This window comes from Dama dama, chromosome 6 (genome assembly GCF_033118175.1).
Source record: "Dama dama isolate Ldn47 chromosome 6, ASM3311817v1, whole genome shotgun sequence".
NCBI classification, from domain to species: Eukaryota; Metazoa; Chordata; class Mammalia; order Artiodactyla; family Cervidae; genus Dama; species Dama dama.
This window is the reverse complement of record NC_083686.1, coordinates 18,028,447-18,100,535: the sequence shown is the minus strand read 5'-3', so window position 1 is coordinate 18,100,535 and position 72,089 is coordinate 18,028,447.

Below are 72,089 nucleotides of genomic sequence, written 5' to 3'. Positions count from 1 at the left end.
TGGACATGAGTTTGAGTAAACTCCGGGAGTTGGTGATGGACAGGGAGGCCTGGTGTGTTGCACCAGGGGGTCGCAAAGAGTTGGACATGACCGTGTGACTGAACTGAACTGAGCAAACTCAGGAAGGTAAAAAATTGTTTTGATGTCTTACAAACATGTTTTTGGATATTCATCTGTCATTTTTGTCCTGTTCTTCTACATACTTGTGGTCTTCTGAATTATATCTGTATATATTTTTTAATTTCAGGGAAGAGTAACACATGATATTATTGTATATTAATAAGATTCCCTATGTTTCTACAACATGTTGCTTAACATTTTACATTCATGGCAACTATCTGAGGGTATTAAAGTTATTATCTACTTTTTGCAGACTAGAAACCTGAGCCCCAGAAAGAATTTGATTTACCCAAATTTAAAGTAGTAACCAAGGTATGTCTAGAACCTAGATCTTCTGACTTAAAATCTGGTAGATTTGCCCTTTGCCCTAGTGCTTTCTCGGTGATCAGAATTTCTAAAATGAACCAAGCATTTATTTATCTCTGCATCCCAGGTCTTTTTGATGGAACACAAAGGAAAGGAGACTTGGGGTCCCAGCTGATTGTGTGGCTTTTATGCTAGTCCATTTAAGGCACTTTTTTGATCTCAGCAGTTTGTTTGTAGGTGGAATGAGGAAGAAGCGAATTGAAGAGCGTCCATTCTTACAGCTGTGTTTGTGTTTGCAGCTGTTGATGTGCGCACAAGGCTGCAGGGAGACCCAGCGCAAAGCAGAATAGCTAGTCTCGTGGTCACTGGACGGGTGTCAAGGACATCACAGCCTCCCTGGGTGCTGGGGGACTGGTTGGAGTATAAGAAAAGTTTAGAAAAAACATGAAAGTCAATCTAGGATTTTCTCAACCTAACACAAACCCTCTGCGCCCCCCTTTTTCATGTTAGACATATTCATTCCTAACAGACTCAAGTAAGCACTTTAGCTGTGGTGTGGCTGGGGGAAGATGAGGTGGCAGAAAGTACCAATAATTTCAAGAAGTAAAATAGAATATTGGTTAACATTGTGGATTCTGGAGCTTGTTAAGCACTTACTATGTGCAAGGTACTGGGGGTATAGTGGTGGAGAAAAATCCTTAATCTCATGGAGCTTATATTTTAGGGGAAAGAAACAAAAATAAAATGAGTAAGTAAGTGATATAGTACATGAGAAGATTATAAGTGCTGTTGAGATTATAAGTCAGGGGAAGGGGACAGGGAGAGCTGTTTATCCCTCGTTTTTGGACAATGGTAAATTTTCATGATTCAGTTTTTTAATGTGCCAACCTATAATTCTTGGACTGCCTTGTTTCTCCTCTACCAACTCTTTCTTCTTTTTTTCCCCAGGCAAGAACAGGTCTCTGCAGTTTGCATCTTGCGTGGATAGAGCAAGTAGACACGAACATGATATGGATTTAGAAGTGAATAAAGGAAAGAGAATAGAAAAAAGAAAATTACTTATAGGTAAGTAGGTATTAAAAATTTATATTAAAATTAAGATTGCTTTCTTTCTTTGCTTACTTTTACCTGCATTTCTTTGTCGATAATATGGAATGGTGTTGTGATTTAGGCACCAAACTTTGCTAGGCAAGGGTTAGGGGTATAGAGAGGAAAGATGCCCATTCTAGCTATAGAAAAACTTACTGCCCAGTGGAGCAATATTTATATTTTCCCTACACATCTTTCCTCTGAGTTCTGGGCATTTGTCACTAGAGTGGAGTAAACGTAATGCAACACATGAAAGAAAGCTCGACTAAGGAAAGGATGAAGTTGAACCATAACACGATGACAAGGGTCAAACACTTCAGAAGCCTTGAGTTTTCCAGCAGTAATGGCCAAAGGGGAGAACACCTACCCATTTATGGAAGAGATGAAGGTTTTCTCACACCTAATTTCTTAAAAAAAAATTCTTCATGTTGGATGGTCAGTAAGGGAGCAGGGAATAGTGTAATGGACAACATTTCCATTAATAGCTTTGGAACAAAGGCCGGTTTTTGCTGGTGGGTTGGATGCATTTAGTGTGACCAGAACTCTTTCTCCATCAGTCCCTTTTCATCCTCTTAGATTTCTGAGGCGGAGGACAAAGGACAGGGCCTTGGAAACCTGGTTGGAGCCATGCGGACCTACAAAGTCTCATTTACAAAGACGGAAGAAAGCTCAGGTTCTTTGAAGAAAGCAGGAGATTGTTTTCTCAGCCATTCTCCCAGCCTACCCTCTAGTCTTGGTCTTTCATGTTCAGGACTTACAGACATTTTGACCATGATCCCAAGTGAGAAATGTATTTTAGATTGCCACCTGACACATACTCATCCCTGAAGCAAAAATTTCCCCAGCTTCCCCAAAGAATATTTTCTTTTTCTTAACAACTCCACTTTTTGTTTGCTTATTTATTTTTGGCTATTTCCACGTGGCTTGTGTGATATTAGTTCTTGGATCAGGTATTGAGCCTGGGCCCCCTGCAGTGAAAGTGCAGATCCCTAACCACAGGGATGCCAGCAAATTCCCCGAAATAATATTTTCTTATATTATGAGTGAGACACTGAGTTTTAAAATTTTATTCAATTTTATTTTTTAATTGCTACTTGTATCAATTAAAAAATTTTAGTTCCCACAAATTGGTCACAACCTATAGTTTGAAAAATAATACTTTATTTAAAAATGTTTTCCTATCTAGTTCCTTAGGCTTCCCCTTGAAAAATAATACAATATCAATACAATTGATATTGTTTTCAATCAAGGGAATGTTTCAAATTTTAACGCTTCTCTGTCCCTAGATGATCTGATGGGTTTAGGAGGTGAAGTCTGTCTGAATGATTCTAATGTGTCCCCTCACCATCCTCTAGCCTATCCAAAGTGAGAGATGTCAGGAAAAAGCAAACAAACAAACAAGCAAAAAAAAAAAAAAAAAGGGAAGAGAAAGGGAAGGGGCTTGGAGCAGATTTTCTATGTCCCTGGGAGTGCCTTCTCTCCATAGAGGAAGTTCTGGGTTCCAATGAGGACATGAGCTATCGAACGATCACAGCTTCCAAGAGACAAGCCATGTGCATTAATGCACTAGAGACAGTAAAGGCAAGGAGAGCCCACCTTCACTGAATCCTGGGCTTTTAGTCCTTATAGGTTTAAGAGAAAAGCTTCCGTGGTTTCAGGGCCAAAGGTCCAGATGCAATAACACACATGTGTCTTGAGTGCAGTAATAGGCTCCATCCAAGCTATATCCTCCATCCAAGCTATGTCCTCATATCATCTTCATTAAAGTCTGGTGACCCACTGGGCCCCAAGTTTTCTTGGGTGTTACCCTCCCAAGGAGCATTGTATCAAGGTGACCAGGAATTTACCAGGCAGCATCTTCCCAAATTGGGAAATACATGGGATTCAAGTACAGGGAGGCAGTCTGTCTGGGTGTGAGTCTTTGTCTCCACAGTCAGCACTCAGATAGGTTGTAGAGAATGTATCATATTTGATATCAAGAGAGAATTTTGCAATAAGCTTCCCCTATATGACAAAAGTATTTTGATTAATCACTGGAAATGAAACAAAAATAACAAACCAGAAAAGAAATGTAGATATTGACATTTTAAAAGCTGAAGTTGATACAGTCATGCCAGTAAAAATATTAAAAAATTAAATATTATAATACAAAATCAAAAAGCTATAGATTAAACGTTAGTTATGTTAACATTTTTTTTGAAAAAAGAAATACGTATGTGTTGTGGTAATGAATAATAGCATTACAGTTTCTATAGACTTTCAAGCCTTAACTTCTGCATAATTGTCAATGACATTGTTAAAATTGATCTTGTTTGCATATTCATGTTCAGGACTCAATATAGTCAGATATATCAGCCCACCTTTTTTCATAGTTTATTGAATGTTTTTTATTAATCGGCAATGTTTCTTTTGCATGAAGCAACAAATATCTAAAATAGGGAAAAGGTTAAACATAATACATTTATCAGAAATTCCTAAACAATACTTTTTCACAATAATATTCCAAAAATGTCAGTTCTGTCCATTTTGTTGTTCCTTCAGGATCAATTATAGAAGCTTGCAAATGTCTCTGCAGTCTAAAAATTTCCACTAAAATATCTTCAGCAAAAAAGTTTGTCATAACTTTCAATTGTATTCTGCAAAAACTTCTGAAGTTTTCATCTTGTGCATCATAAATTGTCTGGAAGATAGTAAACATTGGCATGATTTAGTCCAGTGCTTTGGAATGAATTACGTAATTAACTCAAGTTCTATTTCTTTGCCTTTACAGTCACTGTGCTATTATTGTTTATTTAGAAACTACTGTTTCAAGACAGGGATATGTAACATCACAGGGGCAGAGACACATATTGTGGCCACAGCAAACTTGAACTGACTGTATAATTGCAGTTCTCTGAATTAACTTCCATGTAGAATGTACTGTTTACCGATGGGTGAAAAATACATATGTAATTATTTGAAACTTACAAAAATATTAAAGCTCAATACCATCTGCAGAAATTGTTTTAAATATAGAGCAACAAAGAGTTTTCTGGAAGGAGTGTCTATTATATTTTTATATTATTACTGACTAGGATGGACTGTTGGTACTGTCCCATCCCTGGTATGCTGCTGAGAACAGGTCTTTAGTTGAAGCACTGATGGATTTGAGTTCTGGTGTGAACAAAATAGCATTTTGCTATAAGGGTAGCAAAAATCTTCACTTTCTATAAGGCTTTTGGTTTCAAAGTGATCTGAGCCATCAGCAATTATTCTCATTGGGGATGTAGTAGGTGTGGAGAAAAAACGTGAGCTGCTCCTAGGGTCCAGCCTTTTCAGATGGGCAGCAGTGTGTTTAGAAGTGAGAAATGACTCTGTACCCAATCCCCAGTATTGGATTGCCAGATCCGTCACTGATTTGTGGTACGAATGAGGGCAAGTTACTGAGTCTTTATGTGCAGAGTATACTCATCTGTCCAGTGGGGATAATTATATACTTGTCTCACAGAGATTTTGTAATGATTGAATGATAGTGCATGTGAAGTGCCTAAACATGCCTAGTACACGAAAAACACTAAAAAAATTTAAGTAGTAGTTTCACTCTTTGCCTAATAGTCATTAAAGGCATGATAGAAGCGTGCAAATCAACAAAGGTAATTATTTCATGGGTTTAAGCAAATGCTATAAAATATTTACTTCTGAGACTGATCTAATTCTAGTTTAAGTAAAAGTTGGACTTTTGCTATTAGTGATATTTTTAAAAAGGGCCACACCATCTACACATCATTTTAACTCTAGATACACAGGAGACTGGAATTGGATCTAAATTCATGATAGGTATCTTTAATTGCATAAGAGCTCAAATTCTCAAGAAAATCCATGAAAGCAACCCTATTATAAGGGATGACTTGAGTCTAAGGGGAGCTGGTTCCCTTTAAAAGCCTGTAATTGTTCTTTGTCACCACCCAAGTTTAGTTTAAAACACTTGCATTATGTAAAATGTTCTATTTCTCTGCGCCTTCTGACTAGCAATTCATCTTTACAGCTAATATTCCAATTATTTTCATCTTCTTTCCTGTTGAAGAACCTACCACATCTCTCTGCCCACATTGAAATTAACTAGTGGGGTTTAGCCGCTTAACCCTAGCTCAGTTTCTAAGAGAAACTGGCTTCACCACCACCTTAACCTTATTCTCCTTTACTTACCTATTAAGACAGTCTCCTCACTGTACTAGCTCATTCTCTCCAGAGCTTTTCTTTCTCTTTATCTCTAATACTTTCCCTCCTTAGTACAGGGGAATATTGTCTCCAACTGTGCCCAGCAGAAGACAAAGAAACAGACTTGGGAAGTGAAAGGACTTGTCTAAGTTGACATGTTTAGCTTGCACCATGCCAGAGCTGACTCTAGAATTCTGATTTCTAGTCTAGTGATTTTATTCCCACTAGCCGTTGTGGTTAAGCTTCAGAATGCCGATGATTTTCCCTTCCTTCTTGGGTTTTTCTCTAACTAGGACTTGCTTTTCGCCTATCTCCCGACAGACAAGAGACACTAAAAAAGCCTTGGAAGTAATCACTGAGTTTTACAGTGGCGTGTGTCTGTGTGTCTGTGTGGGCAGCACATGAGAGAGGCAGAGTGGAGAACAAAAGTAAGGCACATGGCAATACTCAATTGACAAAGGTAGTTTTGTTTTGAACGAGTATTTGATAATACAACATTTCAGTAAGTCTTTTTCTTTTGACCTGGTTTCTTTCATCCACAGACTTGGACACCACACAAGTATTCCTTTTGTCATTTTTGGCCAGGGGCCACATAGTTTGGTAATTTTACTGCTTCTTACTGGCATTTAAAAGAAGGGCTTTACATCGAAACATGTATATTATCTAGGGTGAAACAGATCACCAGCCCAGGTTGGATGCATGAGACAAGTGCTCGGGGCTGGTGCACTGGGAAGACCCAGAGGGATCGGGTGGAGAGGGAGGTGGGAGGGGGGATCGGGATGGGGAATACATGTAAATCCATGGCTGATTCATGTCAATGTATGGCAAAAACCACTACAATATTGTAAAGTAATTAGCCTCCAACTAATAAAAATAAATGCAAAAAAATAAAAGAAATATTTGCTAAAAATGTTGACCAATTTTCAAACAGGAGTCACATTGATAAAGAAAGTTCCAAGCAACCTTCAAGTCATCACCTAGCCTTAAGAAACTGTTTATACAAAATCACTTTGACTTATATCTATATACTGGCAAGTCCTGAATATGTAATTGTTTTTCCTAAACTCCAAATTCATATTCCTAACTTTCTCTGAACCTCTACATCTAGCACACTGGCACTGAGTAGAAAAAATGTATGGGGATGGGGAATACATGTAAATCCATGGCTGATTCGTGTCAATGTATGACAAAAACCACTACAATATTGTAAAGTAATTAGCCTCCAACTAATAAAAATAAATGAAAAAAAAATAAATAAAAGAAGGGCTTTACCCTTCTTTCACCTGTTTTCATTGACCAGAGGCAAGGATGGAAAGCTAATGTGTTCTCACTTCCATTTTAAGACCAAAATTAAATATCTCTTGAATTTCATAGTATGAGACAATAAAAAATGTAAATAAATATATTTCAATGGAATTTTGATGGCCATAGTATTTAGATAAAGTTCACACATGGGATGTGGTTATTTTAAAATAACTTGTATCAACATAGTTGAGTCTAAAGGACTTATTCAAATACTAAATATTATTTAAATATATAATTAAATATTTAATATTGAAACAAAAATTCAAGGTTTCTGACCATTTAGACAAGAGTCTTAAGAGACATGTAATGTAAGGAAAGATTCCTCAGGAAATTGAAGTAAAATAAGTCATTTTTTCATGTAACCTTTCAAGAAACTGGAAAATTAAGATGTGTTGAAGACTTTGAACATCTATATTAACCCCAGTATTTGGAACAAATGCATACGTAATAATGAAGGAAAATGCTCAAAAGGACAGCTGATTTACGTTGCTGCTAGACTCCAAACACTGAATTTCTAAAGACAAACGTTGGGGTCTGTGATTTGGTTCACATTGTATTAGTTTGGTGAAATGTAGGAAAAATTGAGTTGATATAGATTCTCTTTGCCTCACACACATTCGTTTCCCTCTTGCTATCACAGTGATCATTTAATTCAATGCAACTCCAGAAGCATTGATTGAGTGTCTACTAAGTAGCAGATTATGTACCAGGTGCTCTGGGTGACTCAGAATTAAGTAAGATGCACTTAAAAGTGGGTAAGAGGGGCAAGACAGGCCCAGGACAATTCAATATAACATTGTTTTTGTACTAGAGCTATGAATGGATCAAGGAGATCTCTCTTCATTGAAGAGAGCTTCACAGAGAAGTGGATTTTGCTAGTGGAAAAGGAGGTGAAGTTCACTCCAGGAGGAGGCCTGTTGACTCTGGTACATCTTGGAAGGCTTAGCGTGTAGGCAGGATATGAAGGAGATGAGGCTGGAAGGTAAGATCAGGGCAGGTGACCAGAGGCCTTACCTGCTTGTTACAGGGTCTAGACTCTTCTGTGAGCAATGGAGGAAGAACAATGCTAATTGAAGAATGTTAGATGCATGGAAAGAATGCTAATGGTGTTGATTTCTGAAGACCTTCAGTCTCCTGGAGAAGTGAATGGCAAGATTTCTACTGAGCCTGAGTTGAGCAATGTAGTTGCGACACTTGGGACAGTAAGTGTTGAATAGTTGCTGTAGGCAAAGAGAAAGGAAGCTAATCAATAATGAACAAGAGCACTGGCAAATTGCATCCAGCTAAGATAGAAAATCTCAAATTTGTCATAGGATGATTAGCACAGTTATACAGACTTCCTGGGGCAACATTCAGCCATCAAGAGGAGGACAAAGGGGTTGATGTTATTGATAATTGATCACCTCACAGACACCTGGTTTTTGATATTCCTCATTCCACCAAATGCTTTCAGTTGCTCATTTTTCATCAAGATCTATGATGAAGGCCAAAAATGTGCTGGGTGTGTCCTGAGGGGTGGGAGTGGAAATATTTTACCAAGAACAGACATTACGCCTTTTTGACAAGAGACAAATGTTTCATTCAAATGCTGCATTTCGCATATTGGAAACCGTAATGAATTCTTGTGCACCTTTCTGCCTAGTTCACAATGTCAGGCCCAGGCATTGAAACACCTCAGGCTTTCCTCACAAATTAAATGTAATGTTACACCCTCCAGTAGAACGGTGCATAAATCAAGCATTTGATTTGCATGGACTGTAGCAAGCAGCTCCCTGCTGGACAAATATAAACCCAACACTGAATATTATGTCAGGGACAGGGACAAAGCAATCTGAGACCCCCAATAAAAGCCCAGTACCAAGTATAATTCTTGTTGGTATTACACTGCTCTGTGTCAAGCCTGTTATTAAAACTCTTGTTTTGACCTCCTTTTTTCATTTCAAAAGAAAATGTTTTTCTTGACCTTCCTGTATTCAGAAAACCAGTGCACAGTCAAACCAGTACTATTTATAAACTGGTGTCTACTAGTGACAGTCACGGGCATAGTTATTTTCTTTCTCCATCTACCCCCACCCAACAGAGAGTACAGGAAGGGGTCCATATGAGTAATCAAGTGGAAAGAAACAAAACAAAGGGCATGAAATAAAATACACCACGGGAGATTAGGAAACATGGATATTCACTAATGTTCTACCTCTGGCCACAGTCCCGAGAGAATGCTAAGAACAGGTTCAGAGCAGACAAGTTTAAAAAATGGCTCAATAGCCAAAGTTAATGTACATTTGGATGCAGAACATGCATTCAATTCAGGAAAAGTGAGCCTAAATATGCATCAGTTGTCTCATATCTGGCCTCCAGCATATGTTGAGTTATACATTTTCTTCACTCATATATTCCCCATCACAGGGTATCTACTATTTTTTTTTTAACTAAAAGTAAAATCAGTGTGATCTGAAATTGAGTGAGGGCCTAAGATAAGAAGCATTTTTACAAATGCAAAATGAGTCCACCGTCAGTCCCCAAAGAACATAGAGATCACAGACTTGCACCTATTCTAGCTCCATCCGGGCCCATAATGTTTATTCTGGAATGCTGTAGAGGTATTACAACCAGAGCCTGCTCCTGAAGCCAAGTGCATTTCCAAGAAGGCACAGCTGTCTGGGACACATAACCAGGTGAAGATGTGAGCTTGAGAGCCATGCCGATGATTTCCTATCTGCAGTGTAATTTCTCCCAGCTGTCCACGAACAGCTGTTAGAATTTGGAATCCTTCAGAATCTGAACAGGTGAAAGCAGATGTCTGAAAAAGTAAATTTACAGTGATTTAAGGAGAGTAAATTAGGAATCACCCACTCATTTGTTTAATTATTTATTAATTGGATTAATTATTTATTAAGTGGATACAATATGCCAGTCGCTGTGATAGATACTATTGTTGTCGTTGTTTAGTTGCTAAGTCTTTTGAGACCTCATGGACTGTAGCCCACCAGGCTCCTCTGTCCATGGGATTTCCCAGGCAAGAGTACTGGAGTGGGTTGCCATTTCCTTCTCCAGGGGATCTTCCTGACTCAGGGATCAAACCCACGTCTCCTATATTGCAGGTGGATTCTTTACCACTGAGTCACCAGAGAAGCTCATTTAAAACAGAAATTTGAATACAAAAAGAGGAATGTAAAAATGAATTAGACCTCAATTCTACTTTCAAGAAATTTAAACACATACACATACATGTATAAAGATGTATAAGATATACAGAACTATTATACGAAGTAAAAGTGTCATAAGATATACAGGTACACTTCTGTGCAGTATAAGAAGCTGTTCTTCAGTTCCTAAGTCATGTCTGACTCTGTGACCCCATGGACTGCAGCACATCAGGCTTCCCTGTCCATCACCAACTCCCAGAGCTGGCTCATAATCATGTCCATTGAGTCAGTGATGCCATTCCAACCATCTCATACTCTGTCGTCCCCTTCTCCTGCTCTCAATCTTTTCCAGCATCAAGGTCTTTTTCAGTGAGTTAGCTCTTTGCATCAGGTGGCCAAAATACTAGAGCTTCAGCTTCAGCCTCAGTCCTTTCAATGAATATTCAGAGTTGATTTCCTTTTTGATCTCCTTGCAGTCCAAAGGATCCAAAGAGTCTTCTCCAGCACCACAGTTCAAAAGTATCAATTCTTTGACACTCAGACTTTTTTATGGTCCAACTCTCACATCTGTATATGACTACTGGAAAAACCATAGCTTTGACTGTACAGATGTTTGTAGGCAAAATGATGTATACTTTTTAATACACTGTGTAGATTTGTCGTAGCTTTCCTTCCAAGGAGCAAGCATCTTTTAATTTCATGGCTGCAGTCACTGTCTGCAGTGATTTTGGAGCTAAGAAAATAAAATCTGTCACTGCTTCCACTTTTTCCCTATTTGCCATGAAGTGATGGGACTGGATGCCAATATCTTAGTTTTTTTTTTTAATAAGAAGAAGGTTATATTATAAAATATAATAAAGGATATATCATAAGATAAAATAAAGATGTTTTTATAAGAGGAAAGACACATTATTTCCAATTGGAGGAAATTAGAGAAGGCTGAGCAGACAGGGTTTGGTTCTGCAAAAAATTTTGAGGCAAGAATGGGAAATTCAATGACGGTTAAGGAAGGGGGATGGCCAAACATGTGGAAAGGGAAAATCCCATATAGCGACCGTGAATGATGCCTAGTGACTAATTCCACATTGCTGAATCAGTGAGTGAATGGACAGGGAAAGGGAAATAAGGTTAAAGGTAGATGGGTTGGGGGATGGCCACTGAACACTGGACTAAGCAGTTTAGACTTTCAAAATTAAGCAATATGGAGCCATTGAAGTTTTTGAGCAAGGAAATGACACAATCTAATTTATGCTTTAGGAAGATGGATGTGTTCATAGCATATAAAGTAGACTAAAGAGCTGAAAGAGTGTTATTAAGGAGGCTGGATAGCTCTGTAGAGAAGTGATGAAGGCTTAAACTAGTAGTGTGGCAGTGGGAATAGGTGAGAAGGGACAAACGATTCTACAAGTAGACTCTACAAGGTAACAACAAATTGGTGAGCAATAGGAGAAGGTTGATGGGGTTCATGACAGGACACCCCAAAATATGGTACCTTTGCCTATTGAATATTTAAGCTGAAGGAGTCCAAGAAAATGGAAGAAGCAGGGAGGTCACTGTGACCCACTTCTACCCACCCTACCTCACACTTCTCTCTGAAACAGGTCGTAACACCCTCATAAGAGGGGTGCTCTCTCTACACCTGGAGGGAAAGAACATCCTTATCTCAGAAGACAAAGGCACACCAAGAAGAATCTTAATGAGTAGGCCTTGCTAAGTCCCCCCAGATTTACAGCAATCACCTCATACTCCATAATCTGTCATATTCTTCCAAGACTGTCCATCCTTCATTAAGCCAGTCTGTTTCATTGGATCTTTATCTCCTTACAAAAGCTTCCATGTGATGTAAAACTTATGTGATGTAAAACTTACATTAAATAAATTTGAATAGAGTTTCTTTGCTGTATAATATGTTCCAATCAGTTGTCTATTTTATACATAGCATCAGTAGTGTATATGTGTCAATCCCAATCTTCCAGTTCCTCCCACCTCACCCTTTTCCCCCTTGGTATCCATACATTTGTTCTCTATGTCTATATCTCTATCTGCTTTGCAAATAAGTTCATCTATACCATTTTTCTAGATTCCACACATATGCATTAATATACAATATTCACACTGTGTGACAATTTCTTGGTCCATCCATGTCTCTGCAAATGACCCAGTTCCTAAATTGGAGGGAAATCCAAAAGGGAGAAGATAATTGTATATATATGATATTCATTCTGCTATGCAATTCAAGCTAACACAACATTTTAAAGTAACTATGCTGCAATAATATGGGCTTCCCTGATAGCTCAGTTGGTAAAGAATCCACCTGCAATACAGGAGACCTGGGTTCAATCCCTGGGTTGGGAAGATCCAGGCTACCCATTCCAGTATTCTGGCCTGGAGAATTCCATGGACTATATATTCCATGGAGTGGCCAAGAGTCGGACACGACTGGTTGCCTGAATCACTGGTTCACTGGATGCTGCAATAAAAGTTAATTTTAAAAAATTGTATGCTTTTCTTCTGTTAATCTGTCTTTGTCAAGTTTTCTTTTCAGACCCCTCTAGTGGACCCTATGAGGGTCAAGGAAAACTTTCTGAGGTTTTGATTAGGTGGATAGAAAAATCATAGACTTAACAATAAAAATGCAAACATCTTTACAGTTTTTTCCTTTATCTTGAAAAGCTGGATGCTTTTCTAAAACAGAATGCCATGTGGTTAGCTGCTGCCTTTTACCTGAGCTCAAAATGTAGTCCATAGACAACTTGTCTTGTGTGTGTGTGTGTTCAGTTGCTAAGCTGTGTCCGACTCTTTGTGACCCCACAGACTGCAGCATTCCAGGCTTCCCTGTCCTTCACTCTCTCCTGGAATTTGCTCAAATTCATGTCCATTGATTGAGTCAATGATGCTATCTAATTATCTTTATCCTCTGCCGCCCCCTTCTCCCTTCGCCCTCAATCTTTCCCAGCATCAGAGTCTTTTCCAATGATACCCATTTCACATAGTCATTTGGGAAAAGTTGAGGGAATTATTCTAAGTTGGAAGAAAGTGGAGGAATAAAATGTTTCTAAATGGTTGCTATGGTTATAAAATCAGGGTAAAATTTGTTGGCATTTATCATGCCAATTATTCCATCAATATTTTTAGAAATAGTCACATAGAGCCAAAATTTAGCATGTCCCAAATAGAACAAATGAATACTTGCAAATACATTGACCTCGTTGATCATGACTTAAAGATTTGTATTGGAATAGAACAGCATCTAGTCCAATCCAAGTTTATTTTGAAAGTACAGTCAGTCTACTTCATGGATCAAGTGTTTTCTAATTGACTGAAACAGCAGGCGGGCTGATCTCTAAGCCAGCCTGTCGATACTCATATAGAGAAAACCAGTGCCTCCCCCAACCCCAAGTCATCTCGCAGGCCCAGTGATTAACTGTGCACCGCTCATTTAGCATAATAAATGCAGAATCCTAGTGATGGAGAGCTGCCATAGGCCTCCTGCTGCGGAAATAAAGGCCCTCCCACCCTGGCATGCTCAGAGCCGACACAAAGAATTTGCCTTGAAAGTGTTAAGGAGCAACAAGTACTCTTTTTTGCTTTTGAGTTAGAGTCTTGATGTAGTTAATCCTACCTGGCAGGCAGTGGGGAATGACTGCCTATTACCACTGCCCTCTGCATTTGAAATATGTCTACTTTAATGGGAAACAGAAAGTGATTCTTTAGTGATCATTGCCATCTTGTTTTCTAAAATTTGACATGTCCCACCTTTTAAAGAGTGTGCTGTGATAAGTCGCTTCAGTTATGTCCTACTCTGAGACCCCATGGACTGTAGCCCGCCTGGCTTCTCTGTTCATGGAGATTCTCCAGGCGAGAATATTGGAGTGGATTGCCATGCCCTCCTCCAGGGGATCTTCCCGACCCAGGGATCAAACCTGTGTCTCTTATGTCTCCTGCTTTGGCAGGTGGGTTCTTTACCATTACCACTACTTTGGAAACCCCTTTAAAGAGTGTTCAGTTCAGTTGCTCAGTCGTATCCGACTCCCCATGACCGCATGGACTGCAGCACGCCAGGCCTCCCTGTCCATCACTAACTCCCGGAGCCTACTCAAACTCTTGTCCATTGCGTCAGTGATGCCATCCAACCATCTCATCCTCTGTCATCCCCTTCTCCTCCTGCCTTCAATCTTTCCCAGCATCAGGGTCTTTTCAAGTGAGTTGGTTCTTTGCATCAGGTGGCCAAAGTACTAGAGTTTCAGCTTCAGTATCAGTCCTTACAATGAGTATTCAGGACTGATTTTCTTTAGGATTGACTGGTTGGATCTCCTTGCAGAGTGTACCACATTTTAAAGAATGTTGCTTCAGTTTGGGAAAAGTCATATAAGCCTTGGGGTGACTAGGGAAGGAATGAAGGTACTCCATTTTGAAAATTTCTTCTCTGCTCTTAGAAATCAAAGAAGAAAATAGATGATGCAATTGTAGATTTATTTATCACTAAACAAATGCTGAAAGGCCCTTGCTTTCTCTGAAGATTCCTCAACCAGTTAAGGGAATGAAAGTGAAGTGTCAGTCACTCGGTTGTGTCTGACTCTGTGCAACCCCACGGACTGTGGGGAGGAGCCCACCAGGCTCCTCTGTCCATGGGATTCTCCATGTAAGAATACTGGAGTGGGTTGCCGTTTCCTTCTCCAATTAAGGGAATGAGCTACATGTAAGTTTTCTGTCAAGTTTCTGATTTTGTAACTTTATTAAATCAATAAAACAGCTAGGATAGTCTGGTTACTAACTCCAGTTGATGCCTCTGCCTAGATTATGTGATCTAGGTTTTTGCTACTGTAAAAGAGACACGGCTTTGTATAAAATGAAGCAACTGTTTGATCAGATTAGGTGATATCATGGTGGGGGTTCATATTGAAATCAGTGTTGTCACATCTCTAGTTGCCATTTCCAGAAATTTTTCTCTGACCTGCAATAAACAGTTGTGGATCTTGAGCCATTTAAGTCTGATTGAGGTATTTGTTATGCATTTGACAGTACACAATAGTGCACAGTGTCAATTCTCAACTGTCATTATCATGATTAAAAAGGGTAGAAAAGAGTGACCCCTGTGTGGAGCAGGTTGTAGTAAATAATAAAGATGCCAGGGCCCTCTAGTCCAATCACAGAGTTTAACCAAAGTGAATAAAAATTCTAGCAAGATCTTTAACCAAAAAAGTTGCTAAGCAAATGATGCTAGATTTTCTCATTAACAAACATTACTTCCTGTTGTCTGGCTATATAATATCCTCAGTTGTTAGTGGATCTTGTTATGAATACAAATGAGAAGAATGCAATTTACTTCAGAGAAGCACCCCACATGACCTCCTTGTTAAAGGTTGGCTTATTGGAAGTTGTTTAATTTGAAAAATAATTTAAGTTGAGGGAGGCAGTCCAATCAAAATTCCAGCCAACAGAAGACTTCAGGGTGGGAAGAAATGCCTAAACCAGTGGGTGCAGCTGGGTTACAACATCTCATGAGTATTTTTTTTTTTAAACAGACCTGGCGAGTATTCATTACCTCTTTCCCTGTCAGTCTTAAAGAGCCAAGTGGCAGCAGTAAGTGCTGGCCTCTCATCTTAGGAGCTTCAGAGAGCGTCAGTGTGATGTCAAGCGTCCAGGCTGGCTGACTTAGTCACTGAATTGTCTGAGAGACTCTTCCTTTGTTGAAACCTATTTTTAAACAATGATGAATCATATAGCAATGGCAACAACAAGAAGAAGGACCATAAACTGCAGTTAAAACAGCATCAATCCCATTTTTAATAACATCCCATGCCCCAGGCACTGTGTGTACACTTTACATGGGCGATCTCTCTACTCTTAACCTCACCAGTGGAAGTTGATGCTCCTTTATTCCCTCTGTATTTCAAGAGAGGAAAAAGGTTAAGTGACTTGCGCTGGTTTTAATGTGTGATTTGAGCCTCAAACTCAGGCAGTCTGACTTTCATTCTGTTCTCTGATCTGTTCTGCTCTAACTCTCTAAATGTAAATCCTATGGATAGATTTTTAAAAACTGAATCTTGCTTTAATTTTTGGAAGAGACTTTTTTTTTTTTAACTTAAGAGATTTCTAAAGTTGTTCTGTTTATAAAGTGATTGTCATCCATTCATTTAAAAACTATTAAGTGTCTGCTATGTGCCTAGTTCTGTTGACGATGAGAAGACCTTTTGTTGTTCAGTTGCTCAGTTGTGTCTGACTCTTGCCTGTCCTTCACCATCTCTGGGAGTTTGCTCAAACTCATGTCCATTTAGTCAGTGATGCCATCCAACAATCTCATCCTCTGTTGAAACCTTCTCCTCCTGCCTTCTATCTTTCCCAGCATCATGGTCTTTTCCAATGATTTGGTTCTTTGCATCAGGTGGCCAAAGTATTAGAGTTTCAGCTCCAGCATCAGTCCTTCTGATGAATATTCAGGCTTGATTTCCTTTAGGATTGACTGGTTTGATCTCCTTGCAGTCCAAGGGACTAAGAGTCTTCTCAAGTACCACAGTTCAAAGGCATCAATGTTTTGGCACTCAGCCTTCTTTTTGGTTCAACTCTCACATCTCTACATGACTGCTAGAAAAATCATAGCTTTGACTAGACAGACCTTGGTTGGCAAAGTGATGTCTCTGCTTTCTAATACTGATTGTCATTGTTTTCTTCCAAGGAGCAAGCGTCTTTTAATTTCATGACTGCAGTCACTGTCCATAGTGACTCTGGAGCCCAAGAAAATAAAGTCTGTCACTGTTTCCATTGTTTCCCATCTATTTGCCATGAAGTGATGGGACCAGATGCCATGATTTTTGTTCTCTGAATATTGAGTTTAAGCCAGCTTTTTCACTCTCCTCTTTCACTTTCTTCAAGAGGCTCTTTAGTTCCTCTCTGCTTTCTGCCATAAAGGTGGTGTCATCTGCATATCTGAGGTTATTGATATCTCTCCCAGCAATCTTGATTCCAGCTTGTGTTTCATCCAGGCTAGTGTTTCTCATGATGAACTCTGCATGTAAGTTAAATAAACAGGGTGACAATATGCAGCCTTGATGTACTCCTTTCCCAATTTTGACCCAGTCTGCTGTTCCATGTCCAGTTCTAACTGTTGCTTCTTGACCTGCATACAGGTTTCTCAGGAGGCAGGTAAGGTGGTCTGGTATTTCCATCTCTTTTAGAATTTTCCACAGTTTGTTGTGATTCACACAGTCAAAGGCTTTGGCATAGTCAATGAAGCAAAAGTAGATGTTTTTCTGGAATTCTCTTTCTTTTTCTATGATCCAACAGTTCAGTTCAGTCCCTAAGTCATGTCTGACTCTTGCAATCCCATGGACTACAGCATACCAGGCTTCCCTGTCCATCATCAACTCCCAGCACTTGCTTAAACTCATGTCCATCGAGTGGTGATACCATCCAACCAACTCTTTCTCTGTCGTCCCCCTATCCTGCCTTCAATCTTTCCCAGCATCACGGTCTTTTCTATTGAGTCAGTTCTTTGCATCAGGTGGCCAAAGTATTGGAGCTTCAGCTTCAGTATCAGTCCTTCCAATGAATATTCAGGTCAACAGATATTGGCAATTTGATCTCTGGTTCCTCAACCTTTTCTAAATCCAGCTTGAACATCTGGAAGTTCATGGTTCACATACTGTTGAAGCCGAGCTTGAAGGATTTTGAGCATTACTTTTCTAGTATGTGAAATAAGTGCAATTGTGCAGTAGTTTGAACTTTGGCATTGCTGTTCTTTGGGATTGGAATGAAAACTGACCTTTTCCAGTCCTGTGGCCACTGCTGAGTTTTCCAAATTTGCTGGCATATTGAGTGCAGCATTTTCACAGCATCATCTTTTAGGATTTGAAATAGCTCAACTGGGATTGCATCACCTCCACTAGCTTTGTTCATAGTGATGTTTCCTAAGGCCCACTTGACTTCACACTCCAGGATGTTTGGCTCTAGGTGAGTTATCATATCATGGTGTTTATCCAGATTGTTAAGATCTTTTTTGTATAGTTCTTCTGTATATTGTTGCCACCTCTTCTTAGAAGAGAAAACTATAGAAAATCCCTTGTGTGTCTACTGAGTTAATTTAAAGGTATAACTATATTTATCTATCTTTTCGGCATAATCATGGTCTTCTTGGTCAATATGCTGATAATGCCCATATTTATATGGAGAAAATCATAATAAAATGTTTTCAGGTGTATTGGCTTACAGTTTCCTATGAGGTAGGCAGCGTCAGTTGATTATCCCTCATATTCACTGAGGGACTGAAATTCACAAGATGAAGCTCCTTTCCCTTTCGTCTCCTGGGTCTAATTCTCAGGAATGAGCTCCAACCCACGCCAATGACATCTGCAGAGGCCTCTTGCATTGTTTTTGATGCTACATATCAGGAGTGGTATGAACTTTCCTTTGTGTAAGTAATAGTCCTTGCCTTAAAGACCTTTTTATTATATTTATTTCTTTCAGATAGGCCTGGTGGAAGTCAATCTGACTCTTAACTAGGTTTAACCTCAATAGCAGGCCCATTTCCACCCATGATTCCGCCGCCTCCTGAACTGCCATGTGAGCAAATGAGATAAGTACAAAATATTCCTACACCACTGGCTCCATGCTCTCCTCATATTCAATCACAAAGAATAATGAATCTGAGATGATTGCAGTGGTAAAAATCCCAATGCAGATTTTTGCTGTCCTTACTAATGAGAGAAAAATATAGTAGGCCGTTGGCCTAAAGGTTCCAGATGCGATTCCTTTGTAACTTAGAGTGCATTAAAAAAGCTTCAGTCAGCAAGATAAGTTAATTTTTTTATGACCTTTATAAACTCTTTTAGCCTGTATCTCAGGAGCTTCTCTTAGAGATTAAATTTTTAAAATCCTTTTAGCTCAGGCCGACACAGCATCTGAGTCTTTTTTTTTTTTTTTTTTTGCTTCAAAGGCTACATCCAAAATCTATAAAGAAATTCTGTTCGTGACAATTATTGTCAAAGTAATGATTAGGTAACATGTCATTTTTAGTTTTTACTGTTCTTGCCCTTAAGATGGTAATCCAATTGAGCGCACTTCTTCTTAATGTAAAAGTAGTGTAAAGAATGCATCATTTCCAGTTGACTTTGCCTACATTTGCAAATTCTTGAAAAAGCAAATTGAATTGTCACTGGTAGCACCTCTTTCACGTGATGACCATTGGGTTTAGGTGGAGTTGTGGGGCATTGATATCAAGACTTCATTAAAAGAAAAAAATCCTCACCCTAAAAACTGTAAAGTCATATTAATATATCATTGAGTCCATAGGCTTTCCTTGACCTCACGGCACAATTACACAAATGTAATGCACATAATTTTGCAGGGGGAGGAATATTAGAAGAATGTGAGGGCTCTTCATTACTGGCATCACAGATTGAATTTATTGCAAAAAACACAACTTTTCTTCTAACCTCTTTGGTTGTAGGGTATCTGTTTCTTTTTAAACACTGTATTTCTGACTGGCCTGATTGGTGACTACAAGAGTGATCATCCTGGGCATCTATCACTACTTCTATTACATCCAACCTACTGACCCAGAAAATCTGTGGTTGACACAATTGATTTCTCTCTAAGATTCATTCAGCATTTATTTTATGTTTGACATCCACCTACAAGGTACAACAAAAACTCAGTTCCTACATCTCTGTGTCAGAGAAACATGGCCGTTTATAAAAAGGTATATATCCTGAAGTGAGGTGCTGGAAAAAAGCATGACTCTTGCTTAGAACAATTCACTGAAGTATTTGGCTTGTTAAGATACACGTGAACTTTAGTGACACGGTTACTGAGAACATGAGTGCTAACCTCATGTGAGTTTTGCCCTTGGAGGTAACACCAATACCACCACAACCCTCACCTCCACCTACTTCTGCTACAACAACCACTGCTAAAAGAGATAATAAGGCTCAGATTTCAGGACTTGTTTTTACCCTGTCAAACTTTACTCGGGATCAGTTCTTATTATTGGCCCCATGTTACTTTCTATCTGTCCTTCTTGAAATCCCTTCTCCTTCACCCCAGACAGCATCTTGGTTTCAAACTAAGAAACACAAGCACACATGCTTTAAATAGATGCTTGCTGCTGCTGCTAAGTCACTTCAGTCATGTCTGACTCTGTGCGGTCCCATAGACGGCAGCCCACTAGGCTCCTCCGTCCATGGGTTTTTCCAGGCAAAAGTACTGGAGTGGGTTGCCATTGCCTTATCTGAATAGATGCTTGATAGATATCTATTACTTGCTATCTGTATCTCTATACTACCTCATTATATAAAAAGTTTACATGATTTTTTAAGGCATAGAGATAATTAAGTGTCAGGTTTAGAAATTCAACCTCAATTGTTTATCTTACAAATACATTGATATCTTCCCATGTGTTTTAAAATCTAATGATCTGACTTGATCATGCATCATCTTATGAATTTTGTTAAGAAATGAGCAATGGGAAAGAACATGGAGGTCTGTATAAAATTACAGTAGTGATTTTGCTTACTGATTTCACATATATAAGCTCAATTAAATTATTTTTTCTTTTTTATCTCATTAGCTGAGACTTTTCAGCTTGGCTGAGCCTCAAGTTTAACCAGGTCTACTTAATATTTAAGACGTTTCATTGTTTTTGTAGTAATCAATATCAATGTTTTATTTTTAGTAGTTTAATGGTAATATGCAGGGACCACATTTTCTAGTTTGGTTTTACATAAAGTAATATAAAATGTTTTGTTAACCATTTGCATGACTTGACAGAAAGCTCTTAAAGTGAATATTCTTTTTAATTTCTTTTCATTCTACTAAATGTTGTTTCTACTCTACAACAAGAAATGAGTGAGTGTAATGATTTTGGAGAGAAAGCAACCTCATTGGTTTTATCAAAGATGAAACACTTGCAGGGATCTTGGAGCTGACTTTTTCTATAGCACCACCATGAAAGATCTGAAGATCATTATTTACTAGAAATAAAGGAACAAGGCAGAAATCGATGACTACGACACTAGATTTATGTTTCCATTGCTCTCTATATACATCTCTATTTGTCCTAACTTCATGGGGAAGATATTTAATACATAATGGAAGAAGGCTGTTGCTTTTGATTTATTTTTTGTTTATTATTTTTGGCATTCCATGGAGACAATTCTGGAAATCGATACTCTGTGTGTGTGTGTGTGTCTGTGTGTGTGTGTCTGTGTGTGTGTGTGTATCTGAGTATTCTGGGCACAGTGCAGGTTAAAAGGCTCTGAAGGGATAAGCAAACTTCTACTTGCTGTGAACTCTTTTAACAAGTGAATTATATTGTGCGTTCATGGAAGATTGTTGCTTTTCCTTCTTTATATGTTTTACAAGAGATTTTTGAGCACAGATGCAAAGGCTAAATTAGCCATAATCACAACAAAATAATTTGTTGTTCAGTCACTAAGTCATGTCTGATTCTTTGCAACCCATGGGCTGCAAAACATGAGGCTGCCCTGTCCTTCACTATCTCCCAGAGTTTGCTCAGATTCATGTACATCTAATCATCTCATCCTCTGCTGCTCCCTTCTTCTCCTGCCTTCAATCTTTCCTAGCACCAGGGTCTTTTCAATGAATCTGCTTTTCGCATCAGGTGGCCAAAGTATTGGAGCTTCAGCTTTAGCATCAGTCCTTCCAATGAATATTCAGGACTGATTTCCTTTAGGACTTACTGGCTTGATCTCCTTGCAGTCCAAGGGATTCTCATCATCAGTTCTTTGGTGTTCAACTTTATATTCCAACTGTCACATCTGTACATGACGACTGGATAAACCATAGCTTTGACTAGACGGACCTTTGTCTGCAAAGTGATTTCTCTGCTTTTTAGTATGCTATCTAGGTTTGTCTTAGCTTTCCTTCCAAGGAGCAAATGTCTTTTAATTTCATGGCTGTAGTCACTGTACACAGTAATTTTGGAGCCCAAGAAAATAAAAGTAATGCTTTGTAGTATTTAAATTTATAGACTCTCTCCCCTTCTCTAGAGCCCATGACTTTTCTCAGTTATCCTAGCTAATTTCCTCTTAGTAATTTATTAGAGAGTGAAGGTTTAGCTTAGGTCTCTGTGAAAGGTGAAGACACAAATACAGAGCTGTATGAAATTTTTAAATTTATTATGGGTGAATTAGAAAATGGTTGGTGATGTATAAAAGGTGAGATGGATCCCTTTAAAAATACTTTATAATTAAGCACTTCGCCTTTAAAAAAGACAAGGAGAGAGTCCATCACACGAATTTGTCAAGACTGTGTAAACAGAAAACTGTATTTAAAAGCAACAGTGTATCACTATAGATAATATATATGCTGTTCTCTGGAAACACCAGCCCAGGTGGGATGCACGAGACAAGTGCTTGGGCCTGGTGCACTGGGAAAACCCAGAGGAATCGGGTGGAGAGGGAGGTGGGAGGGGGGATTGGGATGGGGAATACATGTAACTCCATGGCTGATTCACGTCAATGTATGACAAAATCCACTGCAATGTTCTGAAGTAATTAGCCCCCAACTAGTAGAATAAATGAAAAAAAAAAGCAACAGTGTATTTTTCTGTTTAAAGAATTTATGATTATTAGAAACCCAGAACTGAATACATGCAAAAAGAATGAAAATAATGACTGTTGAATATTACATAATCGTGGAAGAGAGTTGATAGAGCTAGAATACTCCTAGGGATCATTAAAAACCTAATGAATAATATATATTTGAACCAGATTATTGTTCTTGAAAACACTGAAGTGACATGGTTAAAAGAGCATAGATTAAGGCCTCACCTGTAAAGGGCAAATCCTGAGAAGCAAGTTGGTTATATATTGGCTTTGCAAGTTCACAAGATAGGATACAAATATAGAAAAGTCACATAACAGTATGAAGAGAGACATAAAACAGAGTTGGGAGCTGGAACTTGATAACCAGCAGCAATACATAAGTTCCCTTTAATATTTGTTGAATGTTAGATATAAAGGAACAGACTCCTTAATGAAACTCAAACCCAGAACCCTCTGTGTCTTCAGCTGATATGAGAACTAAAAGGAGAGTTTCAGGTAAAGAGGGCTCCTGACCAACTGGCCCTGACTTGACCCTGTTTTACCTTCTCATGAAGTTGACCTTCTCATGGATCTGACTTGACTTTCTCATGGAATTTTCTCATGCTGAACCCCTCTGCCACCTCTGGACCAAGAGCCCCTATAAAATCTACCAAACAAGCATGAACACATCCTTACACTTGGTTACTTCTAACCAAGGTAGAAAGTCTTGATTTTCAACGTTAGGGTCACTAAAGGCTAACAGAAAATAAAGAGAATTTAAGACGTGGATAATAAAAACAGTGGGGTTTGACCCCATCCTAACTAACTTTTCCAAAGTTGTAGATTTTTTCAAGATATACTTGCAATCTAAGACAGGTACTTGCAGTCATAGTACATGATTGCTAAGTTGCTTCAGTTGTGTCTGACTGTTTGCCACACTATAGACTGTAGCCTGCTGGGCTCCTCTATCCATGAGATTCTCCATACAGGAGTGGACTGCCATGCCCTGCTCCAGGGCATCTTCCCAACCCAGGGGGTCTCGTATGTTTCCTGCACTGGCAGAAGGGTTCTTTACCACTAGCACCACCTGGGAAACATTCATAGACCCTCACTGAAGTTTTTCCTGACATCTTGCCTTCCAGCTCTAAGTTATTTTTACCTGGTGGACCCCATCGTGATTTATACCACTTCAGAGCTGGTTCTTGATAATGCCTCCTTCCCACCACCACCTACCTCCGCCCTCCCCGCACCCCACCCCACCTGGTTCAAAGAGAAGGGAAGATTTCAAATGAACTTTCCCTCTGGAGTTCTGGTTTCTTGTCTGAGAGACTTGCCTTACTAATAGCTGATTGTTAGGACTATGGTGTTGCTCCTCTTTCCTGAAAGTATGATAATTCCATATGAGAATTTCTAATTCCAGCATTATCCAATATGCTGGATAATAAGCTCATCATTAACAATGACAGGAGTATATATTTTTTTCTACTCAGTGCCAGTGTGCTAGATGTAGAGGTCCAGAGAAAGCTAGGAATATGAATTTAGAGTTTAGGAAAAATAATTACATATTCAGGACTTGCCAGTATATAGGTATAAGTCAAAGTGATTTTGTATAAACAGTTTCTTAAGGCTAGGTGATGACTTGAAGGTTGCTTGGAACTTTCTTTATCAACGTGACTCCTGTTTGAAAATTAGTCAACATTTTTAGCAAATATTTCTTATCCAATTTTTTTTTTTGACATCCACCAAAGTTCAGTGCATTTTGGGGGAGGAGCAGTGGAGTCACTCTTCCCTGTAAGAGTGAGGAAAAGAATTGAATAAGAAACACTGTTATGCTCTATTTTGGCAATTGCAACAAACACTTATACTGAATTTTAAAAATGCTTGCTTGCCCATTAAAATCAAAGTGGCTTGAGGAGCTAAAATTTGGAGCCTGAGTGTGGTTCTCCATGGACTGTTCATCTGTTTATCCTGACCCTCCACGAGTTGGATTTATACTCACTCCTTGAGGTCAGTCATTCCCTACTTCTGTAGCTTCCACTAATTCAGGATAAGTTGTTTTATCACCACTAACTCTTGAAATTTAATTTGTATGTATGGAGACATTCTTTCTATGTCATGTTTTCATCATGAACGTTATTTTAAAAATGATAACTACAACCTAGATGGGAGGGGAGTTTGGGGGAGAATGGACATACATATATATGTATGACTGAGTCCCTTTGCTGTCCACCTGAGACTATCAAAACACTGTTAATCAGCTATACCCCAATACAAAATAAAAAGCTTCAAAACAAACAAATAAAAAATGATAGCAACAAAATACTAAGTATTTGCTCTGTGCTATATATACTGTGGAGAGTTCTGACAAAACGTGGTCCACTGGAGAAGGGAATGGCAAACCACTTCAATATTCTTGCCTTGAGAACACCATGAACAGTATGAAAAGGCAAAAAGATAGGACATTGAAAGATGAACTCCCCACATCAATAGGTGCCCAATATGCTACTGGAGATCAGTAGAGAACTAACTCCAGAAAGAATGAAGAGAGAGAGCCAAAGCAAAAATGACACCCAGTTGTGGATGTGACTGGTGATGGAAGTAAAGTCTGATGCTGTAAAGAGCAATATTGCATAGAAACCTAGAATGTCAGGTCCGTGAATCAAGGCAAATTGGAAGTGGTCTAACAGGAGTTGGCAAGAGTGAACATCAACATTTTAGGAATCAGCAAACTAAAATGGACTGGAATGGGTGAATTTAACTCAGATGACCATTATATCTACTACTGTGGGCAGGAATCCCTTAGAAGAAATGGAGTAGCCATCATAGTCAACAAAAGAGTCTGAAATGCAGTACTTGGATGCAATCTCAAAAATGACAGAATGATCTCTGTTGGTTTCCAAGGCAAATCAATCAATATCACACTAATTCAAGTCTATGCCCTGACTAATAATGCCAAAGAAGCTGAAGTTGAATGGTTCTATGAAGACCTACAAGACCTTGTAGAACTAACACCCAAAAAAGATGTCCTTTTCATTATAGGGGACTGGAATGCAAAAGTAGGAAGTAAAGAGATGCCTGGAGTAACAGGCAAATTTGGCCTTGGAGTACAGAATAAAGCAGGACAAAGGCTAACAAAATTTTGCCAAGAGAATGCACTGGTCATAGCAAACACCCTCTTCCAACAACACAAAAGAAGACTCTACACATAGACGTCACCAGTTGGTCAATACCAAAATCAGATTGATTATATTCTTTGCAGCCAAAGTTGGAGAAGCTTTATACAATGGGCAAAAACAAGAGGAGGAGCTGACTGTGGCTCAGATCATGAACTCCTTAAATGCCAAATTCAGACTTAAATTGAAGTAGGGAAAACCACTAGACCATTCAGGTATGATCTAAATCAAATCCCTTATGACTATACAGTGGAAGTGAAAAATAAATTCAAGGGATTAGATCTGAGAGACAGAGTGCCTGAAGAACTATGGACGGAGGTTTGTGACATTGTACAGAGGACAGTGATAAAGACCATCCCCAAGAAAAAGAAATGCAAAAAGGCAAAATGGCTGTCTGAGGAGGTGTTACAAACAGCTATGAAAAGAAGAGAAGTAAAAGGCAAAGGAGAAAAGGAAAGATACACCAATTTGAATGCAGAGTTCCAAAGAATAGCAAAGAGAGATAAGAAAGCCTTCCTCAGTGATCAGCAAAGAAGTAGAGGAAAACAATAGAACTGGAAAGACTAGAGATCTCTTCAAGAAAATTAGACATACCAAGGAACGTTTCATGCAAAGATGGGCACAATAAAGGACAGAATTGGTATAGCCAAACAGAAACAGAGGATATTAAGAAGAGGTGGCAAGAATACTCAGAAGAACCATACAAAAAAGATCTTCATGACTAAGATAATCATGATGGTGTGATCACTCACCTAGAGCCAGACATCCTGGAATGTGAAGTCAAGTGGGCCTTAGAAAGCATCACTACGAACAAAGTTAGTGGAGGTGATGGAATTCCAGCTGAGCTATTTCAAATCCTGAAAAATGATGCTGTGAAAGTGCTCAATATGCCAGCAAATTTGGAAAACTCAGCAGTGGCCACAGGAGTGGAAAAGGTCAGTTTTCATTCCAATCCCAAAGAAAGGCAATGCCAAAGAATGCTCAAACTACCACACAATTGTACTCATCTCACACGCTAGTAAAGTAATGCTCAAAATTCTCCAAGCCAGGCTTCAACAGTATGTGAACCATGAACTTCCAAGCTAGTTTTAGAAAAGGCAGAGGAACCAGAGATCAAATTGCCAACATCTGTTTGATCATAGGAAAAGCAAAAGAGTTCCAGAAAAATACCTACTTCTGCTTTATTGAGTATTCCAAAGCCTTTGACTTTGTGGATCACAACAAACTGTGGAAAATTCTGAAAGAGATGGGAATACCAGACCACCTTACCTGCCTCCTGAGAAACCTGTAGACAGGTCAAGAAACAACAGTTAGAATAGGACATGGAACAACAGACTGGTTCCAAATCGGGAAAGGACTATGTCAAGGCTATATATTGTCACCCTGCTTATTGAACTTATATGCAGAGTACATCATGAGAAATGCTGGACTGGATAAAGCACAAGCTGGAATCAAGATTGTCAGGAGAAATATCAATAACCTCAGATATGCAGATGACATTACCTTTACGGCAGAAAGTGAAGAACTAAAGTGCCTCTTGATGAAAGTGAAAGAGGAGAATGAAAAAGTTGGCTTAAAACTCAACATTCAGAAAACTAAGATCATGGCTTTTGGCCCCATCACTTCATGGTAAATAGATGGGGAAACAGTGGAAACAGTGTCAGACTTTATTTTTGGGGGCTCCAAAATCACTGCAGTTGGTGATTGAAGCCATGGAATTAAAAGACACTTGCTCCTTGGAAGAAAAGCTATGACCAACCTAGACCGCTTATTAAAACGCAGAGACATTACTTTGCCAACAAAGGTCCGTCTAGTCAAAGCTATGGTTTTTCCAGTAGTCATGTATGGGTGTGAGATTTGGACTACATAAAAAGCTGAGCACTGAAGAATTTATGCTTTTGAACTGTGGTGTTGGAGAAGACTCTTTAGAGTCCCTTGGACAGCAAGGAAATCCAACCAGTCCATCCTAAAGGAGATCAGTCCTGAATATTCATTGGAAGGACTGATGCTGAAGCTGAAACTCCCATACTTTGGCCACCTGACACAAAGAACTGACTCATTGGAAAAGACCCTGATGCTCAGAAAGATTGAAGGTGGGAGGAGAAGGGGATAACAGAGGTAGAGATGGTTGGATGGCATCTCCAACTCAATGGACATGCATTTGAGAAACTCTTGGAATTGGTGATGGACAGGGAGGCCTGGTGTGCTGCAGTCCATGGGGTCGCAAAGAGTCAGACATGACTGAGCGACTGAACTGAACTGTTAAAGACTCTAATTGGGGCTTCTCCAATGGCTCAGCAGGTGAAGTATCTGCCTGTCAATGCAGGAGACACAGGAGATACTGTTCAATCCCTGGGTAGGGAAGATCCCCTAGAGGAGGAAATGGCAACCCAGTCCAGTGTTCTTGCCTGAAAATTCCCATGGACAGAAGAGCCTGGTGGGCTGCAGTCCAAAGGGTTGCAAAGAGTCAGACACGACTGAGTGACTAAGCACAGCACACACACACCATGGAAACTACATTTGGTGTTGTGGCTTAGTTGCAATTAGTCATTACATGGGTTATGTTACTTGCTTCACACACACACAAAACAACCTATGGGAAGTATTAGCCCCGTTTTATGGAGTAGAGAACTAAAAATCTAGTTCACAACAGTCAGTGAGGTGACAGAACAGGAGTTTGAATCTGTGTATCTTTGGTGTCTAAGTCCTTGGTCTTCACATTTATACTCTTCCTTAATTATTTGTATGATCAACTGTTAATATATTAGTTCCTACACTTTTAAGTTGTGTTCCTTCATTTGTGATAATTCTGCCTTCAAATTAGGAGCAATCTTAGATTTAGATGGGCTTCCCTGGTGGCTCAGATGGTAAAGAATCTGCATGAAATATGGGAGACCTGGGTTCTATCCCTGGGTTGGGAAGATCCCCTGGAGGAGGGCATGGCAACCCACTCCAGTATTCTTGCCTGGAGAATCCCCATGGCCAGAGGAGCCTGGCGGGCTACCATCCATAGGGTTGAGAAGAATTGGACATGACTGAGCAACAAGCATATAAATTTGGATATAATAAGTAACTGCAATATTGTTATCAACTTGTGCCTACATCTCCTTTAGTCTTAATAAATATAATAAATAATAACTGAGATGCTTATTAAAAAGATCTTGAGTATTCTACTACTTTTTGAAATGTCAAGGTAAGAGTAATAGAATGCTATACAATATATTAAAACATTATGGAACTCAAGTATTAAATTCAAAACAGTTGCATATTTTAAGGAACAAAATGATGATTATTAATATTTTCCCCAGCAGATGGGAAATTACAAATTCCTTCTCTTGTCATTTATATTCATATGTATAAGATTCTAGTCCATAGAAAGATATATTTTTAAAAACAAATATATTTTAATGCACATTGGAATATATTGATTGCACAAACTTACCCCACTTTAAGCACTAACATGGCTCAGTTGTGAATATATTACATGATCTCATCATTTTCTAATCTGTGATTTAGATTTTCAGTGAGAGAAGTTAAAAGATTTTAGGGAAGAGTGATACACAAATCTAAGTAATGAAAATTGGGAACTTCTGAATTTACTGACTTTTGATAAGGTGCCCCTCATTTGCATATAAGAGGTAGGTGTATTTGTTGGAAAATAGAACCTTATAGACCAAATGCCCACTTCATGCCTGAAGCCTCCATAGGTAAGTGTTAGTTGTGGTCATGTCTGGCTCTTTGCGACCTTATGGACTGTAGCCCGCCAGGCTCTTCTGTCCGTGGGATTCTCCAGGCAAGGATACTGGAGTAGGTAGGTTGCCATTCCCTTCTCTGGGGGATATTCCCCATCTAGGGATCGAACTTGGGTCTCCTGCTTTGCAGGCAGATTCTTTACCATCTGAGCCACCAGGGAAGTCCAATAGGTAAAGAAAGCTAAAGCAGAATGCTGACTATAGTCCTGCTAAATAAACACGTCACATAGGGGTAGATCTTCCGCCACCTTCTGCTTGGCATTGAGTACCACCTACTGGGGTAGTATGTCGGTTCTCATTTGAACTGGGCAATCATAGTTTTAAAACATGCACTAAGAAAGCCTTATGTTTCTTAGCCACACACAGTAAAAGAAAAGTTACTCTGACTTTATTCAGAATCAATAGGCAATGTCTTCTGAATAAAAATGAGGGAATTCTAGGAAATAAAATTTTGTACCCAGTATACACTTCCGTCATATCTTTCTTCATCTTCATCATATCTTTCCACCAGCTTCAACTGTAAACTGTAGGTGTTTCTCAGCCTGTGGTATAATTGCTTTCTTGCAAATCTCTTTTCAGGTCAGGGCAGATCAGCAGTAGGACTCTGATAAGAGCAAACCCCCAAACCTCTGAAACTCACCCAAAGCTGGCAATTAACAGGCCAAGCTCCCTGGCAAAGTGTGCTGGTGGCTCTCAGAGAGGGTTGAAATAAAAGAGCTGCCTGGAGCAAATGTGTATCAGCTATGTGGATGCTTACCTTCTTGTGCAGTCCTGAAATGCTCACACTGTTTGTCAAGGTCCCAGTAGATGTGAACAGACCTGTCCAGCTATCTGTGTCCTTTTTCAGTCTCTCCTCCACACATGGGTGTTTTCAGGCTGCAGAAGCTCTGAAAACACACAAATTGGGTTCCAACATTTATCAATAACAATTTATAGTTGATATATAGCTTTCTGGAAAAGAGTAAGAATCCACTGAAGCCTAACAATGCAGCCCCCACAAAGGGTTTTTCCAGGACTGGGATCAATGTCATCAGTGAAATTTATGGGACTCCTCTGAGATGCAGTGGCATTCTCTGCAACCTTTCTTGGATCCCATCCATTATGGTTTAATAAGGTCTTTCCTGCAATAGGAAAAGGCTTTCATTCCATCACTGCCTCTCACGTGTACCTGTATTAATAAGAAACAGTTGTTTCTCTCTCCCAAGGGTTGGCCCCCTGAGAGATGTCTCCTGTGGCTTCATCAACCTACCTATTGCTAAGTCACTTCAGTCATGTCTGACTCTTAAGTTCCTGTCGTTACCTTCACTGGGTCTGTTTGTTCAGGTGAAATTTAAGGTTGTTAAATGGACATCTGATTGAACACTATCTGACTGAAGTGATCCAAGGATCCACAGGAGAGGAGTAGACTGTGGAGTGTTGGATTTGAATTTGCTTTAAATTTTTGGCCTCTTCTACAGGGATGGGGGTGGGGTACAGAACTGTGTCTCTTGGGGCCTCTGAGCCTCCTTCAGGGGGATTCTTGATGTTGTCCTCAAGGTTAACCTCAGTGTATACTAAACTTATTAAAGGCTATCTCTTTGAGAGGCAGGTCTGTAACTCATTCTTGGGAAGTTATTGATGGGATTCCAGCTTCCCTGAAAAAGCATTCACATTTAGGAAAAATTAGATTTCATTTCCATGATGTAAACATACAACATACACTCTCACATATCCACAGGTATAGGCACCCTTGTGTTTATAAAGGTACACATATCATCCACATGCGTGTGTGTATGTGTTTCCATTAGTTTTAGGAAATATGTTTTAGGAATGTTACATTTTAGGAATAATACATCATTACTTGTCATGCTTTTTCTCTGGATGAATAATGCTTTATTTTCTTAATGTGATCATCTCAACCTTACATCCGTAATGGGCTGCAGACAGAAGCCAGACTTCCTTCTAAGACTTAATTCACATCTTTGATTCAAAAAGATGTGTCAGACTATGCAAAGCAGGCTTCTGAGGTAAAGTCTGGTTAGGGAGAAACATCTAGATGGGAAGAAAGAGGAAGGTCTCACTTTATCAAGGCACCGTCTGTCCACTACCAGCCTTAAACATCCTTATTGCTGGCAACTCTACCGTGACTCTTACACTTTTCGCCATTAATAATTTTGGTGTCACATTTGAGACCATAAAACCTTTATGAAATGACATAATGGTGAAGACATAGGTGAAGCCAACCTAAGTACCTGTATTAATTTCCTAGGGCTGCCATAGGAAATGACCACAGACCGGGTGGCCTAAGCAACAAAAATGCATTCTTTTACAGTCTGGAGGCTAGGAGTCTGAGTCAAAGTGTTGGCAGTCCATGCTGTCTCAGGAAGAGAGAAGAAAGTGTTCGGTGTCTTCCTCTCAGCTTCTGGTGTTGCTGGAAATCCTGAGTGTACTTTACCTTATAGACACGTCACTCCGCTCTCAGCCTGTCATTTCCCGGTGTTCTGTCTGACTCTACCTGTCTTCCCCTCTTCTTATAGGGACACCAGTCATGTTGAATTAAGGGTTCATCCTAGTCCAGTATGACATCATCTTAACTATTATGTCTTCAATGACTTTATTTCTGAAATAAGATCACAACCTGAGATTCTGGGAAGGGCGTGAATTGAGGGAAGGCTGTCTGATTCAGTAGAGTACCTAAGCGGGTACTATGGCCCTCCACTGAAATGCTCCTTAATGCAACAAGTTAATGTAAGAACTTGTTGTTACTTAGAAGAAAATAAAAAGGTTAAGTATGGGGAGGGAGGTTAAGACAGAGAACCAGAAAATGTCTAGAACAGTGATGTTCAGTGCAGTAGCCACTAGCTACCTGTGGCTATTTCAATTTGAATGAATTAAAAAAAAAAATTCTCAGTCTCACTAGCTATGTTTCAAATGCTTAATAGCAACATCTACTCTACTAAACAAGGCAGAAATAGAACATTTCCATCATTGCGCAACGTCCTTTTGGACAGTTCTGGTCTAGAACCCATCCTGTGTAGGAGCTACAGTGGGGATTCTCAGGAAAGATGAAGGTGGGAGAAAGGCCTGGGAATAATATAGCAAGACCCTGAAGGATTGGGTGATGGTGAAGCAATGCACTTAAAATATCATAGTGCTGCGTGGGGCAACTCAACCCTCAATATGGCTCTCCTCTCTTGGCCCTGATGTTCTGCCTTGCAGACAGCAAGTACTCACAAAATATTTGTTGAGGCATTAAAGGAAAAGATGAATATTTCAGTCAGGCATATTTAGAATATGCCCACTCGTTTCCCCACTGTTATTTAACATTGAATAGAAGTGTTCCTCCCTCTTTGTGTCCACATAACACTCAAAATTGAACTGAGAGAAATAAATAGAGGAAAGTAAGGAAGGTCTTTCAAGTTTGCTTTGGGATTTATAGAATTACTGCTCTGAGGGGCTTCCCTGGTGGTCTAGTGGTTAAGAATCCACCTACCAATGCAGAGGACGTGGGTTCAATCCCTGGTCTAGGAAGATTCCATATGCCAAGAGATAATTAAGCTCATGCACTGCAATTACTGACCAAAGTGCTCTAGAGCCTGTCATTATAGAATAGAATGTCATTGATATTGTAATGTTGACAGAAAGGTATGATTTCCATGAAGATTTCTGGTAGCAAATATCCGTATACTGATCTTCGCTTAGAGCATGGGCACATCTGTTTTTCATGCAGCATGCTCTTTCATTAGCAGCATCTGCACTCTGCTCCAACTCATTGGTTCCCTAAGAACACAAATAGCTGTCTTCTCTCTCTTTCAAGGAAGCATAGATTGACATTATGTTACCTGTGTCCTTTGCACTTGTGCTGGTTCAAGAATTTCCTTTTCAACTGCCATTACCGTGACCTAACACAAAGCCACCAGCCACTACTGTGCATGCCCAGGGCTCTGTGGCAAATCCTTTCCTGACAACCTTTTGTCTTCCCTCAAGATGAGAAGAGCAAATTACAATTGTGTTTGAAAGCGATGGGTAACTTCCCTTGTCCCTGGGGCTTTGACAGTGTCTTGTTGCAGCGCCCACTCTCTGGATGGCCGACACAGCTCATTTCCGAAGCCTGGATTTGCTGTGAGCCCTTGTCAGAGCTTTGTGATGACAGAGGAGGTAAGGGAATTTTCATCAGTGCCATTAATACTTGTAGTAGCTCCCTGTAGTGACCCGCTAACACGCATACATACACACACATGTTGATACATAGCCCTGTCTATTGTCATCAATATATAGAGCAGTTATTCTTTTTTTCTCCTTTTTGGCTGCCTTGAGTCTTCATTGCTGCATGAGGGCTTTCTTGAGTCAAGGTCAGCAGAGGCTACTCTAGTGGTGGTGTGCAGGCTTCTCATTGTGGGGGCTTCTTTTGTTGCAGGGCACAGGCTCTAGAGCACTTTGGTCAGTAATTGCAGTGCATGAGCTTAATTATCTCTTGGCATATGGAATCTTCCTAGACCAGGGATTGAACCCACGTCCTCTGCATTGGTAGGTGGATTCTTAACCACTAGACCACCAGGGAAGCCCCTCAGAGCAGTAATTCTATAAATCCCAAAGCAAACTTGAAAGACCTTCCTTACTTTCCTCTATTTATTTCTCTCAGTTCAATTTTGAGTGTTATGTGGACACAAAGAGGGAGGAACACTTCTATTCAATGTTAAATAACAGTGGGGAAACCAGTGGGCATAGTCTAAATAAATACATCACCAGGATGTTGCCTTTCAGAAGTGTTTTGGACTGTTTGTGTTAATGTCCATTGCTCAGTCGTGTCCAAATCTTTGAGACCCCAGGCTCCTCTGTCCATGAAATTCTCTAGGCAAGAATACTGGAGTGGCTAACCATTCCCTTCTCTATGGGATCTTCCCTATCCAGGGATCGAACCCAGGTCTCCCATGTTGCAGGCAGATTCTTTACTCTCTCCATTTGGACTGTATATCTTTTGTTATTTGAATGCAAAAGACTATTAAACAATGAAGAAACTGTGAATGTTGAGTAGTACTACATATTTATCAACTACCCTAATCTCAATTTCTAAAGGTAACAAAAGACTCCTAATTTTCTCTTTTGGATAATGAAACAAATTCTACAAATTAAATTCAAAGCATTCAAAATTATATTGACTGAAAATGGATTTATGGTTACCTGGGATGTGGAGGTGGGATGGGAGTTGGGATTGATTGCCAAAGGGTGGCCTAAGGGTAAGGAAACTGTTCTGTGTCTTGATTGGGACAGTGGTTACACAGTTATGCACAAATACCAACACTCATCGAACTGTACACTTAACGGGAATGATTTTATTATATGCTAATATCTTAATTAGAAAGTTAACATAAAATTCAAAGCATTCGAATTGCAATTCAGAATTTCCAATATCTAGAATGCGTTAAAGAATGAAGACTTTCAAAAATTAAGGTCTTAAGGATATTTTTCAAGTCTATAACTAGATGAGAACTTTTCTGATGAAATATTATTTGGGTGAAATTGACACTGTACATGGATGGCAGAATTATTAGCCCTCTAATAATTCTGTGAGTATAGAGAAGGCTATCCTTCCCAGCCTCTTTTCCAGTTATCTGAGGCCTTGTAACTGGTTTAGATCAATAGAATGTTACTGGACTTGACATGTACATAGGAAGAAGCCTCTACATGACCCACTAGGTCCCTCATTTTCTGCCTTAGCAACACTGAAAGCCATGCTCTAAGGTGGCAGCTTTGCAAGAAAATAGAGTCAAAAACACTGTGCAACTACTTGGGATGGAACCCTTTTACCAAACTGCATTGGACATATAGTGTAAACAAAAGATGAATTTTGTTGTCTTAATGTATTGAAATTTAGGGATTAAATTGTTACTGCAATATTACATAACCTGCACTGACTAAATATATTTTGCCATGATTTCAGAATCCAGAGTTTAATAATCATGGGTTATCTCACTGGAGAGTCTGGATTTTGACAAACATACTACTTGCAGGCACTATTGATCAAAGAGGAATTTAGGTGATGGCCCTCTACCTGGTAATCCACATGTGAGATGAGACTGGGCTGCAATACTCTGAAGTAGTCATTCTTATATGTCCTTACCATCTGGATGTTCTGAGATATTGATACCTCCATCAGAGACAGAAGTCACCCGAGATCCTTGACCTCCAGGTTAAAATATGACACTGTGAGCTGTGTGTGCTTGCTTAGTTGTGTCTGTCTCTTTGTGACCCCATGGACTGCAACCTGCCAGGCTCCTCTGTCCGTGGAATTGTTCAGGCAAGAACACTGGAGTGGGTTGCCATTTCCTCCTCCAGGGGGTCTTCCCAAGCCAGGGATTGAACCAGCATCTCCTGTGTCTCCTGCATTGGCAGGTGAAGTCTTTACCACTGAGTCACCTAACTACGAGCTTAGTACTTCTACCACCCTGACTATGAGCTTAGTGCTTCCTTAATAACAGGTGATATAAAGCAGAGGAGACTTTATCAACTGACCTAGGATTCAAGTTGAAACCTGCTTGTTTGTCCTTTTCTTGCTGTCTGCGATTTCCATGAATCTTACCTCCATCAGTATGGTGCTACCTTTAACAATTTTACATCAAATCCTTAACAGATAAGGTCCAGTATCTCATTAAAGAAAGGAATTCTAGGCCCTGTTGATATAATGGCCTCATCTTTTACTAAGTGCATCAGCTGGTGAATTCTCCTTAGCATTGTTCACAATCTTCATTACTGTTAGTAAATATTCAAATGTTTTAAAATAATTTATTTTGGAAGGGGCACTGGCCTTTTGGGAATATAACTGAAAAGCCATTTTAGCAAGTTTCCAGTAGTAGTAGCTCAAAGTAAACTGTGTAAAAGAATATATTGATCAGAGGGACAGGAACAAATATATAGTGAGATTTCCTGAAATAGAAAAATGGCAGTGGGTACAGTGAGAGGCAACCAGGTGGAGAAAAGTACTTTTCTAATACATAAAAAGACAGTTTTGTAGGTTCAAGCTCTTGATAAAGAAACAGATTATGTGACAATTATCAGTCTGTTTTTGTCTCACAAAGAGGAGCCGGAAAGGAGATGGAGGGGAAGCAGTGTTTTTCTTTTTTTCAGTTTTATTTATTTATTTATTTCATTTATTTTTATTAGTTGGAGGCTAATTACTTTACAATATTGTAGTGGTTTTTGCCATACATTGACATGAATCAGCCATGGATGAAGCAGTGTTTTTCTTTTCCACTGAATGAATCTTTTTCCATTTGGGTTGAGACACTAAACACTATTTAAGGCAATTAAATGGCAATTTAATTTGTGGCAATTAAAACCTCATCTTGCTAGGAAAGTTGAAGTCATTGTCTCAAACAGGAGATTGACTACAAGACAGGAAGAGAAGTAGTGATTTTCCTTTCTACCCTCACCTATATCAGTTACAGGGTATTCCAATATATATGTATTTGTTTCTATTTTCTTCCTTCTCAAGCAAAATTTTTAATTTTCAAAATTTTTTTATTGAAGTACAGTTGATTTATTAATACAATGCTGTGTTAGTTTCAAGTATAAAGCAAAGTGATTCAGTTATGTGTGTATATATATATATATATGTGTGTGTGTGTGTATATATATATATATGAATAAAGTGAAAAGTGAAAGTGTTAGTCACTCAGTCATGTCTGACTCTTTGTGACTCTAAGGACTGTAGCCCACTGGGCTCCTCTGTCCATGGGATTCTCCAGGCAAGAATACTGGAGTGAGTTGCCATTTCCTTCTCTAGGGGTCTTCCCAACCCAGAGATTCAACCCTGGTCACCTGCATTGCAGGCAGACTCTTTACTCTTATATGTACATATATATACATACACACATATGTATATATACACAGATAACCCCTATAACTTTATAGGTTATTACAAAATATTGAGTATAGTTCCTTGTGCTATACAGTAGGTCCTTGTTGGTTATCTGTTTTATGTATAGTACTGTGTACATGTTGGGGGTTCCCAGGTGATACTAGTGGTAAAGAAGCCACCTGCCAATGCAGGAGATGTAAGAGACTCAGGTTCGATCCCTGGGTTGGGAGGATCCCCTGGAGGAGGGCATGGTAACCCACTCCAGTATTCTTGCCTGGAGAATACCATGGACAGAGGAGCCTGGTGGGCTACAGTCCATAGGGTTGCAAAGAGTTGGACATGACTGAAGCAATTTAGCACGCATGCACGCACTGTATATATGTTAATCCCAAGCTCCTAATTAATCCCTCCTCACTTTCCCTTTGGGCTTCCCTCATAGCTCAGTTGATAAAGAATCTGCCGGTAGTACAGGAGACCTAGCTTCGATTCCTGAGTTGGGAGGATCCTCTGGAGAAGGAAATGGTAACCCACTCCAGTATTCTTGCCTGGAGAATCCCCATGGACAGAGGCGCCTGGCAGACTACACCCCATGGGGTCGCAACTTAGTGACTAAACCACCACCTCCACTTTCCCTTTGGTAATCATAAGTTTGTTTTCTATGTCTGTGGGTCTATTTCTGCTCTTAAATAAGTCTCATGAAGGATTTTGAAGTAAGGAATTGGGATGCATTTGAGGTGATAGACCTCTAGGGCTCTTTAACTCATTCTTCTGATGTTGATCCCTATTCAAAGGGTTACACTCAAGGGCCTCACAAAACACATTTAGAACAATCATTGAGTTAGAGTTTCTCTCTTGGTGCTTAAATATCATGCTACTAATATTACATACTACCCATTAATCTGCTTAACTAGTTGTAAATATTTATAAATTCGTCTAAAGTTGTATGGATCTTAAGTGTAGCATAGTCAGGCATGAGACAGAGTTGTGCAGTGGCTGGGTGAACCAGGAGCTTCTTCCTCAAAGTCAAGGCAAGAGTTTGTTTTTTGTTACTCAATCTACAATTTGTATAAAAAGAGAAAAATAAGGAAGCTATTAGGGCCTGTGTTGTGAAAAGCAGGTAAAAATCTTCTACAGTGTTTACCAGGTGGAGGGGTGGGGAGATGGGGCAGGCAGCAGGCATCTGATGCAGGGGGAGAGGAGCAGGCAGGAGGAATGCTAGCTACAGCAAGCAGCAACAACATAACCAGGAAAACAACCCCAAACTCCCCAAAACTAATTTTCAATATTTTATCATAATTTGCGAGAGAGATCCTAGAAAGTTGCAGGGTAAGATAAAACTGACCTGTTAAAAAAACTCAGAGTTGTAATCAGATGGTCTGCATAATTTTTTATTCTATTTTTTCATTTGATATGATTTCATATAAATATTAAATTCATTCACCATATTCATTCAGTAGATGTTTAATCGATGCCTCCCATGGGCCAGACTAGCTTCGGAGGACAGAGAAAGAAATCCTGGCTTTCTTGTATCTTTTGTTATTTTCACATGATCACATAGACCATAATTTTTCACTTAAATAGTGAACAATGTTATATAGTATTAATATGGCATGATTTACTTATTGAATTTCTTGGGGAATTGTATTGGTTTTAGACATGTGTGCATACATGACAGCCATGTTATTTAGAATTGAGAACTGAATTTGACTAATGTGATGTTACCATGGGGAATGTATGCCTGTAATGTTCCATATGACTGTAATGCTCCACTTAAAATAGGTCAGAACCCAGCTATTATCATGAATAATACTTCATGCTCCCCTTTTCTTTCCATTCACTCTCTGCAACATTCTGGACTCCCGCTTGGGGGACTCAAGGCTGTTAAAGTGGTTACAGATCTGGGTATTGGAGTAGGTTTGAGGACTGGCTCCTTAGCCTGTGAGATATATGAACTTGGGCAAGTTAATGAATCTGTTTTCCCTTCTGTAAAATGGAAATAATAATGCATTCAGTTAAAACGTGGAAAAATTCATAAAATAGTGAGTGTTAGCTCTGGTTAAGCAATAAAACTCTAGTTTTTAAAAGTCAAGTTTCACTTTCTAAAGCAAGTTACCTTAGGGATATGTTGGGAAGTTGAAAATTAGGCAAAGAGCCCCATGAGGAAAATATATGCTTTCTTTGCAAGGAGTCTGGGGTCTACCTATCAGTGTCAAGCTTGGGGTGTGGGCTCACTGAAAGCTTTTCACCATTGGCCCCTTCTGTCTGATGTCTGCCTGGAGCTGTAACTTCTCTGACTCTACATAGAAAAAGGGAGCCTGATAGACAGGTACCCACACACACACCCACACACAAATACACACACTCTACATACAGACCCACACAGAGAAGGGAAAGAGGATTAGAGTAGGGAACTAAGCCAAGAAGTTATGTCAGTGAGAATAAACTCATCCATTTGAGTATGTCACTGAATATTTCAGCAGGTTGTTTCTAAAATGTAAAATTTAATCAGTTTGGTCTTTAGGCTGCTCTAACTACCTGTCAATACCCTGGTCATTTGTTCACACTCCCAGGGCAAATAATCCAAAATGAAAGAAAGTATAAATTAACAACAAATCTAAATAGAACCAGTTTCAAGCTTACTCCTTCTTTAGAAAATTCTCAGCCTCACCCATTACCTCCCTCCCCCTTTTCTTTTCTTCCTTCCTTTTTCTCCTCTCTCTGTTCTGGTATTTTCCATACCAGAAAAACCTTGGGGAAAATGAACTAATATAAATATGCCTGCATCTACTCCTTCAAATTGCTGTTTGAGATAGGTTCAGATGTGAATCACAAACATGGTGCTGGCCAAGAGTTAAAGAGCACATTCTGTATGCCGTGGGCTCTTATGAAGTCACTGATTAATATAATTAAAAGTCTGAGTTAATTGCATTACTTTCCATTAGCTTTCATTGTATACCTTCCTTCCCAGGACCCAACTACCCATCCCCATGGGGCTCTGTCCCACGTTTATCCAAGTGAGATGGCTGCTTTCAAAACTGAACCTTTCATCAATCCCCTATTAATTAGCTAAATGCCGCATCAGATTATGCATTCATGTCTGCCAGCTAGGCAGGAGCATCAGGAGAGCAGAGCTCACGGTCCTCCTGGCTCGTCCGCCAGCCTGGTCATTGGTATTCCAGGACAAGTCAGCTTACTGTAATTTGAAATTGGTCTGCCGTCCCATTAGGAATCTGCCCGATCAATACCAAGTGAATTAGAGTTTCAGTGATCTGATTAACTCCCCATTATATTCTACCCTGCCTGATTTAGAATGCATGATGAGACAATATTCCAGTTTCTTTGCTTTATCCCAGTTTAAGTGAAATATAGACATCCAAGGAAGCAGTGCCTGTGCATTTGATTTGGCTCGGCTGTAATAAAGTCAAACACCATGAGTATCTCCCCCATCAAGACAGTCTTAAGTGACTGAGGGCTGCCTTCTGCATGTGGCCAGGAGCTGTGAGTGACAAGGGGGAGAAGTCAGTGCGAGCCTCACTGACCGCTCATCTCTCTTCTTTTTGGCTCTAGAATCTGAACGGACTGCTCTAAGGCGTTTAACAGGGTGGTTTAGTTATTTGTCATATGATCAACATTAGCAGCTTTGTGACTGAAGCTCTAGGTCATGTGGTTGGAAGGCAGACTCTAATTCTCTTCCAAAGGCACAAGAGGTTCATGACAACAGCATAACTAAATGTTGTATCTTGATGACTGAAAACAAGCATTGTAGCCAGGCCATTTGGACCAGGGCTAAGTGCTGCCCTTGGGGAAAATTCTTGGTGCCCTTGGGGAGCGAATTTGGCCTTCTGCGCAGCAAGACTGCTTTCATACCCTGGCCAGAGCTTCAGAGAAATCCGAACAGACTTTAGTAAGTCAGTGTGTGTCTGCAAGAGGCTGAAACACAGCATCTGAAATAATGCAATCAGTGGAACTACATCCTTTAAGAGTGCCTCTGTATTTCTTCCTCATGTGTTTGAATTTGGTTGGTCAAGCAATGTGTTAGAGACTCTTACATAATTTATTTCTTTTAAGTGTGGAATGTGTAATGAATTTATCAACTGTTTTTGATGTTACCCAAATGCTTTAAAAAATAAAAGCAATATGTTATGAGAATAGACCTGGGCTATTCTAATGGAGCCTAATAATATTTTTTCACTAGGGATCCAAAAAATCATCATGACTTATGTGCTTGTGTATGCTCAGTCATGTCCAAATCTTTGTGACGGTAGCCCAGCAGGCTCCTCTGCCCGTGGGATTTCTCAGGCAAGAATACAGGGGTGGGTTGCCATTTCCTACTCCAGGGGATCTCCCCAACCAAGGGGTTGAACTTGCATCTCCTACATTGGCAGGCAGATTCTTTACTACTGAGCCACCTGGAAAGCCCAGCATGGCTTGTATGTGATTATAAATGATAACTCATTAATATCGCTTGCAATAAGTATCATCCTACTTTCTTCTTGGGAATAACTTAGCAATTTAGAATATTATGTGTGCACGGATGAAGTAATTTGACTAGACATATAATATGATATGCTAGCTAGTTATACAATGCCTGAATTGGAAATATACATGTAGAGTAGTGAAAGAACTTGATACTGACCCTTGATACTTTGATGAGAAGTTTGATCAGCCTAAGGTCTTATGAACTTCATTGCTATTCTCTATTGATCGTTACTCAGCTGAACATTCCTGAATTATCTTTTGTGTTTTGTCTCCCAATTATGGTTCATGCAAACTAATTACAGCAAAAGTATAATGGGATTACAAAGGGAAATTAGGTTTAAAATATCCTAGATCAAAACAAAGAAGATATTATTTTCCCAGAGTCTGAGTCCTGCTATTTACAGATAATTTATGTGCCTCTTTAAGCTAAGATTTTTTCATATCACTAAAATGGAAATAATTACTGTAAACATTATAGGCCAGTTTTATGGATTAAATACAGTGGTACAGAAATGCTCCAAGCTTCTTAGCTCTCTCCTCTTCTTCCCAGCACCCCCACATGTTCAAAGAATCTGTGAGAACATTTTTCATGTCAGTCCCTGCTTTAAAATGCTCCATTTAAAAATCTTAAATTGAAAAGGAAAAGAAGTCTCACGACAGATGAGTCATGTCAGATATTTTTTATGCATATGATTTAAATGGCAAATTACTGGGATAGTGCCAGTCTTCTGAAATGTCTCAAATTTCTCACCTGGGACAAATTGAAGTCACATAAAAATATGATTCAAACTATATCTGAAGGCAGAATGACCACAAACTCTGATATAATGAACACAAAGCCAACACAGAGTCTGTGAGATAAGAGCCTGTAACAGGCTCAGAGCAGAACTGTCTCTTTCTAAGACCTTCACCGTGCTTATCAGTCCCCATCTTCTGACTTATGACTCTAGACCTAGTTCCTTCTTTTGATTCTCTATTTCTATTCATCACCTGGGTACAATAGTCTCACATTTCACTTCCGGTTAATTAAGACTCTCAAGTTTTTGTCAGTTTACTTCTATCCTTTTTTGTGATTCTTTTGCAACATGTAAAATGTAACATTTATTTTCCCTAAATAGATGCTATTGTGTTGATTTCAGATTATCATCCCAATATATTAACATCTTTTGGAATATTTACTGCATCATGGGCATAATGAAATATCTTCCTAGCTTAATGTTCTTCAGTCACTAATAGAAGACGGCACACAGAAGACCAACACCCATCTTTATTTCAATGCTGAAATTCACAGCCTTGGTCATGAAAGTGAAAGTGTTAGTCGCTCAGTCAAGTCCGACACTTTTGCGACCCCATTGACAGTCAGGCTCCTCTGTCTGTTCAATTCTCCAGGCAAGACTGCTAGAGTGGGTAGCCATTCCCTTCTCCAGGGGATCTTTCTGACCCAGGGATCGAACCCAGGACTCCTGCATTGCACGCAGATTCTTACCATCTGAGCCACCGGGGAAGCCCCATCCCCTTGGTCATGGGGTTGAATAAACACATACTTGTCCTAGCATCCAGTCCACATTTCTCGATACTCCTCTTACTTCAACTATTACTATTGCTACTCTTACTAACTAGTACCAGCACTGTGCTGGATCTCTCCCAGCTGTCCTTGCACACCTTACCCTTATCCACCCTATTTTGTGTACTGGGAGGTTGGCCTGAATGAGCCACATTAATGGGCTCCTTAGTTCTTTGGTTTCTAATTGGGTTCACCCATGTGATACTGGCTGGGGCTTTCCCGATGGCTCAGTGGGTAAAGAATCCACCTGCAATGCAGGGGGCATAGGAGATGCAGGTTTGATCTCTGGGTTGGGAAGATCCCCTGGAGAAGGAAGTGCAACCCACTCCAGTATTCTTGCTTGGAAAATCCCATGGACAGAGGAGGCTGGCAGGCTAAAGTCCATGGGGTTGCAAAGATTTGGACATGACACAGAGCGCATGGGATACTGGCTGGAGATAGGAAGGAGGAAGAGGAGTAAAGTCAAAGTATTTTTTATCCTAGCTCCATCCCTGCTGAATTCCCATGGGTTGGCTGACTCTCTTGAGTCAGGTCCGTCCGTGGTTCCCATAGGGAGACTTTATGCATCTCATGATTATCACACATTTTGTGGCAAAGTGGACAGTTACGTTAAATATACAGCTATTATATGAATATCAATTTATGAGTATTACAAATTACTGTTATAGATTTGCTGACTTGTACATAGGCAATGCATAAAAACATACATAAAATTTTATCATCTTTGGATTGCTATATTTGATGACACCATGTTGTTGCATTTTACTGATAGTTTGAATGCTGCTTGAAGCTCGACATATAACCCAAATGTCACAATTAAGTTATTAACTGAATAGGGAAAATACTCATACTTGGCACTTACATGTTGCTTTTCATCATTAATGTGTATGACAAATAGGAGCTAATCAATAGCATAGCAGTGTATTCAGTAATAATCTTTTACTGTTGCTTGGTTCATTTCAGTTCAGAGGCCTTTTACTAGTAAGCCCATAAAACTAGTGACAAGTTTCAAGTTAATAGACAAGATTTATTTGAGTATGTCCCTCTGCATCTCCTGTCTTTTCAATTGCTTGTCTCCCACTTGATCGTGAACCCCTAAAGGCAGATATTACCTGTTTCTGTAGCCCCAGTGCTTAGTATAGGACCCGACACCAGGCAGATATTCCTCAAAGTTCTTGTAGAATGAATAAATGAATGGGCAATATAGCAAAACTATTGAGGTGATCATGTTGTTTCTGAAATCTCCTGTATCAAGGGTCTGAGGGGATTGATCTTTTTAATGTCAGATGTTTTTAATTTCCCTTTCAACTGAAGAGAAGGGCCATGGTTTGAAACTTCTTGAAATTCACACCAGTGTTTATTCAAAACTTCAAAATAGCATGTACCAATGAATTGGACACCTCCTACCATGTTAAAAGCAACTGAAGCTTGTTCCTTTGCATTCACCACTTGCAGCAAGCTTTGCTCTGTGTCACTCTACTAAATGCATGGAGGTCAGTCTGCTAGCCAGGAGATCAAACCAGTCCATCCTAAAGGAAATCAACCTAGAATACTCATCAGAAGGAGATGCTGAAGTTGAAACTCCAATACTTTGGCCACCGGATGCAAAGAGCCGACTCATTGGGAAAGACCCTGATGCTGAGAAAGACTGAGGGCAGGAGGAGAAGTGGGTGACAGAGGTTGAGATGGTTGGGTGGCATTGTCACTCAATGGACATGATTATGAGCAAGCTCTGGGAGATAGGGAAGGACAGGAAAGCCTTGCGTGCTGCAGTCCATGGGGTAGCAACGAGTTGGGCATGACTGAGTGACTGAACAACAGCAGGCTGCTAGAGCAGATCTTGGAAGTTCTCTCCAGCAGTGCGCAGAACTTCTATCTCTCTTCTCTTGGTGCCTTGGATACTGGGAGGAGTGTTAGGTCTGCCCCGACTTTTGAAGGGAGATCCTATAGCTTTCCAAGGATGCCACAGTTGATGGCAGTGATGGTGAGCAGCCTTGATAAGCATGGTCTGACATGGGGCGTCTCTGCATCGTTGCTTGTTACCACCCACATCAGAGAGTAGGAGAAATGTTTTATAATGAAAAAAAGGAAGACTGTGGCAGAGGATAAAATCCAATGTGGATAATATGTAATTGTGCAATTCTGTGTTTCAAAAAAAAAAGACATCTCCATCTACATGTGCTCACGAAGCATGAAAAGGATGACTGAAAGCAAGTCAAGTTAGTGTTGAATCAGAGTTAAAAAAACAACCTTTGAGACAATCATCTCATTCCCTCATTTTACAGATGAGGCAGTCCTGACAGCCACCTCCCCAATATAAATGACTTGCTCAAAGTCATTGAAAAGCTCAAAGGGTTTTCTCTACTGTTTTTCTCAGTACCACATTTATTTCCATAGTACGCAGTACCCAATACACTATTTAACCTTTTTTTCAGTAATTTTAGAATCTGAAATTGAATTATGGACATTATTTCCCCAAACATTTAGTGAGAGGTGATTTCAAATTAATTGTGGGTGATATATGGGGCTTTCCCGGTGGCTCAGTGGTAAAGGGCCCACCTGCCAATGCAGAAGATGCAGATTTTATCCCTGGGTCGAGAAGATTCCCTGGAGAAGGAAATGGCAGCCCACTTCAGTATTCTTGACTGGGAAATCCCATGGTCAGAGGAGCCTGGTGGGCTACAGTCCATGGGGTTGCAAAAGAGTTGAATACAACTTAGCAACTAAACAACAACAATGTGTAATATACAGATAAAACATTTCTACACCTGACTTTCAATCCTAAAGATGATCAGTCCTGAATATTCATTGGAAGGACTGAGGCTGAAGTTGAAGCTCCAATACTCTGGCCACCTGATGCGAAGAACTGACTCATGGGAGAAGACCCTAATGCTGGGAAAGATTGAAGGCAGGAGAAGAAGGGGACGACAGAGGATGAGATGGTTAGATGGCATCACCAATTCAATGGACCTGAGTTTGAACAAGCTCTGGGAGCTGGTGATGGACAAGGAAGCCTGGTGTGCTGCAGTTCATGGGGTCACAAAGAGCAGTACATGGCTGAATGACTGAACTGAACTGACATCTGATTAGCTCTGGTGATTAATCCAGCCTTATTCTTGTGATAAAGGGTGAAAATGAAGCTTCTTTAGCTTAATTTCTTTATTATTTACTTATTAAAAATGATTGACTTACAATAATTATTAGTTTCAGGTATACCACATAGTGATTTGATATTTTTTATGTTACACTTCACATGAAGTTATAAAATATTGATTATTTAGAATTAACTTTAATTTAGAAATAGTTCAGTCTCTATGTTTTAGAAAAATGACTTAAAATTGTTCTTCCTTCACATGACAAGTAATGTCAATTTGGTTTAAAATAAGTCACTTTAAAAAAAATCAAGGGATCTATTGTTAAGAATATTATCAACTTGTCTTCAACTGTTCATAATTTATTTTATTATTATTATGCTTTCATTTTTATGAGATGCTTTAATGTAACAGAGACATATTTTAAATTTTGCTCAATAATAAATGTAACAACATTGTGAAGTTGAGGCATTATAGAAAGAGGTGGGACTGGAAGATGTAGAGGAATCTTTGGAACAACCAGTTAAGAGGAATAAGTGATACTCCTGTCTAAACTATACTGAACACTTTCCTCCACAGTCACCAGAAAGTGTTTCCGAGAAGTGTTTGGAGTAGAGAGAGAAATGGACAGGAGACATGGTAGCTAAAATGCAGCACGTTGCTTTTTGGAAGGTTGTAAGGAACACCTTCCATGAAGATGGAGTCAGAACCAGTGGGACATGACCATTTGATCAAGCATTATTCTGGGGGAATGCCTGGCCACTTCAGATGAGTACAGAGTTCAGCAGAGCCTTAAGAGAATTGAGAGGCTTATTTCACAGCCAAGCTAACACCTGGAGGAAAGATCAACATTCAAATTGTTGGAGTTTGAATTGTGAGGAGGTAGTGGAAAATGATTATGATAGAGTTAAATAGGGTCTGGTATATAGAAAATGCTCTATTAACAATGAGTGAATGAATGGCCCAGAAGCCAGAATACACATTTTGAATTTTATCCCAGGCCAATGAATTTCCAGCACAGGATGGCAGATCAAGTTTTCACTTTAGAAGTATTTGCACCAAGGAGAATGGATTCAAGATGGAAATAGGGAAGCCAGGTAGCAGGCTTTTGCTGGTGTCCTGAGTAAATACAATGGCTATTCAATCAATTTTTGGAATATTAATATTTAATATTTAACATTTTCTATTAATTAATGTAGTTCATATAACTATGTGGCAATAATTTGTACTATGTGTCTCAGATAAACTGAGAAGTACTTTTATCACCACAATATTAAGGATTATGCTGCTTGACAATATTGTGCTACCTGGCAATATTATGAAATTAAGGATTTTAGGAAAATACAGTAAGAGTTCATTTATCTGAATGCAGTAGTAACCATTACAAAAGTTGGATAAAGTGAGGTATGGTTAAAACATGGCATATATATATCTGAAATGTTTTATGTAGCCTATTATTAATTAGAAAAACATAAGTACACATTCATTTACCAGCTTTTCAATCTAGAGCCAGAGGCCTTTTTATTGAGTGCAGATCTTCTCATTAGAGCTACCTGTAGTCCTTTTTTTTGCATTCATCAAAGATACAATGCATCTATATAATCTCCAAATTCATTTTTGTCCAAGTGGAGTGAGAAATTAGAGACCCTGGTGAAACAATGTTTTAGTTATTTTTCCGAATTCTTATAGTGGTTTTGCCCACATTAAATTCGATAGTAACATTTTATTAGCTACTTGCCTTTATGGTTTTGTAAAGCAATCACCTGATTTTTCAAATGTGTATTGGACACCTCACATCCTCTTGGTCCACTTTTCATTTCAGCTATTACTGCAGCCACAAGCAATTCACAGGTATGAACTGACAGCATTCAGTCTCAGCTGTACCGTTTACCGGGCTCTCAAACGCCATAGCATGAGATGCCTTCGGTATGTCTCAGGGAACCTCCCACCTGACACAGTGCAGGGAGTTATACCCCAAGGGAAATCTTTGATCAATGGGTGATGGAACCTGTAAATACATTTTATAAGGCTTCTCAGAGGATTCCAGGGAATTTGGCCTCAGCTGCTAACAGCAATAACACACTCAATAGCACACTGTTGTCTTGGCTCTCTGCTGTTTCAAGCTCTCCATTCTTGGGATCACATGAACTTCCTGGTCTTAGGCTTGACTTTCTGGGAGGCAAGTCGAACCAAGATATGGAAACAACCTCTCTTTTAAAACCTTATATTATTTTGTGTTAGTTTTTGCTCAGTTGTGTCTGACTCTTTGCAACTTCTTGGACTGTAGCCTGCCAGGTTCCTCTGTCCATGGAATTCTCCAGGTAAGAATACTGGAGTGGGTTGCCATTCCCTACTCCTGGGGATCTTCCTGACACAGGGATTGAACCTGGCCCTTCCTGCATTGCAGGCAGATTCTTTACCATCTGAGCCACCTTATATTATTTTACCAACTGTTTAATTGTATTACATATTTATAATAAGGGCAGCTGGAGTAAACAGGTTTGGGAACAAACATGATTGCCCTTTGTAAACATCCACTGCAATTGCTGGAAGCTGAAGTAACAGTGAGGAGCCTGCCACTCTCTAGCCATCAGCATGACCTTTTTTACATTCAAAGTCTCCTTTACAATGGGAGGAGAGGGCATCTGTTAATGTGATGACTTTTGTTAGGGCAAGAAGTCTTCTATGGAATGTCGTTCTATAATTCATCAGGATTTATAAGATGCCTTTGCTAGCCCAGGGCAAGAGTGTAAAGAAGATGAAGTTTGGTTTGTCTTTGGATATTTTAATCTACTCTTTCTGCACTTTCAGTTTTCTCTGGTGGTTCTGATGGTAAAGAATCTACCTTCAATGCAGAGACCTGGGTTCAGTCCCTGGATCGGGAGGATCCCCTGGAGAAGGAAATGACAACCCACTCCTGTATTCTTGTCTGGAGAATTTCATGCAGAGAGGAGCTTGGAAAACTACAGTTCATGGGATCACAAGGAGTCGGACACTACTGAATGACTAACACTTCTCCACTAGATCTTTCTCAGAACTATTCTCAGAGTGCTTTGTTTTATCAACATTGGTTCTCAGGAAATGCCAAGACTCACTCTGAAGGATAAAATACTAATAATGCTTGAGGTGAAACCACCTCTACCCTACCCTCCAACATCTTCAGGAATGATGGCCATTTTTTTTTAAATAAAAATATTGTACCACGAGAGGAGCTACCCCACATCCAAGAAGCGGCAGCTGCGCGGGCGCAGGAGGGCCGAGAGGAGCTACTCCACCTTCAAGGTCAGGAGGGGCAGCCGTGAGGAGATACCCCTCCTCCAAGGTAAGGAGCAGCAGCTGCACTTTGCTGGAGCAGCCGTAAAGAGATACCCCACATCCAAGGTCAGAGAAACCCAAGTAAGTCGGTAGATGTTGCGAGAGGGCATCAGAGGGCAGACATACTGAAACCACAATCACAGAAAACTAGCCAATCTGATCACAGGACCACAGCCTTGTCTAACTCAATGAAACTAAGCCATGCCATGTGGGGCCTCCCAATATGGACGGGTCATGGTGGAGAGGTCTGACAGAATGTGGTCCACTGGAGAAGGGAGTGGCAAACCACTTCAGTATTCTTACCTAGAGAACCCCATGAGCAGTATGAAAAGGCAAAATGATAGGATACTGAAAAAGGAACTCCCCAGGTCGGTAGGTGCCCAATATGCTACTGGAGATCAGTGGAGAAATAACTCCAGAAAGAATGAAGGGATGGAGCCAAAGCAAAAACAATACCCCGTTGTGGATGTGACTGGTAATAGAAGCAAGGTCCAATGCTGTAAAGAGCAATATTGCATAGGAACCTGGAATGTTAGGTCCATGAATCAAGGCAAATTGGAAGTGGTCAAATAGGAGATGGCAAGAGTGATTGTTGACATTCTAGGAATCAGCTAACTAAAATGGACTGGAATGGGTGAATTTAACTCAGATGACCATTATATCTACTACTGTGGGCAGGAATCCCTTAGAAGAAATGGAGTAGCCATCATGGTCAACAAGAGTCCAAAATGCAGTACTTGGATGCAATCTCAAATACGACAGATTGATCTCTGTTCGTTTCCAAGGCAAACCATTCAATATCATGGTAATACAAGCCTATGCCCCAACCAATAACACTGAAGAAGCTGAAGTTGAATGGTTCTATGAAGATCTACAAGACCTTTTAGAACTAACACCCAAAAAAGATGTCCTTTTCATTATAGGGGACTGGAATGCAAATGTAGGAAGTAAAGAGATGCCTGGAGTAACAGGCAAATATGGCCTTGGGAGTATGGAATGACGCAGGGCAAAGGCTAATAGAGTTTTGCCAAGAGAATGCACTGGTCATAGCAAACACCCTCTTCCAACAACACAAGAGAAGACTCTACACATGGGCATCACCAGATGATCAACACCGAAATCAGATTGATTATATTCTTTGCAGCCAAAGATGGAGAAGCTCTATACAGTCAGCAAAAACAAGACTGGGAGCTGACTGTGGCTCAAATCATGAACCCCTTATTGCCAAATTCAGACTTCAACTGAAGAAAGTAGGGAAAACCACTAGACCATTCAGGTATGACCTAAATCAAATCCCTTATGACTATACAGTGGAAGTGAGAAATAGATTTAAGGGACTAGATCTGATAGACAGAGTGTCTGATGAACTATGGATGGAGGTTCGTGACATTGTCCAGGAGACAGGGATCAAGACCATCCCCATGGAAAAGAAATGCAAAAAAGCAAAATGGTTGTCTGAGGAGGCCTTACAAATAGCTGTGAAAAGAAGAGAGGTGAAAAGCAAAGGAGAAAAGGAAAGATATTCCTGTTTGAATGCAGAGTTCCAAAGAATAGCCAGGAGAGATAAGAGAGCCTTCCTCAGTGATCAATGCAAAGAAAAAGAGGGAAAAAACAGAATGGGAAAGACAAGAGATCTCTTCAAGAAAATTAGACATACCAAGGGAACATTTCATGTAAAGATGGGTTCGATAAAGGACAGAAATGGTATGGACCTAACAGAAGCAGAAGATATTAAGAAGAGGTGGCAGGAATACACAGAAGAACTGTACAAAACAGATCTTCATGACCCAGATAATCACGATGGTGTGATCACTCACCTAGAGCCAGACATCCTGGAATGTGAAGTCAAGTGGGCCTTAGAAAGCACCACTATGAACAAAGCTAGTGGAGGTGATGGAATTCCAGTTGAGCTATTTCAAATCCTAAAGATGATGCTGTGAAAGTACTCCACTCAATATGCCAGCAAATTTGGAAAACTCAGCATTGGCCACAGGACTGGAAAAGGTCAGTTTTCATTCCAATCCCAAAGAAAGGCAATGCCAAAGAATGCTCAAACTACCACACAATTGTACTCATCTCACACGCTAGTAAAGTAATGCTCAAAATTCTTCAAGCCAGGCTTCAGCACTACGTGAACTGTGAACTTCCATATGTTCAAGCTGGTTTTAGAAAAGGCAGAGGAACCAGAGATCAGATTGCCAACATCTGCTGGATCATTGAAAAAGCAAGAGAGTTCCAGAAAAACATCTATTTCTGCTTTATTGACTATGCCAAAGCCTTTGACTGTGTGGATCACAACAAACTGTGGAAAATTCTGAAAGAGATGGGAATACTAGACCACCTGACCTGCCTCTTGAGAAATCTGTATACAGGTCAGGAAGCAACAATGATAACTGGACATGGAACAACAGACGGGTTCCAAATAGGAAAAGGAGTACGTCAAGGCTGTATATTGTCACCCTGCTTATTGAACTTATATGCAGAGTACATCATGAGAAACGCTGGGCTGGGGGAAGCACAAGCTGGAATCAAGATTTCTGGGAGAAATATCAATAACCTCAGATATGCAGATGACACCACTCTTATGGCAGAAAGTGAAGAGGAACTAAAAAGCCTCTTGATGAAAGTGAAAGAGGAGACTGAAAAAGTTGGCTTAAAGCTCAACATTCAGAAAACTAAAATCATAGCATCTGGTCCCATCACTTCATGGGAAATAGATGGGGAAACAGTGGAAACAATATCAGACTTTATTTTTTTGGGCTCCAAAATCACTGCAGATCGTCACTGCAGCCATGAAGTTAAAAGACGCTTACCCCTTGGAAGGAAAGTTATGATCAACCTAGATAGCATTTTAAAAAGCAGAGACATTACTTTGCCAGCAAAGGTCTGTCTAGTCAAGGCTATGGTTTTTCCAGTGGTGATGTATGGATGTGAGAGTTGGACTGTGAAGAAAGCTGAGTGCCAAAGAATTGATGCTTTTGAACTGTGGTGTTGGAGAAGACTCTTGAGAGTCCCTTGGACTGCAAGGAGATCGAACCAGTCCATCCTAAAGGAGATCAGTCCTGGGTGTTCATTGGGAGGACTGATGCTGAAACTGAAACTCCAATACTTTTGCCACCTCATGCGAAGGGTTGACTCATTAGAAAAGATCCTGATGCTGGGAGGGATTGGGTGCAGGAGGAGAAGGGGACGACAGAGGATGAGATGGCTGGATGGCATCACTGACTTGATGGACATGAGTTTGAGTAAACTCTGGGAGTTGGTGATGGACAGGGAGGCCTTGTGTGCTGCGATTCACGGGGTCGCAAAGTCGGACACGACTGAGCGACTGAACTGAACTGACTGAACTATTAACATTTCAAATACAAGTGAACCTGAAGAAGAAGTAGGTTTTGAGGTTGGGAGGGTGTAAAAATAGGGAGAAGAAAACTTCTTGATGTCTTTAGAAATCATGTTATATAAGTTTTAATTTATACTACTGAACTTATAAGGTCACTTTTCCTCAAGTGGATTCCCCTATCATTTATTGTCTGCCCTCTAAAAAATTATTTTAGATAGAGATCTTTACCTGGAAATTGTTTTCATACCCCTCATAAGTTACTTCATTTCTGTCACGTGACTCAGAGTCAGTTAATGTAATGATTTAATTTGGACATTTCTGATAAAATAACAAATGCTTGTATCATGAGTCTTATGTACCAGACACTATGAATTCTAACAAGAAATCTATGAGCACTATTTTAATCACTTCATAGTGGGGAAAATTGAGGCACAGAGAAGTTAAGATACTTGTCCAAAGTCACAGCAAATAAAGGTCAAGCCTGGCTTTTGGCCCTAGTTTCAATTAAAAACAAAACAGAAATAGAGATGCAGATGTAGAGAACAAACCTATGGACACCAAGGAGGGATAAAGGGATGTGGGATGGATTCAGAGATTGCAGTTGACAGATATACACTATATATATAACCGATAGATAGTGAATACCTATTGTAGAGCACAAGTAACTCTACTCACTGCACCATGGTGACCTAAATGGGAAGGAAATATAAAAAAGAGGGCATATATGTATACATATAGCTGATTGCAGCCATGAAACTAAAAGACATTTGCTCTTTGGAAGAAAAGTTATGACAAACATAGACAGTGTATTAAAAAGCAGAGATATCACTTTGCTAACAAAGGTCCATATAGTCAAAGCTGTGATTTTTCCAGTAGTCATGTACGGATGTGAGAAGGCTGGACACCAAAAAATTGATGTTTTCAAATTGTGGTGCTGGAGAAGACTCTTGAGAGTCCCTTGGACTGCAAGGAGATTAAACCAACCAATCCTAAAGGAAGTCAATGCTGAATATTCATTGGAAGGACTGATGCTGAAGCTGAAGCCCCAATACTTTGGCCACCTGATGCAAAGAGCCAACTCACTGGACAAGACCCTAATGCTGGGAAAGATTGAGGACAGGAGGAGAAGGGAGGATGAGATAGTTGGGTAGCATCACTAACTCTATGGATATAAATTTGAGCAAACTCCGGGAGACAGTGAAGGACAGAGAAGCCTGGCATGCTCCTATCCATGGGGTCACAGAGTTGAACACATCTTTGCAATTGAACAACAATAGCTGATTCACTTTGCTATATAGTAGAAAGTAACACAAATTGTAAAGTAACTATACTCTAATAAAAATTAATTAAAAAATAAAAGCAGACAAAAAGGTTAAAAATGTAAATGGAAAGCAAAAATCTTTATAAAATCCTGGGATATTTTAAAATAACTTTAGGATGATACTTGGAGGAAGTCTTCCTACCCAATGAGCCTAGCTTTGGGGCCAAATGTGTCTTTCATGTGTTCTCAGAGCAGAGTCCTCTCTAGAGAGGAACAGCCCTCAGGACAGCCCACTTGAATGCTTCCTGTCACCACTCTTCAATGGATGCATAAACCTCCAAAGTACAGCCCATCTATCATCCTAGATTAGGGTCTGGAGCAACCCCCCAAGAATGACTGTGCTCAAAGAACATGTTCTCGGGTAAAGCCAGTTCTGTGGGGTTCAGATTGTTGTTTAGTCACTAAGTTGTGTCCAACTCTTTTGTGACCTAGAGAACTATAGCCCTCCAGGCTCCTCTGTTCATGGGATTCTCCAGGCAAGAATACTGGAGGAGGTTGTCATTTCCTTCTCCAGGGGATTCTCCCAACCCAGAGATGGAACCCATGTCTTCTGCATTAGCAGGCAGATTCTTTACCACTGAGCCATCATGGAAGCCTGAGCTTCAGATAGAAATATGCTAATCAGTCATTTCCCAATGTCATCTTTAGGTGCCAGACATAATTTTCCTTCTGCTGCCTTATTCAAGCCATCAGTAGAGCAGAGGTTTTATAGTTTATTGTGATTCCAAGAGGTATAATTCTGTGGTATGTGCTGTAATCCTAACTTTTACTTTACAGTGGTGCTGTCTGTTCCCTCCACTGTTGTCAATAGCATTCAGCTTTATTTATTTTGATCTGTTTTCTATCAAACACTCTATGTAATAGAAATGTATGCCCCATTTTTTTCTCTTAGAAGGAGTTTTAGAATTGTGGAAATTCTGTAGCGACAAGTTTTGGCATTGATTTTTAGCACAATCTATTCCCTGAGGATTATGAAAGATTCATTTTATAGGAGGATTAACAAACACTGCATTCACAATGACACTGTAGGTTGATTTTTCTTTGCTTCATTGAATTCCTTTGTTTTTTTAAAGTTAGTGTAAAAATATTTAAGGCCTGACTTACTTATGACAACCTCTTTGCAACAGTGTTCCTAGAACTTTCATTTTATTTCTTGCTAAATCAGAAGAGCAGATATAATTGCCATTAACACTTCATTGAATATGAAGCTAGATTTTCTACCACACTGGCAAAATAATCTCTTCACCAAGTTTCACACAGACCACCATTTATTTATATTTTACAGCTGTTTCAAGAAATCTTTATAGCATACCATTCTGTTAATTAAAACTCACTCTGACATGTAGGCTCTCGTAGTTAGGAGACACTGAAATTTCTTCTCATTTTTGCATTTGCAGCTATGTTGGTGCTGCCAATTAACCACATGCTTCTCCAAGGTGTTTTATCACCCCACAATGCATCTGTGCGGTACTCTGCTTGGCTGCAATGCATCATGGGATGGCAGCTGCTTTACAGAGACCTCCAATGAAGTATGCTCTCCTCTGTGTTCAGTCTGGGGGTGTGAGTGCTAAAGGTGTGAGTCTCCTGCCAATTCAGGAGACATGAGACACAGGTTCGATCCCTGAGTCAGGGTGATCCCCTGGAGGAGGGCATGGCAACCCACTCCAGTATTCTTGCCTGGAGAATCCCATGGAGAGAGGAGCCTGGTGGGCTACAGTCCACAGGGCCATGCAGAGTGGGACACAACTGAAGCGACTTAGCAGGCATGTGTATCCATCATGGGTAGTCTGGATCCTTCAGCTAGAGATGGGTGATACATTCAGCTCATTTTTTATTTTTCCAACTCCAGGTTTGCAAATAGACATTATCCTTGAACACTTGTCTAGAGACTAAATGTAGCAAAGTTTTGTTTGAACTCGCTAAAGCCATGAAACAGCAGTGCATGCTTACCCACTATGATGATGTTAAATCATTAAGAAATGATCCTGTGTTCCATTGATCTTGCAACCAGTGTAACTGTGTAACCTTGGCATGTAGTTTTCTATATATATGATAGAGGTTATAAAAAATTAAAATATGAATAAGGCAAGAGCAATGAGCTAGTTAATAAAAGCAGTATTTTGTTAATTTATGAACTCTAGAATGCTCATAAAAATTTGCTACATCCTTCTGATCAGTAAATATTTGTTTGAAACTTTTGTGTACCAGCAACTGGGGAATTAAACATTGATGAAGCAAGGACCCTAAGGTAATCTTGTCTCCAGATAATATTGTTTAAAGATGAGACTAGTAACTGAGCTAAGTAGCTCATTGGCTACTTGCTAATTAGAGGTAGGATCAGCAATAAGCTAATTTGAGATTTAAGGACAATACTTTATCTGGTTTAGAGGAAAGTTCTGAAAACTGGTAGTCATGACTGGCCTGTAAGTGTTTATGTGGTATCTACAGTGGGGTTTTGGTTCGTCTATCTGTTTGTCTGGCAATATTATTATTTGCCTTCGTGTTTTCTCTATACACATGTTTGTTAGGCCGTGTGGTATTTCCCACACCTTCTATTCCCAGATTTTGTAACTTTGAGAAGTCTCTCAACCCCCTACTGATCTGATCCCATCTTTGGAGACCTGCTTCCAAACACCACTGAAAGGTGAAGGCCTAGAAGGGACTTGTACTTCTTACCATTTCTCTCCTGTCTACAGTCTCAAGGGTTTGCCCCCTTGTACTAGGGGAGGTCCTGCATACCTCAGTGGACATCTATTATTTTTATAGTTCCGCCCTTGGCCTTCATTATATTGCTTGGATACACTTGGTGAAGACACAGCTGGTGGAATGCATGCAGACTTGTTCTGTGGCTGGAGCTCCTCAGAAGTCTAATCTGTAATCCCAACCCACATACAACTGTTAAAAATGTGTGGAAGTTTGGCTGGTTTCTCCTTATTGCTGTCCATAGCAGATGCTTCTTTTTCCTGCTGCTTTATCAAGTATGAAAATAGCTTTTGTCCTACGAAGGAAGGGCACATCATCTCATTTGGGTTTTTCCCTGATGGTTTAACAACAACAACAAACCTATGAGTTTATAGTACAGCCATTTTGTTCCACTTATTAGAGTAGGGATGAGGTTGTCTTGTGAGTATCTGATATCCTGAACAGAAATAAAAACCATTTATCGTGTCCAAAAAATTTAGATTAGTTACCAACACTAAAAATCTTAAGAGATTTACATAACAATCTTATTTCTGGCTTCTCTTGAAAAATAGGATGTGTTGGCATGAGTGAGTCTAAATTTTCTAGCAACCATGGCTGGAACTGAGTAAGGACTGCCCCATTCATATGAAGGAAGTGTGACTTTACCTATTCCTTTATGCTATAATGCTTCACAGTATTATCTAAAACCTAGGCAAGTAAAGAAGCAGAAAGATATACTGTAAATACTTTTTTGAGCTTAAATAGCATTTAAATCAGTCCTTTTAACAAGATCTTAGTGTGGTTTCTCAATGTGACAATATTCTTCTTCATCTTTTTCAAGAATAATCATTCCTAAGGTCTTCTTGTAGCTTGTGGCTCATTAGTGTTAAAATCTACTTATGAAGGCAAACTTTCCCTTTCAAAGTAATTATCTTTCAAGAGAAAAGATTTGTTGAAGTGTGTTATTTCCCCAGAGCTTATGAGATTTTTCTCAGACTTTTCTTTTTTTAGTCTTTTGCTTAAAAATGTGTGTGTGCACTGGGAAGACCCAGAGGAATCGGGTGGAGAGGGAGGTGGGAGGGGGCATCGGGATGGGGAATACATGTAACTCTATGGCTGATTCATGTCAATGTATGACAAAACCCACTGAAATGTTGTAAAGTAATTAGCCTCCAACTAATAAAAAATAAAAAGAAAAAAAATGTATGTGTGTTTCTTTTTTTTTTTTTTTAGTAAGCATCTTTTATTTATTTATTCATTTTTTGAATTTGTGGAATTCTTTTTTTTTTTTTTTTATTAGTTGGAGGCTGATCACTTCACAACATTTCAGTGGGTTTTGTCATACATTGATATGAATCAGCCATGGATTTACACGTATTCCCCATCCCGATCCCCCCTCCCACCTCCCTCTCCACCCGATTCCTCTGGGTCTTCCCAGTGCACCAGGCCCAAGCACTTGTCTCATGCATCCCACCTGGGCTGGTGATCTGTTTCACCATAGATAGTATACATGCTGTTCTTTTGAAATATCCCACCCTCACATTCTCCCACAGGGTTCAAAAGTCTGTTCTGTATTTCTGTGTCTCTTTTTCTGTTTTGCATATAGGGTTATCGTTACCACCTTTCTAAATTCCATATACATGTGTCAGTATGCTGTAATGTTCTTTATCTTTCTGGCTTACTTCACTCTGTATAAGGGGCTCCAGCTTCATCCATCTCATTAGGACTGGTTCAAATGAATTCTTTATAATGGCTGAGTAATATTCCATGGTGTATATGTACCACAGCTTCCTTATCCATTCATCTGCTGATGGGCATCTAGGTTGCTTCCATGTCCTGGCTATTATAAACAGTGCTGCGATGAACATTGGGGTGTATGTGTCTCTTTCAGATCTGGTTTCCTCAGTGTGTATGCCCAGAAGTGGAATTGCTGGGTCATATGGCAGTTCTATTTCCAGGTTTTTAAGAAATCTCCACACTGTTTTCCATAGCGGCTGTACTAGTTTGCATTCCCACCAACAGTGTAAGAGGGTTCCCTTTTCTCCACACCCACTCCAGCATTTATTGCTTGTAGACTTTTGGATAGCAGCCATCCTGACTGGCGTGTAATGGTACCTCATTGTGGTTTTGATTTGCATTTCTCTAATAATGAGTGATGTTGAGCATCTTTTCATGTGTTTGTTAGCCATCTGTATGTCTTCTTTGGAGAAGTGTCTGTTTAGTTCTTTGGCCCAGTTTTTGATTGGGTCATTTATTTTTCTGGAATTGAGCTTCAGGAGTTGCTTGTATATTTTTGAGATTAATCCTTTGTCTGTTTCTTCATTTGCTATTATTTTCTCCCAATCTGAGGGCTGTCTTTTCACCTTACTTATAGTTTCCTTTATAGTGCAAAAGCTTTTAAGTTTCATTAGGTCCCATTTGTTTAGTTTTGCTTTTATTTCCAATATTCTGGGAGGTGGGTCATAGAGGATCTTGCTGTGATTTATGTCGGAGAGTGTTTTGCCTATGTTCTCCTCTAGGAGTTTTATAGTTTCTGGTCTTACATTTAGGTCTTTAATCCATTTTGAGTTTATTTTTGTGTATGGTGTTAGAAAGTGTTCTAGTTTCATTCTTTTACAAGTGGTTGACCAGTTTTCCCAGCACCACTTGTTAAAGAGGTTGTCTTTTTTCCATTGTATATCCTTGCCTCTTTTGTCAAACATAAGGTGTCCATAGGTTCGTGGATTTGTCTCTGGGCTTTCTATTCTGTTCCATTGATTTATATTTCTGTCTTTGTGCCAGTACCATACTCTCTTGATGACTGTGGCTTTGTAGTAGAGTCTGAAGTCAAGCAGGTTGATTCCTCCAGTTCCATTCTTCTTTCTCAAGATTACTTTGGCTATTCGAGGTTTTTTGTATTTCCATACAAATTGTGAAATTCTTTGGTCTAGTTCTGTGAAAAATACCATTGGTAGCTTGATAGGGATTGCATTGAATCTATAGATTGCTTTGGGTAGAATAGCCATTTTGACAATATTGATTCTTCCAATCCATGAACACGGTATGTTTCTCCATCTGTTTGTGTCCTCTTTGATTTCTTTCATCAGTGTTTTATAGTTTTCTATGTATAGGTCTTTTGTTTCTTTAGGTAGATATACTCCTAAGTATTTTATTCTTTTTGTTGCAATGGTGAATGGTATTGTTTCCTTAATTTCTCTTTCTGTTTTTTCATTGTTAGTATATAGGAATGCAAGGGATTTCTGTGTGTTAATTTTATATCCTGCAACTTTACTATATTCATTGATTAGCTCTAGTAATTTTCTGGTAGAGTCTTTAGGGTTTTCTATGTAGAGGATCATGTCATCTGCAAACAGTGAGAGTTTCACTTCTTCTTTTCCTATCTGGATTCCTTTTACTTCTTCTTCTGCTCTGATTGCTGTGGCCAGAACTTCCAACACTATGTTGAATAGTAGTGGTGAGAGTGGGCACCCTTGTCTTGTTCCTGATTTCAGGGGACATGCTTTCAATTTTTCACCATTGAGGGTGATGCTTGCTGTGGGTTTGTCATATATAGCTTTTATTATGTTGAGGTATGTTCCTTCTATTCCTGCTTTTTGGAGAGTTTTAATCATAAATGAGTGTTGAATTTTGTCAAAGGCTTTCTCTGCATCTATTGAGATAATCATATGGTTTTTATCTTTCAATTTGTTAATGTGGTGTATTACATTGATTGATTTGTGGATATTAAAGAATCCTTGCATTCCTGGGATAAAGCCCACTTGGTCATGGTGTATGATTTTTTTAATATGTTGTTGGATTCTGTTTGCTAGAATTTTGTTAAGGATTTTTGCATCTATGTTCATCAGTGATATTGGCCTGTAGTTTTCTTTTTTTGTGGCATCTTTGTCTGGTTTTGGAATTAGGGTGATGGTGGCCTCATAGAATGAGTTTGGAAGCTTACCTTCATCTGCAATTTTCTGGAAGAGTTTGAGTAAGATAGGTGTTAGCTCTTCTCTAAATTTTTGGTAGAATTCAGCTGTGAAGCCATCTGGTCCTGGGCTTTGTTTGCTGGAAGATTTCTGATTACAGTTTCGATTTCCTTGCTTGTGATGGGTCTGTTAAGATCTTCTATTTCTTCCTGGTTCAGTTTTGGAAAGTTATACTTTTCTAAGAATTTGTCCATTTCATCCAAGTTGTCCATTTTATTGGCATAGAGCTGCTGGTAGTAGTCTCTTATGATCCTTTGTATTTCAGTGTTGTCTGTTGTGATCTCTCCATTTTCATTTCTAATTTTGTTAATTTGGTTCTTCTCTCTTTGTTTCTTAATGAGTCTTGCTAATGGTTTGTCAATTTTGTTTATTTTTTCAAAAAAACAGCTTTTAGCTTTGTTGATTTTTGCTATGGTCTCTTTAGTTTCTTTTGCATTTATTTCTGCCCTGATTTTTAAGATTTCTTTCCTTCTGCTAACCCTGGGGTTCTTCATTTCTTCCTTCTCTAATTGCTTTAGGTGTAGAGTTAGGTTATTTATTTGGTTTTTTTCTTGTTTCTTGATGTAAGCCTGTAATGCTATGAACCTTCCCCTTAGCACTGCTTTTACAGTGTCCCATAGGTTTTGGGTTGTTGTGTTTTCATTTTCATTCATTTCCATACATATTTTGATTTCTTTTTTGATTTCTTCTATGATTTGTTGGTTATTCAGAAGCATGTTATTTAGCCTCCATATGTTTGAAGTTTTAACAATTTTTTTCCTGTAATTGAGATCTAATCTTACTGCACTGTGGTCAGAAAAGATGACTGGAATGATTTCAATTTTTTTGAATTTTCCAAGACCAGATTTATGGCCCAGGATGTGATCTATTCTGGAGAAGGTTCCATGTGCACTTGAGAAAAAGGTGAAGTTGATTGTTTTGGGGTGAAATGTCCTATAGATATCAATTAGGTCTAGCTGGTCCATTGTGTCATTTAAGGTTTGTGTTTCCTTGTTAATTTTCTGTTTAGTTGATCTATCCATAGTTGTGAGTGGGGTATTAAAGTCTCCCACTATTATTGTGTTACTATTAATTTCCTCTTTCATACTCGTCAGTGTTTGCCGCACATATTGCGGTGCTCCTATGTTGGGTGCATATATATTTACAATTGTTATATCTTCTTCTTGGATTGATCCTTTGATCATTATGTAGTGTCCTTCTTTGTCTCTTTTCACATCCTTTATTTGAAAGTCTATTTTATCTGATATGAGTATTGCGACTCCTGCTTTCTTTTGGTCTCCGTTTACATGAAATATTTTTTTCCAGCCCTTCACTTTTAGTCTGTATGTGTCTCTTGTTTTGAGGTGGGTCTCTTGTAGACAGCATATATAGGGGTCTTGTTTTTGTATCCATTCAGCCAATCTTTGTCTTTTGGTTGGGGCATTCAACCCATTTACATTTAGGGTAATTATTGATAGGTGTGGTCCTGTTGCCATTTACTTTGTTGTTTTGGGTTCACGTTTATACAACCTTTCTGCATTTCCTGTCTAGAGAAGATCCTTTAGCATTTGTTGAAGAGCTGGTTTGGTGGTGCTGAATTCTCTCAGCTTTTGCTTATCTGTAAAGCTTTTGAATTCTCCTTCATATCTGAATGAGATCCTTGCTGGATACAGTAATCTAGGTTGTAGGTTATTCTCTTTCATTAGTTTCAGTACGTCCTGCCATTCCCTTCTGGCCTGGAGGGTTTCTATTGATAGATCAGCTGTTATCCTTATGGGAATCCCTTTGTGTGTTATTTGTTGTTTTTCCCTTGCTGCTTTTAATATTTGTTCTTTGTGTTTGATCTTTGTTAATTTGATTAATATGTGTCTTGGGGTGTTTCGCCTTGGGTTTATCCTGTTTGGGACTCTCTGGGTTTCTTGGACTTGGGTGGCTATTTCCTTCCCCATTTTAGGGAAGTTTTCAGCTATTATCTCCTCAAGTATTTTCTCATGGCCTTTCTTTTTGTCTTCTTCTTCTGGAACTCCTATGATTCGAATGTTGGGGCGTTTCACAGTGTCCCAGAGGTCCCTGAGGTTGTCCTCATTTCTTTTGATCCTTTTTTCTTTTTTCCTCTCTGCTTCATTTATTTCCACCATTTTATCTTCTACCTCACTTATCCTATCTTCTGCCTCCGTTATTCTACTCTTGGTTCCCTCCAAAGTGTTTTTGATCTCATTCATTGCATTATTCATTTGTAATTGACTCTTTTTTATTTCTTCTAGGTCTTTATTAAACATTTCTTGTATCTTTTCAATCTTTGTTTCCAGGCTATTTATCTGTAACTCCATTTTGTTTTCAAGATTTTGGATCACTTTTATTATCATTATTCTGAATTCTTTTTCAGGTAGATTCCCTATCTCCTCCTCTTTTGTTTGACTTGGTGGGCATTTTTCATGTTCCTTTACCTGTTGGGTATTTCTTTGCCTTTTCATCTTGTTTAGATTGCTGTATCTGGAGTGGGCTTTCTGTATTCTGGAGGTCTGTGGTTCCTTTTTATTGTGGAGGATTAACCCAGTGGGTGGGGTTAGACAATTGGCTTGTCAAGATTTCCTGGTTAGGGAAGCTTGCGTCAGTGTTCTGGTGCGTGGAACTTGATTTCTTCTCTTTGGAGAGCAATGGAGTGCCCAGTAATGAGTTTTGAGATGGGTCTATGTGTTAGGTGTGACCTTGGGCAGCCTGTATGTTGATGTTCAGGGCTATGTTCATGCATTGCTGGAGAATTTGCATGGTATGTCTTGCTCTAAAACTTATTGGCTCTTGGGTGGTGGTTGGTTTCAGGGTAGGTATGAAGGCTTTTGAACAGTCACTTATTACTTAAAGTTCCATGTAGTCAGGAGTTTTCTGGTGTTCTCAGGTTTTGGGCTTAAGTCTCCTGCCTCTGGATTTCAGTTTTATTCTTCCTGTAGTCTCAGGACTTCTCCAACTATACAGCCCTGATAAGAAAACTTCTAGGTTAATGGCTAAAAGATTCTCCCCCGTTAGGGACACCCAGAGAGGTTCACAGAGTTACATGAAGAAGAGGAGAGGGAGAAGGGAGATAGAGATGAGCCGGAGGAGAAAAAGGGGGACTCAAGAGGAGAGAGACAGATCTACGCAGCTGTCTGTTCCCAGAGTGTTCTCCGTAGCCCAGACACCTACAAAGATTCACAGAATTGGATTGGGAAGAGAAGGGGAAAGGAGGAAATAGAGGTGTTCTGAGGTAGAAAACAGAGAGTCAAGATTGGGAGAGAATAATCTTCGGTTTAAAAATAGGGCTTCTCTTCTTTTTTTTTGGTAAGGTTATAGTGTATTGAAAATGAAAATTAAGGAGTAGTAGAGGAGTACTAGAGGACTTTAAAAGAAATAAGAGAAAAAGAAAAATAGAAAATAGAAGAGATAAAGGAAAGAAAAAAAAGAAGAAAAAAGAAAAAAAAAGAAAGAAAATGAAAAAAAAGAAAGAAAAAGAAAAAAAAAAGAAAGAAAAAAAAATTTTTTTTTCCCCTAATTAAAAAAATCGTAAAAATCTATGGAAGTGAAAGTTAAGGAGTAATGGGGGAGTAATAGGTGATTTTAAAGGAAAATAAAAGAGAAAAAATAAAAAAGAAAAAATTTAAAAAAAGGAAAAAAAAAAGAGAAGAAAGTAAAATTATATCTAGGAGTTTCTCTGGAGCTGTTGCGGTCAGTGTAGGTTCAGCTCAGTTTCAGATAGCTCCTCGTTCCAGCTTACGCTTCTCGATATCTACAGGCCCCTTCCGGTGTAGTCAGTGTTTTCTAGAGGGATTTTAATCTGTTGCACCAGTCCCTTCTGAAGCGGTTCCCTTTGTTTATTTGGCTTCTGTTTGCAGGTCTCTTCAGAGCCTCATTTCCGCCCTGACACAGGCGGGCGGAGGTGGACTCTTATTCAGGTAGCTAGTTCCGTCGCTCTGCGGGGAGGGGCTGGCGCTGCAGGGAGGGGCTGGCGCTGTGGGGAGGGGCTGGCGCTGCCTGGAGGGGCTTGCGCCGCGGGGAGGGGCCGGCGCCGCGGGGACGGGCTGGCGCTGCCGGGAGAGGCTGACGCTGCTTTCTCCGTCTGCGCTGCTCAGGCTCACGGCTGTTTTCTATGGAGCGCGCCCCGCGCTGCGCGAGGTTCCAGCCCTCGGGTTTCCACAAAAGCGCGGAAGGAAAAGCTGCGCCTGCTCCCTGTGCCTTCCCCGTCAGAGCGGTCCAGGCAGCCAGGGGCTTGGTGGGCGCACTCTCCCCAGGTGTGGCGTGCCCACTCCCTTCCGCGGACCCAGTCTCAGTTTCCGCTGGCGCCAGTCGGGTGCGCGCGCCTTCTGCCCTCCGCGTCCCCAGCCCCAGTCCCCGCCCGCGCCGGTCGGGTGCCTGCGCCCTGTGTCTCGCCGCGACCTTCCCCTCCCCCCTGCCTCCTGCCTCCGGCGGGGCTGGGCTGGTCCGCAGCCTGCGAGCTCCTCTCTGGACTTTCTCGGTCTCTTTGTTCTGCGAACGGCCGGCAGTGTGTTCGGGCCGGTTAATTTACTCTCTCTCTTTTGGTCTCCCACAGTTCAACTTGGCAACTCACAGAAGCTCCCTCTGATTGTCCTCAGGGCGCTCAGGCCCGGACCCTACCCCAAGCAATGCCGCCTAAGAGTTCCCGGGACGGATCTCCGTCCTTAGCTCTTTTGTCTCACTTTTTATCTTTTATATTTTGTCCTACCTCCTTTCGAAGACAATGGGCTGCTTTTCTGGGCGCCTGATGACCTCAGCTAGCGATCAGAAGTTGTTTTGTGAAGTTTGCTCTGCGTTCAGTTATTCTTTTGATGAATTTGTAGGAGAGAAAGGGGTCTCCCCGTCCTACTCCTCCGCCATCTTGGCTCCTCCCCTGTGTGTGTGTTTCTTAATAAAAGGACTATAAGACTTTTTGGGTTATTATTAAGAGATGGAATATGAGTAAGAGAAAAGAAAATAGTAAATGTATATTTAATAAATAATTGGCAAAATACTTAAAACTTAATCAGTATCAGTTCAGTTCAGTCGCTCAGTCGTGTCCAACTCCTTGTGACCTTATGAACCGTAGCACGCCAGGCCTCCCTGTCCATCACCAACTCCCGGAGTCCACCCAAACCCATGCCTATTGTGTCAGTGATGCCATCCAACCATCTCATCCTCTGTCATCCCCTTCTGCTCCTGCCCTCAATCTTTCCCAACATCAGGGTCTTTTCCAATGAGTCAGCTCTCCGCATCAGGTGGCCAAAGTATTGGAGTTTCAGCTTCAACATCAGTCCCTCCAATGAACACCCAGGACTGATCTCCTTTAGGATGGACTGGTTGGATCTCCTTGAAGTCCAAGGGACTCTCAAGAGTCTTCTCCTACCTATACTTACTGATAAAAAAGTTAGCATGCCAGTTTAAAGACATTCACTTGTACCCTGTATCAAGGTCTGCTCTACAGAGAGCAAAATCACTAACTCAGCTCCCTCGGTTCTTTGTTTCATTTCTTTGGTCCTTCCAATATTCATCTGCTATTTGCTGTCACCTTGCTAGGTACTGGGGATGTAATAGAAAGCCAGTCAGATCTGGGTTTTGCACTTGTGAATGAAAAATAGATTTAACCTTTGAGGATGTTGAATAAGTAATTTCTCAAAGTGTGTGAGGTTCTGTAATGTATAGTGTACTATGGAAGCACATATCATGGGTCTCGCCATTACTGTTCTAGAAAATAGTATGCCAAAGTATAAAATTATGAACAATATACAGAGCAATAAGGTGATCACGAGTGTTCAAAGCCAGGCATGGGGTTTTAAATGTCCTAGGTAGTTAAATTTGTCATAACCACACTCTGAGGGTCAGTGGAGTGCATTAGAATAGGACAGCCCAGATGATGTTCAGGTTGCATGCTCAACCTCAGGTTTAACTGCTGATTATCCACAATGTCTAATCATAGGCTGCCTTTTCCCATGCCTGTCATCTGCCAGATCACCCTTCCTCCAGCTAGTATCAGGGCTCACAAAGTTTATGCAATTCCTGATTTTTCTTTATTAGAGCTATCATTGTAGAATATCTAGAAATTAATGATAACACCTTTCATATCTAACTTGAAAATAATTTTGGAATGATTTCTTATCCTCACTGGTTTCTTTCCTGGAAGATAATTTTGAACTGCATAAATTTCATTAACCAAAGTCTTTTAGGGTATCACAGTAGTGGTGTTAGTTGCTCAGTCATATCTGACTCCTTGTGACCCCATGGACTATAGCTGGCCAGGCTCTTCTGTCCATGGAATTCTCCAGGCAAGAATACTGGAGCAGCTGGCCATTTCCTTCTTCATAGGGTATGATGAGATGAGGCAAGTAATTTATTACAAATTATGTTTTTAATGCTGCTATATACCTCCCATTTTTGCTCCTTTGGAAGCAGACACCTTGAGAAAATCTCTTATTCCATTGAGTACAGTCTTGGATTTCCTTTTCAAATGTATTACATGTTCTCTTGAATATTCTGAGTTGTGGAATATCTTCATTTGTGGAGGATAGGTTTTCTTCTTGCAGTCAGCCAAACATATTTAAAATTCAGGCCTACTGAATAAGACAGAGTAATGATATTTGGAGGGATGAGGTTGCTGCTGTCCCAAAGCAATTATAACCATAAAGTCAGGAGGGTAGGACTGTGGTTAATCATCTCTGAAGATAATTTTTAAAGAGAAGCTCTACAGATCATTTGGTATACAAGACAGAATATACATGAAAGTCCTCTGAGATTACCATGTAGAAGAACAGCAATAACTTGAATATATAAATTTTTTTTGTGTGTGTTTTTCCAGTAGTCATGTATGGATGTGAGAGTTGGACCGTAAAGAAAGCTGAGCACTGAAGTATTGATGCTTTTGAATTGCAGTGTTGGAGAAGACTCTTGAGAGGTCCTTGGACTGCAAAGAGATCAAACCAGTCAATCCTAAAGGAAATCAGTCCTGAATATTCATTGAAAGGACTGATGCTGAAGCTGACGCTCCAATACTTTGGCCACCTGATGAGAAGAACTGATTTATTGGAAAAGACCCTGATGCTGGGAAAGATTGAAGGCAGGAGGAGAAGGGGATGACAGAGGATGAGATGTTTAGATGGCATCACCGACTTGAAGGACATGAGTTTGAACAGACTCTGGGAGATAGTGATGGACAGGGAAGCCTGGCATGCTGCAGTCCGTGGGGTCATAAAGAGTCAGACATGACTTAGCAACTGAACAACAACAAAATGTAATTTTAATGACATTATGTCTTGCTTTCTTTATACCAGTGCCTACCTTGGTGCTGGTGGACAGTTAATGGATACTCCCTGTAGTTTTGGAACCTGTTTCCAAATCAGAAAAGTGAAAGAGTTAGTTGCTCAATTGTGTCAGACTCTCTGCGACCCCATGGACTATAACCTGCAAGGCTCCTCTGTCCATGGGATTCTCCAGAAAGAAATACTGGAGTGGGTTGCCATTCCCTTCTCCAGGGGATCTTCCCCACCCAGGGATCGAACCCGAGTCTCCTGCACTGTAGGCAGTTTCTTTACCATCAAGCCACCAGGGAGGCCCAAATCAGAACATATAGCCATCTAATTTCTAAAGTGGAGGTTGATAGTCAGTATAAAGTAAAAAAATATTTTTCTAGGGGAAAGTACACTTTTCTTTGAGATCTAAAATGGAGCTAGAATTAAACCTTGTTAAGGAAAATTCTAGTTTTTGTTATCATGCGTCTGTGTAGTCAGAGGTACCCTGAAATTCTCCTACTGTCTGACTGCTGTAACAGCAGTATTATTGTTGTCCTTCAGGAATACAGTTTTCCCTTGTAATATATCCATATGTGAGGGTCAGATATTTAGATTCATCATTTTTTTTTGTTAAAGAGATTATCATCCCTGAATATAATCTCAAGGAAAGTTCTTCTGCTTCACTGAGAAAAAGTCTTGTTTCTCTTTAGCAAATCAAAAGAAAGGGCTTTTTATTATATGAAAAGTATAACATTGCATTCCAGTAGAGGGAACAGGCAATCACCTTTTGCTCCCTAATGTGGATGCTCAAGTTTGTAAATTTAATAAAAAGATAAAAAATGTGGCAGTGTTTTTATCTGAGGCAATAAACTCTGATTAAATCTTGCCAGTTTGATGCTAACGGTCTTTCTCGGTAGCATGAAGGTGAGTGAGAGCTTTGGACAAGATAATAGCGACAGACAAATGTGAAAGAATATGAAGTTTTAAAGAGCCTTTCAGAACACTAAAGAGTTTAGGAAATTAAAATAATCAATATGGCTTTTCATGCTCCTCAATAGTCTTTAACTGCCTAGGTTCATTCACTTCTCTGTCATTGAGTAAATCTATCTCCTCCGCTGTAATGACTGTTCCTTACTTGTAAGGATTATCTTTCATGTTCGTTTTTATTAATTTTTAAAAATAAAGATGGGCCAAAAAGTAATATGCATATTATCTATGGAGTCCACCAGGATGCCAGTTAGCTAACCTCGTTGTTCTTACAACAAATGAGATACATTTGGGAAAGGAGAGATGTAGACAAGAGTTTATAATGACACATTAAAAAAATAGTTTTTGTCATTATGTTGAACAGAGGCTATAGCATATAGGGAAAAACAATAGTAGATATAGAGTGTTAAAAATGCTTGGCTATGGAGATACAACTTTATTAATGTCTACAGTGATCTTCAAAATCAGACACTTTAGAAATAATGCTTTCTATTAATAAATAGTGAAATTCAGTCTAATTAATATATGCATATTTATACATAAATTTAGAGAATGGTAGTGTCTTTAGTTAGAACACATTGGGATACATGTTGAGATTAATTTCTTTTATATAAATTTTGTTTGTTGTTTTATATCTATCCCATATGCATGAGGATAACATTTTGATAAAAGAAGTGAGAGTTTGGGTTATCATTAGGGAGAGGAGGCAGTGATTATCATATTGATTTTGCCTTGATCATTTGTTCTGTTTAATGCTAATAGTAATCAAGGAATTCCAATATTATGTAATTTCTGACTTGATGTATAGCTTGTATTTTTATTTAGATACTAAATTGAGCTGGCTTCTTTTAAGGTTTCAGAGTTGTAGTTATACTAAAACAGATTAGTTTGGCATAGCTTTCAAAAGTGCACCCTGTGTTAGATCACGGGGGCCATAATGGCTTCTGGAATGATCTATTATTTTTGGCATATAAAAAGAAGTTATAATGCTGTTCTTTAAAATTTATGTTTCATAATAAAATGAATAATTCATTCACTCATCCACTGACAAGCAGAATACTTAAATTAATGTCTCAAAGTAAAAAATCAGCACCAAACCAAAAAACTAGGATTGAAGGTAGAGAAAGAAGCCTGGCTATTAGGGTATAATACATTTTCAGAAGATAACGGTAATATAAAATGAGTCTGAAAGTCATTTATAAAGAACAGGATATTAAAAGCTATAAGAAAAAAAAAAGACCATTTATCTATTTGTGTACTATTTTGAAGACTTGAGCCAAATGTTTCATCAGCGCTTTGGGTGCCTTCCAATAAATTGGGCAGGGTTGATATGTGTGTGTGTGGGGGGGGGAATGGGAGACAGCAATCTCCTTTTCCTTTAAGCTTGGTTTATTTCAACCTCCATTCATTAATTCAACAAATGCCTATTGAGTAGGTGATATGGATAAGGCAAGCTTCTAGGCACTATAACATATATACAAAGATATTAATATCCAAGGCTTGGAGTTTAGATTAAGTGCAAATGACATACCTACGTGAACTTAAGGCATGGTTAATTTTACAAATAATTGTGAGGTAAATTTTTAAATGAAACTAACTTATTAATGACTAGTTAAGGATAATTAAATCAATCTTAATTCACGTTCTTTTTAACATGCTCAATAGCATGTCATCATTAACATAATGAGGATGATAAGAGCCATAGAACATGTCTGGCACTGTTCTATGTGTTTACACATGTTTTGGTGTTCAGTCACTAAGTCCTGTCCCAATCTTTGCAACCCCATGGACTGCAGCACGCCAGGCTTCTCTGTTCTTCACTGGATCCTGGAATTGGCTCAAACTCATGTTCTTTGAGTCGGTGATGCCTTCCAACCATTTTACCCTCTACCATCCCCTTTTCTTCTTGCCTTTAATCTTTCCCAGCATCAGGGTCTTTTCCAATGAGTTGACTCTCCACATCAGGTGGCCAAAGTATTGGGGTTTCAGTAGCCATTCTTCCAATGAATATTCAGAGTTGATTTCCTTTAGAACTGAATGATTTTATCTCTTTGCAGTCCAAGGGTCTCTCAAGAGTCTTCCCCAGCACCACAATTTGAAAACATCAGTTCTTCAATGCTCAGCCTTCTTTATGATCCAACTCTCACATCTGTGCTGGACTACTGGAAAAATCATAGCATTGACTAGATGGACCTTTGTGATGTCTCTGCTTCTTAATATGCTGTTTAGATTTGTCATAGCTTTCCTTCCAAGGAGCAAGTGACTTTTCCTGGCTGCAATCACCAACCATAGTGTTTTTGGATTTCAAGAAACTAGAATCTGTCATTGCTTCCACTTTTCTCCCATCTATTTTCTATGAAGTGATGGGACTGGATGCCATGTGCCATATATGTGTTTACACGAATACGATAACCTGTGGAACAGGTGTTATTATTATCTTCATTTAACAGAAAAGGAAACTGAGGGACAGAGAAGTTATGTAACCTGCTTAAGTTCTCACAGGTAGGTGGTAAGGGTGGTCAGCCTTAGTCACAGCCCAATCTCTCTGACATCACAAATGACATAAATGCAGGCACTGCTGTTTATTCTGAATCAAGTGGGCATGATTCTCTGACGATATCTAGTGGACATTCTGAGATATTAGAATT